Here is a 72089-nt window from a genome sequence, read left to right on the forward strand (position 1 = left end):
TACAAACTAACTATGCTACCAAACATGGTGGGATTTTCCCTTCTAGTCCTTGTGGCTAGTCCATTTATTTCCAAAGGCAAAAAGATCATTACCATTGTCTCTTTCACATGCCTGAGGATCAATGCCCACCCTTCATAAAAAAAACACATCAATATAGATTAATAACTTGTTTGTTGAAAACTATGAAGTTTGAAGGCAGTTCATCTTTGTCTGAGGAAACAATCATTTGCAATGTTATATATTTCCAAAGAATCCAGTTTAAAAAGGGCAATGAGTGCCAACTCTAGCACAATAAAGCACAGGTCCAAACTACCACATTTTCCAGTAATGTTCTCAACACATTTTTAGGGGAAAAACACACATGAAAACAATGAAATGAAGTGTGATAAGATGGGGAGCTATGGTGTTGTTCAGAAAACATTGTTTAATATTGTGAAACATATATAATGTTTCCTACATGTTAGTGGAGAAGTTTCTTCTTTGTAGACTTTCTTGCTACTACCAGCGCTAGATGGAGAAGTTTCTCTTATGTTACGTTTCTTGCTAATTTCAAATTTAGATGGCCTACTTCTCAAATCCTTGCTAGTCGTATGCTGTGTTTCACGCATCTCATGTCTAAAATTAGAATTTGCATTTGGAGCTCCAAATTACATTTACTTTACGAAAACAATTTACAGAGACCATTGTTCATAAAGTGGAGCATGAGGTACGGAAAGACATGGAAGACAGAACTACCGCCCTATCTCTCGGCTTCCTTTTACCTCTAAGTTGCTTGAACGGATTGTGTACAATTGCCTTACTAACTTCCTCTCCTCTAATTCCCTCCTTGACCCTCAACAGTCTGGTTTCAAACCCCTTCAATCTACTGAAACAGCTCTAACAAAAGTCTCCAATGACTTGCTCTCTGCCAAAGCAAAAGATCACTTCTCTCTTCTAATACTATTGGATCTCTCTGCTGCTTTTGATACCGTTGATCATTGCCTTCTTCTTGACTCACTTGCTTCTACAGGCATTCGAGATACAGCTCTCTCCTGGATCTCCTCATATCTCTCTAACTGCTCCATCTCCCTCAGCTCTTCTGGCAAGACATCATCACCCCTTTTACTTTCGGTTGGCGTCCCCCAAGGTTCAGTCCTTGGCCCTCTGCTGTTCTCTCTTTATACTTCATCTCTTGGCAAACTAATCAACTCATTTGGCCTCCAGTATCATCTATATGCAAATGATACCCAAATCTACCTGACTTCTCCTGATCTCTCTCCATCTCTCATGTCCCGTATTACCAATTGCTTGTCTGCTATTTCTTCATGGATGTCACAACGCTACCTGAAACTTAATCTTTATAAAACTGAACTCATAATCTTCCTTCCATCTCCACTACCTGAATTCTCTATCACCATTAACAAAACGACTCTCTCTCCTACCAACCAGGCCCGATGCCTTCGGGTCATCCTTGACTCTAACCTCTCCTTCATCCCTCACATTCAGTCCCTCGCCAGATCCTGCCGCTTGCACTTAAAAAACATCTCTCGCAACTGCCCATTCCTCACCCAAGAATCCACAAAAACTCTGGTTCATTCGCTTATCATTACCCATCTTGACAACTGTAACACTCTTCTGGTTGGCATTCCACTGTCTTGACTCTCTCCTCTACAGTCTGTCCTAAATGCTGCTGCTAGGCTTATCTTCCTTGCACGCTGCTCCTCTTTTGCTTCCCCACTCTGTGAAATCCTCCACTGGCTCCATATTACCTTTAGAATTAAATTTAAAATCATGGTACTAACATATAAGGCCCTCCATAACACTGCTCCTCCATACATTTCTGACCTCATAAGCAAATACTCTCCTACTCTATCCTTACGTTCTTCCCATGGTCTAAGGCTCTCTTCCTCTCTTATACCTCTTCCTTTTTTCCTCCACAAGATTTCACTCGGGCTGCCCCATATCTCTGGAATCCACTTCCACCAAACCTTCAGCATTCACCCTCCCTCCCAACATTCAAGAATCATCTCAAAACTCACTTCTTCAGAGGAGCATACCATCTTAGATGCTAGAACTTCCTTGTCATTGATACAACCACCACACTACCTTTCTCTGTGCCTTATGTTTGTCAGCTCATTCCCTCAAGATTGTAAGCTTGCGAGCAGAGCTCTCTCCACCTAATGTATTGGTTTGTCTTAGTCTGTCAATTCTTGTCTTGTCATATCCCTTGAATATATGTATTGTATAAAGCGCTGCGTAAATTGTTGTCGCTATATAAATAAAAGATAATAATAATAATAAAGAGAGGTTAAGGTACATACCTGGCAGCGAAACATGACCTGCCTAACATAGGTTTTCACAACATTCCAATACAAAAAAAACACAACACTAAAATACAGACCATGTAGCCTACACCTTGCATTAGTTAGTGAAACATCTGAACAATGTGATTATGTTAAAGCAACTATTAACTGTTTTGTATTACTTGATATATGAATTCTCACTGATCATCATTTTGTGTTTTTACTAAGCAGTCAGCTAAAAGATTGTGAAAGGAATAAAGAAAGTCCAGTGTTTATACACTGTAATGTTCCATCACACTGTTCTTTCTTTGACTTTTTGGTTTGCTCCTAAGACTTTTGGCGCCACCCACTGGAGAGTAAAGGTCACATTGTAAATTAATAAAGGGATATTTAGCAGGTGAAAGCTCATACCACTTATCTGCTATATATGTATGTGTACACACATAAACTCTTAAAGCAGAAGTGTCAAAAAGAGAACAAAACCCTAACAAGTTAAAGGTGCTCTTCTGCTTAAACAAAACACTGATTAACAATATTAAGCGAATAAATCTTGGACCTGTCATTTTATTATTTCCTCAGAAATCTTATTCACACAAAGCTAACACAAACACTTGTAAGAAGCCTTTTCATTTACAAGTCTATCAATGCCTGCTTTTGTGTCACATGACAATTAGGCATTCCTAGAAAAACTACTTTTTTCAAGAAATGTGGTAGAGGTAGGCATTCATCTGTGCAAGGATTTTTTTCTAATATGGCATTTAGTTATTTAAGTGTTACAATCAGCAAAGTATGTGGATTAGCTCTTTAACTATTAACCAACAGAGCATAAATAGTGGCTAAAGTATGACTCAAAAATAGTACAATAGCTTTCATGATGTTTATCCTGACCAGCTTCCCAATTTTTGCCGATAAAAATGGTGTTCTCGGGGTGAGGAGAGGGGTTGGGTTTGCGCCAGACATAGCATTTTCCATGATGGTCAATGCAACAAAATAGGAAAAATGGTGAGTGAATACTTTTGCAAGGCATGTTACATTTTAAAATAACAGTATGTTTATGCTGTATTATCATTATAAATTTGCTTCTACTTGGAAATGTCAATATAAATATGTATTGTAGGAATTTAAAATTTAGATCAGATATAGTTACTTCCATAATCTAAGACAATAAAATGTCTAATTTTTGGGTGACTATCATAGTATCAGTATGAAAGGCTGTACCATATAATTGGTTGTTTTTTTTTTTAATTAACCATGTATGCTAAAATCATTTTTAAATAGATAATGGAATGGATTAATTCTGACCTGACTGCTGCTCTTTCTCTGCTGCATATTTTAATTTCTTTAATTTTGTTTTCTTATATTTTCAAATTGTACCAATAATCTATTATACCATTATGTTATTATAATACTGTGATTATCTAAAACTACCTATTGTAATATGCAACAATGAACAATTGGATGGAATGTTAAGTTATATATAAAAAAAATCATATCTACGGGGACAGGTTACAAGAAGAATAAGATATAGAATGGTATTCATTTCATTCGAATGCACTATAAAAAATGTGCATTTTTCATAATACTCATATTAAGGCATATGTGATTCTGTTAAAGTACTCAATCTTGAAGTAGCCCATCAGTATAAAAATGAAACAAGGCATTTCATATATAAAACAAAGTAAAAATTAACATTAAAGTTTGCAGGATTTTTGGTCACAAGTAACTTCTCTTCCTTTTACACACACACACATCTGAGGATATGCTGGGACATTGGGATTATATAAAGGTAGACTATATGTCAAAATGATCAGCAGGCAATGGGTTAACAAAATAAAGAAAACAGACATTGTTCTCGGTTGTTCAAATGAGGGCATACTCATTCGGCTGGATAGACATAAGGGTATATGGATCAGCAATATCCATTTTGAAAAATGGAAAGGGCAAACAAATATAATACTAAAAAGCTTTTATTTCCTGAAATAACTACAGACAAAAGGAACAGGTCAAGAAGTGGAGATAGAGAGATGCTTTTCTGGTTAAAGCTTCATGACCCGTAAGGGAAGGGCCAAGGAGCAATGGTGTATTCAGGCAGCTGTGTAATGGGAGGAGTGTTTAGCTAGTGACCATTTTTTGTCCAATTTGTGCTTGAGAGGATGTAGGTAATTGGACTTTTCTTACTCCTCACGGTTTTAAAAGAGCCAAACTTTATTTAACTCTTGCACTGCAGAATTTAAAATAAGGCCTATTCAGTAATATGTCACATATTACAGTCAATGAGTTTTGTGTGTATAAATGCATAGGCATTATGACTTTGGGATCTATTCACCAAAAACAGGGTCTGAAGGAGAGCTGAAAACGTCCACTCTCTGATATCAATATGCATTATCAAAGGCAGACCTTAGTGAGATTCTCCCACAAGAAGGTTTGAGTTGGCTCTGCAAATGTAGCATGGGATATTTCTTTAAACCGTCCTCACCAACTAAAGTATGCATTATAGCAGCTCAGCTGTTCTTGAAGCAGAGTGTCACAGGGGTTTGTCCGTCAAATTGTATAGTGAAGTCAGGGACGTGCTACCCTAGGCCTAGACCAGAATATGCTACTGTATATATATAATACAATTAATAAATGCCACCTTTACTTACCGACCCCATGATTTGCATGATTTTTTCCTCTCCATTATGTTATTTCTCCCATCTTGCTAAGCTAGTGCTTCCTTATGTGGCAGCTGATTTATTCTGGTAGCCTTTGTAAGGGTGAATGGAAGGACTTCAGGATCTAATAGTTCTGCCAATTTGGCTTATCTTTGCCTTAACTCTTGTTTTTAATATTAACTTGCGTAAGGTGAACTAATTTCTTATTTACTCAAATAAGAAATTATGAGCTTGAGTGCTAAGCATTGTGCTTTTCAGGAGTTTACCCAAAAAAGCATTTTGTAATTCATGTTACCGGATCAATTGTATAATGAAAGTAGAAAATAACCAAAAAAACTAAAAGAATACCCATTAAAGTACTGAGCACTAAATGTGCAAAGCAAATAATGTAAAAATGATTCAACAAAAACTTAGTTGAAAATCTCCAAAAGCTAATACAGTATAAATACAGATCAGTTAAATAATATGTAATTAATTAAATGTTGTCATAATCCAAAATGCCCATGTGCAGTAAGTGATACAAAGTGAACAAAAGGAACTGATGGATCTCTAATCCACGATAATAAAATAAAGGTGAACATGCTAAGCTTAAATTAACTTAATTAAACCTTTAGGTTTAATCAGTTGACTCCATATCATAAAAAAAAATATTTAAATATGTACTTATTGGTATATGATTCCAAACTGTTATGTAAGTCTCCATTGCCATTCCATCGAAGTCCACTTAATATCTGTGTGTACCCATAACTTTTTCACTGCCAAAGTGGTATATGCCTCTCTGAATATACCTAACCCTCCAAGTCCTGATATGTTTTAGTCCCAAAAGTGGCTAAGTCAGGTACTAAGCAGTGTTAATTTCTAAGTGGTCCACAATAGAGGGAAAATACCAAGGTCACAGATGACTCTAAAAGGTGGCAGCACTTGACACGTCACTTTAGAGGACTTACGGACGAGAGCAGGTACTATGTGCCCTGCAGGCTCTTTATGTGCTTTCCTGGCAGCTGGGACAGCAACAGTGACAGGTTCTGTACAGGCGAACAGGCACTGTCATTGTGAATACCAGCCCTTCTATCCACGCTTGTCCTGCTCCTGGAAATGACATGAAGGTTTGAGGTCTCCTCTGCCCTTAGGTGAGAGGTCACCTTCCCCATTGTTCAAGCTGTCCACAGTTACTCTACGTTAACCTTTTTGTACCTGTCAATAAACAATAAGTCTGTCTAAACTGAATTAGATATCTTAAAACAGCATAAATTATGATAGCGTTGATAGAAGGGGGTGGGGGCCATATTACTATTTGCAAATTATAGTTTAAGCCGTAGAGGGTCTCTCTGCTTGCAAATTAATCCATTAAAACCAGTTTGGTCGGATAGTTTGAAAAACATTGTGCGTATAGTTCTGCCAGCATCCCATATACAATGTGGCATGTAATTCGAAACAGAACCGGCCATATTAAAACACAAACAAGGATGAGGACACTCCAGCTATCATATTGACTTTTATATACAGCTAAGGGTCCCATTTTCTTTGAAAATATATGGGGGATTCATCAAAATTTCCCTTATGCATTTGGACTAATTCCCTGTCCTGAGTTCCTTGGCTTGTAGGAAACATATTTGTACTGAAAACACCACAGGCTTTTAAGCTGCATAACAAGAACAAAGGATCCATTTTTTAAAAGGATAATTATTTTCCTTGTGTTCCTATCCCCCTTTGTTATTTCACCATTTTCTTCTGCTCTCTCCCCATTTAACACCTTAAGGACCAGGCTGTGTTTATTTTTCCTACCCTTAGTGACCAAGCCTGTTTTTTTTATTTTTCGTACCCTTAGTGACCAGGGCTGTTTTAACACTTTTGCTTTGCTCGTGTTTAGCTGTAATTTTCTTCTCTCTCATTTAGTAAGGCCACACAAGATATCATATCGTCTCATTTACTATAAAAAAAAGTGACTGTTTTTGCGTGACGTGTCTAGCAAATCATTGGTTGTTAAGGGGTTAAACATATTTTTCCACCAATATCCTATTTTCATAACTCTTCCTTTCCATATACCCTTTAAACCCCTTGGCATTTTTTCTCCTCATACCCCATTCCCTGTGTCTGAGGTCCTCTAACGTCCATATCTCTCAGCTGCTTTCCCCAATATTTTACTTATAACTCTATGATACAACACTATAAATTCCAATTGAAAGGCAGATAAAAACCATTTCGGCCATTCTAGTCAACCTCCGTTTGTGCTTTTTAAATGACAGTCCAGAAGCAATCAGCACTCCTTGAATTTGTACCTCTATGGAACTTATGAGTTCAGAGCCTCCAAGTTCCAGGCCAGCTGGGTGATGATGAGATATTCTTGTTGGTCCTCTCACGAAGAGTACGGGTTCTCTTTGAGCAAGCTAGCATTCATCCGCTCTATGAAGCCTGCTAAGCAACTATTGATGAGACATGTCAGGTCTTTATTATCTGGGGCAAATTAGAAGCAGAGTTGTGTGTCAGCTACATGGCAATGGTGTCTTAAGCAATGTCGCCTAATAATGTCCCCCAGTGGTAGCAAGTAAATTGCAAGTAGCATGGGAGACAAAATGGAAGCTTGTGGAACTCAGAAGGCTAATTCGGTTGGAGCTGATGAGTATGAGCTGTATGTTTCACTCTCTGTGATCTATATATATATATATATATATATATATATATTGTCATGATAAAAGTGCAACTCTTTTTCGATTATAGAACATCTTGGTATTCATTCCACTGTAACAAGTATTTTCCATTGAAAAACAGTAACATGAATCTTGATAGCTGCTATCTTTGGCTTTCTGCCAGCTTACATAATAAATATTTAATTTTCATCAGATACTTTTTTCATCAACAACAATATGATTGATTTTAAGGTTAAAAATGCTGCTTTGATTGATGTTTCATATATTATGGACTGATCAATCCACACATATCTGTACAGGGTGTCAAAATGTATCTTTAAGACTATATGCTTTGCCTTTATCTTATCCATAAAATAAAAAAATAACAGTTCCCTGTACAAGCCTAATATATATGATGTATTGTTGCAATGTGCTGATATGTTACACTGTTTTCATGCATTCACAGAAAATAGAATGTTACAGCTTTCTGGGAACAGGAGGTGAAACCAACATTTCTTGGTTGAAAAACTATGCATTCTTCAGGGTCAACTCAGCCCCTCTTGCTGCAGAAGCTCCTAGGGACTGTGTCTTTATAATGTATAGTGATTTCAGAGAGACAGAGTGTACCACTCATCTGCAAACCTCAGGGATAGTGTATATACAGTTTGTCGGACTAGATGTGAAGTGAAGTCTGTGGGGTGTTATTTATTAAACCTTGAGTAGTAACTAAGATCTGAGCTATGAAAAGCATCTTATTTGCTATCAAATGTGAGTCAACAACAGTGAAGACAACTAATCAACAAAACTGTGTTTAGAGAAACGAAGACAGACGAAAGTATAAATAGTTTTGTTTTTTTTTTAACAAATAATAAGGGCATAGTGCATGGGTGCATTAGTATCTCAACAAACAATTCTTACCTCATATACGTTTACAGGTGTTATTTCAGTAAACATTGAGATTACTTGCCTACCTTTCAACATGCTGTTCTGTACGCTGCAAAATAAAAGACATTTCTAAATTAGTCAAGACTGGATGGCAACACTGGATATAACAGCCAAGGGGCAGTAGAACAGAAGCATAATCCGGACAGGCCAATGGGTTGAATACTGAAGACAAGGTACCAGAGAGACTAGACACTCATACGTGAACAAAATACTCATCTACACAAAAAAGCATGATATCAAACAAAATACAAGGGCCTTCCAATAAACTGGGTATACAGCCCTCTCTCATTTACATAGAATCTTCCTTCCTTCAATATGTCTTCAATTTTTCCTTCACGTTTTCCATTCAAGTGTGAAGAGCCTCAGGGACGTATGAATCTCTTTATTTGGTACCTCCTCCAGTAGTAAAGAGTTCTTCACACATAATCACACCATATTCTTGCTTTAGAGGTTGAGTACAAAAACTGAACTGATGTAATGCAATTAAATTCATTTTTTAATAACTGCTTGTTAATACGGTTATTCTACAGAATTTCCATATAAATCAAGTGTGAGCATACGTGCTTTATCCAGATATTAATCCTGTGTGATTCAGGTACATAGCAACCTAGCAAACTGTACTGCTATTTACCAAATGTGGTGTAAAAAGAATATAGACCTGTAAACATATATTCTAACAATATCATAAGCTAGCGTTCTTATAGCTAATATGGCTGAAACCGTAACAAGATGTAACAAAATTGGTAGTATTATTCTTTTATAATTTGATCAGAAGTGTAAGATTCAAGAGAACCCTCATACTGTATCCATGTTTATTTTGCACACTGTCACTTTTCTGTTATTGGTAACTTTGCAATCACTATTGTAATAGCACCAACACAGAATACAACATTATCTATTGTTCAATAAATAAAATTAAATAATGTCTGAATGATGATTGGGTATCATGAGTATTCTGTTTGGAACAGCTAGAAAAGCTGGGGGTTAGCTGCCGCTGGCACTAGCTTAAGACAGCCCACCTTGTCCTTATCAAGCCATTACACCTTGCCCTCATAATTCAAGAAAAAATGGGGATCATTTAAGAAGTTTGAAATCTACAGGGTGCTAAAAAGAAAGGATGGTTAAAAACTCAGTACTGGCAAACCCAAACATTGAAAGCCCATTTAAGCACACAGGAAAATATGCACCAGTTAGCTAGTTACGGTTACACATTTTTTAATCCAAGCCAGCAATTTTCTATTTTTTTTTTTATTTCCTGGGCCATAATTGTTTGTAAAGTTCCCAAAGCATCATATATGGAAAAAATGTTGAAAAACAGCTTACAATTTCACTTTAGGAAACCAGGAAAAAATCCATTTGTCCTAAGTTTGGAGCACTCTATACAGTTCTCTAAATATGTGCATCTTCCCTTGTGATTGTGTTTTTTTCTCATTACATAGATTTAACTCTAAGGCGTGTGTTGAGCATGAATCAACAGTAATAGTGGTCAGGTGAATGCTAGTTCTACCAGTATAAAAGTGACCCCTGCTGTTTTGTTTATATACTGCTGGGATGTGATGTATATAATCATTTGAAAGACAATTATCGAGTAGTACAGTGTTAGCTGTGGAAAGAAAAGAAAATTAGGTAAAGATGTCAGAGACCAATCAGGAGCGAAAAAACATCTGATCTCCGCTGTCACGCGGGGAATCAGACACTGTGAAAATTAATGTTGTGGCTCCTTTTTCAAGGGATTGGTGACCAACTGGTTGCATGATAAGTACCCAGAAGCTCCTAGTGAAATACCCTGGGTTTTGTTCTCTCCAAAAATAGATAGTTTTGTGGGGGTATTTTAAGCTGGTAGGCTGCTAAAGAGCCCAAATGAGATACAGTCAACTGAAATGGTTTGGAGAGCACTTTCAAAGTGATTTTTTTTCAAAATGATTCATTATTTTCATGTATTATTTATACTACAAAAATCTGTCCTTAAAAAAAATGGTGTTAGCTTGTGTGTGTAGATGTCAATGTATAATGTTTTTCTGAGTTTGTGTGTTAGTTGTGTGTTGGACTGTCGGGGGTGAGAGGAAGGGCGGGAAAAAAATATGTGTATGGTGGTAGAGCGAGTGGGTGTTAAAAGCAAGTTTGCGTGCTAGTGTGTTAGTAACAGGAGGCGTTAAAGAAATAAAGCACCCAGATGCCACTAACCCTAGGGTCGCCCTTGTTCTCATAAGGTGTGCTTATGGGAGGAGCTTAAGGGGACATGATAGGTGGAGCAATGGCATGGGCATAAGATAAGTATACATAGGATAAGTATACATAGGATAAGTATCACAGGCAAACATTTGTCCTGCACAAAAATTGCTGGAGGACGGGGGAAATGGGCATATAGGGGATTCCGTAGAATCTTTTATACATTTTCATAAGAGACAAAACACAAATGTAAAAAGACCTCTCAGCTACATTATTATAGTGCATACATAGCTAAAAACACAAACTACATAGAACATGCCCGTGACCGGTTGCCTACTTTTTTATTTTTTCCCCTGAGGTTCAGTGTTTCATTGTAAAATCAAACAGTGAGAAATGGCGCCATGGCAGCCACCAAATCAACCAGGTCTTCGCCCTCAGGGTCCGCACTTCCTGAAGGGATATGCGAACCTTTTCCTTCCTTGCTTCTTCACATCTCCTTCACAAAAAAACCCTTAATCTTCTGGGAACCGGTTCCGCCAGGGTCATTTTTGGTGATTAAAAATTAAACTTTACACGTGCAAAGTACATTAAAAACGTACTTATTCACATGCTCCCAACAATAAACAGAGGGAGATTTTTCTTTGTGGGTTAGAGGCTTTGTCAGGTAAATGAGGTTTTACTAATATCATTTAGGTGATTTTATGACCTATTACAGCATGTAACTGTGCGAGGTATTTGCAATATTTAGTTTGTGAACACACTTGTCACTTTTCATATGCATTATTATGACTCGTGGTGTTCTGGAAAACGTTAACACGCTCAGACCCACCAAGCATCCCGCGCTCTGCATTCATCCCGCCCGTTACTTCCAGAAACTGGGCATGCGTAACAGGCGTACGTCATCGTAGGAGGATACCCTCCGACTGCAATCCTATCTCCTCCCTTCGCTACCAGCGCGTGCGCACTGGCACTACGTGTTAGTGATGGGAAGTTCGGATCATTAAAGTGAATCGGATCATTTCGATTCGTTCACTGAAATGATCCGATTCATGATCCGGATCTTCGGATCACTCAGTGTGTCTGCACGGAGTTACTGTTTTCCAGTAACTCCGTGCAGGCACACTAACGATTGGCCCCGCCCCTTTCATTATGAATCCTCCCCCCTGCCTCCAGTGATGTCAATGAAGGCAGAGAGTCGTTCAAAGATTCGGATCTTACAGGGATCCGAATCTTACAGTGATCCGGATCACTGTAAGATCCGGATCACTGTAAGATCCGGATCATTGTAAGATCCGGATCATTGTAAGATCCGGATCTTTGAACGACTCTCTGCCTTCATTGGCATTCTAATCATTCAGAGAATGTCACCATACTGTTATAAATAATACATTAATAATCACTGCCCCCAGGATTTACATTCCCCTTTACCTGCAACTGCACCTTAAGCTAACTTTATTAAATTAATTAAATTAACCCTCACCATTAAATTAACCCTAAACACCCCATCAACCATGACTGCCCTAAAATTAACCCTTAACACCCCATCAACCATGACTGCCCCTAAAATTAACCCTTAACACCCCATTAAGCATAACTGCCCCCAAATTAACCCTAAACACCCCATTAAGCATAACTGCCCCCAAATTAACCCTAAACACCCCATTAAGCATAACTGCCCCCAAATTAACACTAAAGACCCCATTAAGCATAACTGCCCCCAAATTAACCCTAAACACCCCATTAAGCATAACTGCCCCCAAATTAACCCTAAACATCTCATTAAGCATAAATGCCCCTAAATTAACACTAAAGACCCCATTAAGCATAACTGCCCCCAAATTAACCCTAAACACCTCATTAAGCATAACTGCCCCTAAATTAACACTAAAGACTCATTAAGCATAACTGCCCCCAAATTAACCCTAAACACCTCATTAAGCATAACTGCCCCTAAATTAACACTAAAGACCCCATTAAGCATAACTGCCCCTAAATTATCCTTAAACACCCCATTAAGCATAACTGCCCTCAAATTAACACTAAAGACCCCATCAACCATACCAATTTATTAGGTAATTTATCTGGAGTACATGCAATAAATTTAGGGGCAGTTATGGTTAATGGAGTATTTAGGGTTAATTTCAGGGGCCGTTATGGTTAATGGGGTCTTTAGGGTTAATTTCAGGGGCCGTTATGGTTAATGGGATCTTTACGGTTAATTTCAGGGGCAGTTATGGTTGATGGGGTATAAGGGTTAATTTTATGCTGATGACTGAGGGTTAATTTAATTAATTTAATAAAGTTAACTGTAGGTGCAGTTATAGGTAAAGGGGGGCAAACTCAGGGGAATCTAAATCCTGGGGGCAGTGTGAACATTATTAATGTATTTATTTATAAAAGTATGGTATCAGTAATATTCTCTGAATGATTCGAATCTCTGTAAGATTCGGATCCTTGTAAGATCCGGATCCCTGTAAGATTCGAATCATTCGACTCTTCGGTTCATTCGACTCTTCGGTTCATTCGACTCTTCGGTTCATTCGACTCTTTGAACGACTCTCTGACTCTATGAGTCATCGTTCCTGTGTGAATTAATGAGCTGTAACCTGACCCCAGAGTGCTCTGCAGATGACTCACAGCTCTAGGATCAGGTTACAGCTGCATGATGATTCACAGACTGAACCGCTACAAACGAATCGTTCAGTCTAGTGAACCGACTCATCCGGATCACTAAAAAGAACCGGATCAAATGAACGATTCGTTCATGATCCGGACATCACTACTACGTGTGCGTCACGTGACTGGAACCAAGATGGCGGCGCCCACAAGCAAAACGTGAATCTTCATTTGGAACCAAATAATAAAAGAAGCTGGGAACCATGTCTCGCTTAATTGTCAAGAATCTACCAAACGGGGTAATTACCTTATCAATTAGTTTGTACCGCCTATTTTGACCTTGTGGCCAACTCCTCCTGCTCTTTGCAATATTGCTTCTCGAAGCATGAGTTTTTTTCGTAACTGGTTCCCCCCTCCAAGAAAAAGTTAGGGTTAATCACCTGTAACGCATCTGATAATCCTACTCCGTGTTTTATAAACGGGTTTCTAGATGGTCCGCAACGGTTCAAGTTAAACTACCGAACACGTGTTATTCGCCACTCCGCATGTGTTTAGATACTCTTATTTAGTGGTGTCTACATTGTTGTTAAATAAAATAAAATGCCCCATTATCAATAGTTTTGTAAGATCTGTCTTGAGAGTGCTTGGTACGCTTGTGTGTTTTATTTTTCTATTGTATACTGAAAAATAGGGGTGCATGATTGGTAGGATCTGAGTTTAAATAATTGTGTAAAAAAAAAACAGTCCTTAGTATGACTGTTTTCACGTGTTTATGTATGAACATATGCATCATCAATTACTGCCTAATTGTTACATGATTTGACATGACAAATCAAGATAGGTTTATGCCCATTAAACATACAATATACATGGAGCAGAAAGCTATGCTGAATCTAAAGACCAAGTACCGAATAAGACACCAGGAGAAATGAGCAGACTAGATGGGCCACATGGGTCTTAATTGCTGCATAGATCTATGTTTCTATGACAGAACTATTAACGAGGAAGTACATAGATACATCCATCCTAAACAAAATACTGTTAAATAACAAGATATCACGCGCATTTCTGGCACGCTTAATGTAATATGTTCCTTGTTGTGTGCTGCAAATGTTTGTGTGACAGAGCTGCACGCATCATCCAAACTCAAAGACATTTACAGACGAATGTCCTATTTTCGCCTCCTTATGAATGACTGTGTGTGGTTGCTCTGCTTCTATGCATGTTAGGGGGCATTATAAAACACACTCATTAGTAATAAGGCCTAAAGAGCAACTTTCTCAATAAAACATGTAAAATTTCATACCCGCAGCCACAGGCAGTGTGCGGCTCAGGCACCATGCCTCCATCTGCCCATAAATGCTGCTGATTTATTCTGTTATAGATATTTCCAGGCCACTTAAAAAAAACCTGAACATAAGACGACCCTATAGGAAAAAAGTTTAACTAGTAACTATTAATTCATGTAAACTATTTTTGTCGTATTTAATAAAATCTATGATTGAGAAAAATGTTTTTTTTTGTTTTTATTTGCTTTGATTTGCCAACCTTCCCCCCAGGCTTGCCACTCTGCCCCCAGAAATGCCGTATACCCCCCTATATGCCACTCTGCCCCATGATATGCCTTTTAACCCCCATATGCCACTCTGCCTCCAGAAATGCCTTATACCTATATGCCAGGGGCATATCATGAGACATAGTGGCAAATAGGGGGGTATAAGGCATTTCTGGAGGCAGAGTGGCATATAGGGGGTTAAAAGGCATTTCTGAAGCCAGAGTGGCATATAGGGGGTTTAAAAGTATTTCTGGAGGCAGAGTGGCATAAAGGGGGTTAAAAGGCATATCATGGGGCACTCTGCCTCCAGAAAAGCCTTATGCCCCCCATATAAATCCCCCCCCCTCGACTTACCAGTGCTTCTGACTCCCTGGTGTCTGGTGGGGAAGTGCCAGCAGTACCGGGGGTTGTCTGCGTCCATCGAGCGGACGTTCGCCGGCTGGCAGCGCTGCAGGGAATTCTCCTCTCTGGCATCCGGGGAAGGTATGCGGGATGCGCGTAGACAACCTCCGCTGCTGCCCCGCACTTTTACCGGCACTCGGTGATAGAAGACCCGGTGGAAGTGCTGGCAGCAGCTAAGGTTACTAGACGGGAGGATACAGGTCCCCTGCAGCGCTGTGGGGGATTTGGATCTTAGTCTCATAGTCAGACCTCTATTTGAGGTCTGATTAGAAGACAACCTTTATTATAAGACCCCTCGTGGGCTATGTGCTCTGAAAAAAACCTTGCCTTATAATCAAGCAAATACGGTAATTAATTTATTTATATTTTATCTATTCTTTCCAGATACATGACTCAATAATATTTGAATTTTTATGTATATTAGAAAAGTAATATGAGTATTGGCTATGTATTTTACAGTTATGTTTTTTTAGTAGAAGGAACAAAAAAGAAGCAGTGCCTGAAATTATTAATGGAGACATGGTTGGCCCAAGGGTTTCTAATGTCCTACACATACTATGTCTTATACACCATCTGTGGCATGTACTTTACTAGCTAACATTGGATAGACCTTAATGACGGTACGCCCTACTAGCTGAATGACCCATGAAGCTGCCAAGTTTTCCTATATGGTAGGGGGTTGAGTTCAGTGTTCCAGCTGAGCAAATTCAATTGCTTTTCACAGTTGTTGGACTTAAACATGAGGGTGGGTAGATGAAAATTTCACATATGTTCTGTATGTCCACAGTGTCCTAATGGTTACATTTCTTTTTAGATAAAAGAAGATCGATTTCGAGAACTTTTTTCTGCATTTGGAACTCTTACAGACTGTAGCCTGAAATACACCAAAGATGGCAAATTCCGGAAATTTGGTTTTGTTGGCTTTGGATCAGAAGATGAGGCCAAAGCAGCTCTTAGCCATTTCCAAAAGAGCTATATCGACACGTCCCGAGTCACAGTGAGTGAGAATAGTCTTTTATGCTGCCATGCTCATAGCTGAGTGTCCACAGTCCTTTCTAATTGTTTCTGTCTTGTCCTCCTAAGGTGGAATTGTGTAAATCATTCGGTGATCCTGCCAAGCCCAAAGCCTGGAGCAAGTACTCCCAGAAAGAAGTGAAAGATACAAAAGGCCAAGAATCTAAAAATACCAAATCTACTGATACCAAGGCAGTAAGTCAACGTTCATTATAACAACTCTAGTTGCTCACTCCTTGGTTATTTTTCAAAAGCCTTTGTGAGGGGCATTAAAACATTTTATCAAATCTTACTAATATTACATTTACTTGCTGTGTCCATCAGACTGGCTCTGTCTACCTTAACAGGGCAGTGTTTTACAGTAAATGGGCAGCAAAGGTAAACTTCTGTGTCTTTTTTTGTGTGTAATAACTATAGTAACTGCTAAAACATTGCTGCTGAGTGCTCTCATGATACCACTTTATACAACAATCGTTCTTTAATACATAACCTCGTAAATACTTTTTTTTTCTGTTATAGCTTTTGTAAGCATTTTAATGTTGGGCACCTGCTGCACTGGTTAATTTTTTCTTTCTAGATTCATGCAAACCTATACTGAACAGATCTTTAGTTGGTCTACCTTCTGTCTGGTTTTGTACTTATACACCTTATTGCTCCGTTGTAACCCTTGCATATTGGTGTCCGCTATACTACTATCTTTAAAAGTAGTATCTTTATTTTATGCTCATCTATTTTTTCTATTAATCCCTTATTATAGACCCATTTTGTTTCATAAATCATGTTGATATTTACAAAATTATGTTATAATTAACAAAACGTGGTTATTTCTGCAGCCCAAAAAGAAGAAGAATTCAGAACTGGAAGAAGTAAGTAGAAGTTACTGAATTTTTATAATTTTATCTCTTTATTATAGGAAAAAAAACAATGTTTTATAGAAGAGACTATACTACTGCTCTTTTATGCTAGAACTGATTGAATGTTTTCTTTTGTGAAACATGTGACACTTTTTGTTAAATTTACAGTTGTTTAGCCATGTATGTGGTCATTGTTATGCTTTAAATGTCTCTTTTCAGTAGAATAGACTGGAAATATACATATTAGATATACATATAAGATATTTTATATTGTTCCCTAACCATCAACTTGTGCCCTATACGTTATTATATCTTGGCAGCTTGAGAAAGACAGCGGCTTCAAAGAGTTTCTATCCGTGCACCAGAGCAGAAACAAAACAGCCACCTGGACCAATGATTCCCAGGACATTAACATTAATACTGTGAAAAGCAAGTCAAAGGATGATTACCTGAACTTCGACTCCGAGTCTGAGCAGGACCTGACTGAGGATGAGGATGGAAGTGAAGAAGATGCCCCAGAATCCACAAGTATACATTCAATATGTGTTTACCATTTTACAGTGTGTGTGTCTATATATATATATATATATATATATATATATATATATATATATATATATATATATATATATATACACTTTTTTTTTACAAAGTATAATCTTAATGCCTGTTGTGCATAAGCTGCTCATACGAAGACATTTTGTGAGCTTTCATATGTATAAGTGAGGATTTTTTATTTTTATATCGATGTGTGTGTATATATGTGTGTATATATATATATATATATATATATATATATATATATATATATATATATATATATATATATTGTGATGCCTTCCTTTGACAGTATTATTTAATCTTTACCTGAAATAAAACCTTAATTGAACTTAGCCCTGAAAATATCTATCACATGTTATAGTTAATTTTCAACATTCCTTCCGTGAAGATTGCTTGGAAAAAGTAGGAGTTTGTAACAGTCTCCCTGGATTCTGCCTGCATAGGTTTAGCGAGCTGTACGTTAACTTCTAAAGGTAGTTTACTACAGTTCAGTTAAACCGGAAAGCGGTTATTAGAAAAAATCCTAGGTAAGGCAGCAATTCAGAACACAATGAACTTCTCTCACGCACAACATAATATAACAGAAGTCATTATTAATTATTATTATTAATGTTCAAGTGAAAAGGACAACATTATTTTGTGTGTTCTTATGATAAGGGATTACCAGCAGTGTGACAGCTTAAACCCAATGATGTGTTCAATGTGCCATGTTGCAGGCTCCTCTGGAGCTGAAAAGGCAAAATATCATTTGAATATTCTCTTAATAATAATACAAATATATTTTGTTTGTTGGATGTAAGAAGACACCGTGGAAAAGCTTGCTCTGCAGTCAGAGATTTCCGACATGGACTACCTTAAGTCCAAGGTAGTGAAGGAATCTAATGTGGCTTCATCTGGAGAGGAAGAGGAGGGTGAGGAAGAAGAGACAGTACCAAAAGGACCAGAGGAAGCTGCAGAACAGGAGATGTCTGTTGGAAAGGTCAAGGAGAAGAGCAGACCAGCAAAAAAAGAGGTACATTTTAAATGTAGCACTATGATTTAGCATAGATTTGTATAGAAAAATGTATTTTCAAAGCAAACACATTGTCAAATTTCATACAGTAATTCTGCTCTTAGTCACTAGTTATTAGGGAGCATTTTAACACCAAAATAGGATGATATATTGGAGATATATAAACTGGGTACATGTTGCTTTTTCAGAAGCCGGCTGTGGAGAATGAACCAACAACTCCTTACACTGTCAAACTGAGAGGAGCACCATTCAACGTCGTAGAAGTGAGCACTAAGAACACTTAGCAGAGTGGTCATTTCCCTGTCAGCCCAGAGAGCTGCATAAATAACTTTGGCATCTCGTTCTCGGCAATCAGAGGCAGGGCCAGCCCTGCCTGGCATCTGCCTTAGTTAGCTGCCTTGTCTGCTTACGTGATGGGGGTTTCCCTGATAACAGCTGTACTGTTGTACTGTTGGCATTAATTGGCATTAATTGTCTGGGGTACTCTATATTCTTATAATGTATGAGTCAATGACAATGTCTTCATATCGATCCCCTTTGACAAAAATTCTTGTCTCAGTAGTTTTTTAGACCAAAGTCACTTCCTGCACTTTAAACTAGAAGAGCTTGTGAATGGGAATAAACCTGTTGTAAATATTAAGATCTTTCTCCTTTATAAGTTTCTATTTCTTACTGTTCAAGTGACTAAATTATCTTCCCAGCAAAACGTCAAAGAGTTCCTTGCGCCGCTGAAGCCAGCAGCCATTCGCATTGTACGGAATACTCATGGAAATAAAACAGGTATGATCACGTCTAAGCTGGGGAGGACAAACCTGTGGGTAAATCCAGGTCACAAGGCGTCCGTTCTTATGTTTAATAAAGATGTTCACAGAAACACTATTTCAATGAACTACTTTGTCTGAATCCTCACACTTGGTATGTTCACCATAGCACTGCAGGCCTGTAATCTTATTATAGGATTTTGCTCACTAATCTAATAATGAGGATCACTTAACACTGTGAGATGCTGTTGTCCCGAAACCTTGGGAAAGTTATAGGAGTTATTTTTGGAATGAATTCAGCACAATATGGTAAAAGTAGTGCAATCGCCATGGAATATATAAATTTCCTATGTGTGCTCTGGGGAATGATATCTCTCATGATTATATCTCCCCACGTCGTTAAGATTATAATTGTTGTTGATAGATTCAGGCTGCGTTTTGTAAGGGCGAGTGAAGAGAGAACTTCAGTGCAGGATGCAGGAAATTTGATTTGATAATATTAGTTCTGTTACATGGATCAATTTCCATGAGGTGGACTTTAAGTAATTTTTTATAGATAAATATATAATTGAGGAACTTATTGATCTTTCTGATTTATAGTTATTTTGGATTTATTGCATATTTAGTCTGTTTGCTACCCAGAAATAAACCCTTTACTCAATTTTTTGATTAATATTTTTCATTTCTTATGTCCATTGTGAGTGCAGAAAACATATTGTTTGTGTGTAGTATTACAATTAAAGCCACAGTTTGTAATTAAAAAATAATGGATTTTTTTTTTTTTTAAGTTTTATTGTATTCATGTTATATGACCTGTTTTGTCTTTATTTTTTTTACTTTTTGTTAACTTTAAACAACAAAAATTAAAAGTTTCCAGTTTATCAATGTCTCCATGTTTATTTCTCTTCCAGGATATGTCTTTGTGGATTTTTCTAGTGAAGAGGAGGTACAGAAAGCTCTAAAAAAGAACAAGGATTACATGGGTAAGGATGGTGAGCTGGGATGCAGTAGGGAATCAGACCGGGGTGCTACCTAGTTCATAGAACTGACAAAGAGGTATCTCTACAAAGTGGTGTATTTGCCTTCGACACTGCCCTAGGCCTCATCCAGGGCAACCCTCTCTGTGCTGCCGTCCTTATTGCTAATCGCCTAGCTGCGATGTCATATAATGGCGTTCTACCTTTGAAGGACGCGTGGCCTTGGGCTGATGTGAACTACCGAGGCAATGCCAACTCTGCATGGTCCTCCTTAGGGTTAATGAGCTGGTTGGGAGATTAGTGACTCGCCTTTTCACAGTTGTACCTGTTATAAGGCAGGGGGGGCTGCAGACCTGCCAGTGAGAATGGAAATAGCCAATCACAGTTGTTAAGGGCTATTTGTATGATTAAAGCTTCCTCGGGTAGCTCAAATTAAAGGTTAATTTAAAGACCGTCTCACCTATTATTATATCCACAGAGAGAATGAATATCCAAGTAATGTATGCCACCAGCCTGCTTCACTCTGTGAAATTGGCTTTTATTCTGAATATGGTCGAAATAAGCCTTGTGGATACTGGCATGACAATATATTAAACTTCAATTTTTATCTCAGAAAAGTCTTATGCTATAAGTGTAGGTTACGTCTTTTGTGTTATAATTCTTCAAGTTTTGTTCTCTATCCCTTAAAGACCTCCAACATTACTACAACAACGAGCACTTGCTTCAAATCTTTAATTGTTTTCAGGTGGCCGATACATTGAAGTTTTCCGAGATGAACGTCCAGAAAGACCGCAGCTGCCTGCTAAGGTCCAGAACAGACCGTGGGAGCAGAAAGCAAAGGATGCAGAGGAGCAAGAGGATGTGTCCGAGTCAGGGAGGCTCTTTGTCAGAAACCTTCCATATAGCTGCACTGAAGATGACCTGGAGAAGCTGTTCTCCAAATACGGTAGTTTTTAGCAAGGAATACGCTGTAATTTAATAGTGCTTTGGTCTGTTAGCATTCCAAGTGCACCTATCGTAAGAATATGAAAAGTTCCACTTTATGGAATATAAATAATTTTTTTGTTCTTTTAAAAGCCAGTTTGGAAATTATACAATGATTGGTCTGGTGCCTCCACTGTACCCTCTTTACATCATTAAAAACAGGCTGTGCCATACTAATACAGCTCTCTGTAACAGTGGATACTATATAGATGCATAGCATTGCAAGAAACAAAACCTTTGTGTCTGCAATATTGCAGGAAATGTCCAGGATTTCCCTTAAATTCAATTTGTGACAACTGGGAAATGCTTTTTTTTTTTCTCACTTAATTTTTTTTGTTCCATTGTATTTACCTGCTAGGACCTATTTCTGAGATCCATTTCCCCATCGACCGCTTAACCAAGAAGCCAAAGGGATTTGCTTTTGTCACTTTCCTTATCACAGAACATGCAGTAAAGGCTTACGCTGAGGTAGATGGACAAATCTTCCAGGTAGGTCAGAATACGCTGCTGATGCAGGCAAAAAAATAACATAATATTGCATAATAACACGTATCCTTTATAAATGTATGATTACAATTGTACCCAACAAACTTATATGTTCATTTCCTCATACATGTCGCTCTTGATTTGCCTCTATCGTACATAAATTAACAACCCACATCATATTTACAGAACCAATGTATGTTTTACCCATCTGTATTACTCTACAATGTATAGAGGACTTAAACTCTATAGTGCCATCTGCTGGATAAATATAATACTACGCTTAGAGGCTTGAATTACCCCTGCGGATAATAGTACCACTAATACATGTAGCATTCATTGTTGTTATTATGTAACTAATGCTACATTGTTTGCATTATTTTAGCTTGGATGTACTCTCTTATTTTGGTGTCTGATTCAGATGCTGCTGAAAGTGTTATATACTTTGATTTTGCTGAATTAAGCAATATTGTTTGTACTTCCAGTAAAGAAATGACAACCTCCATACAATGGGCGGTCCCTGAAAACAATGCATGCTTTTTCATTAAGGGGTTAATAGCTTTGAGATAAGTTTACTGATGATTATGAGTGGGTACCTGTAATGTAAATATATAGTTACCCTATATTAGCTATATATATATATATATATATATATATATATATATATATATAAGTTTTCCTGAGTTCCCTTATTTATGAAATGCACAAATATTAAAGATTAAATATAAGCCCTAGGATGTGCATTTGCAATGGATTTGTTTTTTGGGTTTAGTTTCAGGCTAGGCGGTAAATGTATTTCCTTAACCCATTATTCTGACTGTATATATTTTTCTATAATATAACAGTCCACAGAATGAGGCTGCAGGTAACCAAGAATAAATTAGATGGATTTACATGTTGATCAGTGCTTAATCTCACCCCCCAGGGCAGGATGCTGCATGTCTTGCCTTCAACTGCGAAAAAAGAGGATGAAGGTGAAGCAGGAGCAGACCCCTCTGCATACAAGAAACAGAAAGCCCTAAAAGACAAGGCCAACAGTGCAAGGTACCGGCAGCAAATTGGCACAGCCAGCAGTGCGAGTCCATGCATTAATGCCTGACAGAGTTCCTTTACCTACGGCAACAGAACAATAAAACATTGGTTTTTACACCATTAATATCCTATATTAATGAACCGTTAAACATGCTTGCCTACAATTGTATTGGCTGATGTTGCAGAACGTATTTTACTCCAATGTTAGTTATGGTTGCCTGAAATTACCATTTATGTAAATTTGTTTGCATAGCGTATAAAGCATCTTCAGAGCCATAGTAATATATAGATTACTGCCAGTGCATCTTAACTAAGCCATGTCATGGAACATATATAAGATGCACAGTGTCATTTAAACAAATTTTTTTTAAAATGTTTTTATTATTATACGTTTCTTGAAATCATATTCACGCTGACCAGATGTTCCAGAATGTTTTAGTTGAGGTACATTTGCCATCATCTCATCATGCAGAAAAGCTGTGCTTCATATAATCTGATGGTTTCTGAGCATTATAGCCTCACACAGGCAATTAGTCAAAAACTTTTCAAATGGAAACCTTCATCTTTAATACTCACTCTCTCCTAAATCACTCTCTTAGCTCTCACAACTGGAATACCCTCTTCATGGGTACAAGCGCAGTAGCTGATGTGATCGCCCAAAAGTACAACACAAGCAAAAGTCAAGTGTTGGATCATGTGAGTGCCAATGCCTGTCCATGTTTATGACTACTGAAAAATGCTTTCTGAAGGCACTAGGACACTGGTCCTGTGTAGTGCCAAATGTGTATAATGTGTAATGTCCGGTTGCCATAATCTTTCATGTTCTCTTCTTGCGTCTGTCCTTTCTAGGAAGGGAAAGGCAGCATGGCTGTCAGAGTTGCGTTAGGAGAGACCCAGCTGGTTCAGGACATGCGGAAATTTCTAATTGAAAATGGAGTCAGTCTTGATTCTTTCAGTCAGGTAAAGAACAATGAATGCTCTAAGGGCATTTTCCCATGGCCAAATCTAAACAAGGACTTGAAACTATATTTGTCACATCTGACTCCTTACAACGCTTTCTTTGCCTCCTCAGGCAGCAGGGACGCGCAGCAAGACAGTGATCCTTGTTAAGAATCTCCCAGCTTCAACCCAGGTTGCAGAACTACAGGAGGTTTTTGGACGGTTTGGGGACCTGGGCCGGGTCCTGCTTCCAGAAGGTGGGATCACTGCCATTGTGGAGTTCCTTGAGCCAACAGAAGCCAAACGAGCATTCACCAAACTAGCATACAGCAAGGTGAGCTTAGACCTCCTTGACTTGGTTTTTACAGTTTCATTGCATAGGACAATTCAAAGTTCCGTACAATAATAAACATACAATATCTGGTATGCAAAAAGATCTTGTTTGATGACAATTTTATCAATGCTTAGATTACATCATGATCGACCTGTAGGAACAGAGTTGTTGATTGCCCAAACCATTCCCAGAAATAATTATTGAACTGTGTAATATTTAGCCTTTTATACAATTTTCTGAGAATAGTGCATCCAAACCAGGCATTAATAGGAGTTTACCACAGAAAATGAAAACAGTTTATGTGTTGTTTTTACATAATGAAACCTTTAAAGGTAGGGATCAAATAACAGATCTGCTAAGGTTACACTAGCACTTCTATTGACATGGCCATGGTTATGTGCTGCACGGGACAAGCTGCATTACGTTGCGTCCTAATTCTTTTTTGTGTGGTTGCGCTACTTTTCTACCTTTCTTGTCCGGTCTACTGGTTGCTACTTAATCTAACACTGGAAAGAAAAAGTAGCTTCCTGGATCCTTCTACACCAGGCAGTGTATAAACGGAATACATCTAAAACAATTACACATGTATTTAATTTAAGCAATTTAATGCAGCTAACCGATGCAGGTTACATATGCAGGTTACATATTCCCATTGTACCCATCGTTTGTAGTAGTACTGTCCCTTGTCTTCTTCATCTCCTCTTAAGGCGTGTGTGTTCTTTTGTGGTTGTGTACATCTTTATGCCTAAGACTGTATTCCTTGCTCTTATTTCCAGTTCCAGCATGTGCCGCTTTATCTAGAGTGGGCTCCCATGAATGTTTTCAGCAGCCCTCCTGCCCAGAAGAGAGTTGAAGCGGCAGAAGAGGCAGAATCAGAGAAGACAGAGACAGGTGAGGGCTTTTTATCCATGAGGGCCTCTGCACCTACATGCAAACTTTCTGTCCCCTTCTATGCTTGGGATTGCGGAGATCCCAAAAAATAAATTGCCTTACTTTAGTAAATTATTTACCTACGGTGAATAGTTTTCTGTTAATGCTACAAAGCATCCGTTCACTTGCAGTTTCTAAAAACTAGCTTAATTCCAAAAATTGCACATTTTTGTTTTATTTTGTTTTGTAGAGGCTGTAGAAAGCCAGCCACAGGAAAACCAGAAGTCAAAGGAAGATGAAGAAGAGGATGACGAAGAGGAGGAGGAAGAGACGCTTCCCGGTTGTACGTTATTCATCAAAAACCTGAACTTCAGTACCAACGAGGAAGCCCTACAACAGGTAGAGAATTTGGTGATTTGAAGTGGGGGTTGCACATTACTCTATTGCACAAAACAAATTAAACGGTGATGCATTGACTTTACAGTGTCTTTGCCTGTGATGCTGACTTGTTAGATTCTGCAGGCCTTTAGACAGGTAATGTGCTGTAGAGCGAGAGTAACCTTGGTGCCAGCGGAGCACGCATTGTATTTAATTTAAATTCCAAGCACTCCTGGAGACGCAATGTGATTGCAGTTGCATAGAACAAGAATTGCATACTTATACTTATGAAACGTCACCATTTAAAAAAAAAATCAATGGAATTGTAAGTGGAAAATATGTTGAATAAACATAAAGAAAACGTTGTTTGCAATCAGGTTGTTTTATGTTCAACAACGATACAGCTTTAACGCTAAAAAAACTAAGTAGTCACTTGAGCGGAAATCATGATCTAAAGATCTTTGGGGAAAACTGCAGACTGAAAGTATATATTGTGCATATTTCAATAAAAAATAAATCCTTTGTTTATCAACATTTTTTCGTTAACACTTTGGGTATCTGCCAACAGGCCTTCTCCAAAGTCGGGACTGTGAAAAGCTGCAGCATATCTAGAAAGAAGGACAAATCGGGTAAGATATCTTCACATTTTCTGGCTGTGCTTAAAGACTTTTTGCTGCCATCTTCCACCTGGATCTGACTGTATGGTACACATTGTACAAATTATCTGTATGCTATATCATAGTATATGTCTTTCTGCTCTTCTCAGGGTCCCTTCTGTCTATGGGTTTTGGATTTGTTGAGTACAGAAAGCCAGAACAAGCTCAGAAAGCCCTGCGACAACTGCAGGTATGTGTTGACTATTAACAAAGCACTATAGAAATCCAACATGAATTGTATACAGTAATGTATCCTGGCCTAGGCCTAGGCCGACTAGGCTGGCAGGTTCAAGGCGGCAGCAGTTGCCTTTATATAAAAAGGAGAGGGGGTCTCTTGGGCAATCAACCCCCCCCCCCCAGTGTCCCCTCTGCACAATGGTCTGGATTTCAAGGGAGATCTTTCATCTCCCCAACCAACCTTTTTACACTATTGAGGCTGTGCCAACTCGGCACAGCCTCCCTGGACTGCATTAAATGGCTCTGCATGCCTTTAAGACACGGCTCATCCAGATATGAAGTCATATCCCAGCACTTTTGTGTCTTAAGGGACACTGTATGTCTTTTCAGTAGGTTGGGCCTAGGGCAGCCCCAGAGGTATAATGCCGTTGTTTCATTCTATGAAGCCTCCATACTTGAATATACGGTAGTTAAAATGCATATCTCCTCCTACGTTTTCTCCCCAGTGTTAAATATCTACTATGTTTTCTGTATATTCTAAAACATTCTATATGTGTTTGTCCTTTACCGTGGACATATTTCTGTTTTTATTGTTAACAACATTTAAGAGTCGGTCATAGTGTGAACATTTTAAGAAGGTATGGTATAGACAGAACTGGCCAGACAGGCCAAGTTGTGTATTTGTCGGTGCTTCTCAGTGAATATTTTTGGGTATATTTTCTTCCGTATCCTAGAAGTAAGGGAAATTATTAAATATTTGCATCCAGTAAATTAACAATAAAAATGTTTATTACTGACATGGGACTGGTGTTTCACGTTTATTTTCTCCACTTAGCACCTGACCTTGGACGGACACCAACTGGAGGTCAAACTATCTGAAAGAGCAACTAGGTGAGTGTAGATCTACCTTTCTGAGAGGCTTCAGAAGGAATATAAACAAATCTGTTGAACCTAGTGTTGGAACTGTAATTTTGAGTTGGTTCATATGAAAATCCCTTATAATGCTGTACAATGGAAAAACATTATGGCTATTAGTACATGACAATTAGACCTACAGAAACAACATATTTAAAAGGTTTGTGTATTTATGTGAGTTTGAATATTAGTGTGCTGATTAGTGTGACACTTTTATACAGTACACACTATGTTTTTCTTTCTTTAAAGGATGAAGAATCTTCATTTAAATGGCTAATAACATTTTAAGATTTAATATATGTGAATTATGCTGGACTAGTAGTGCATTGCTAATATTGATATGTTTCATTTGAGATATTTCTCATTTTGTTTATTTTATTGTATTTCATATTCTTGTTTTTTTTTGTCTATTAGCTTTTTCACATACATTTTTAAGGGTATTAATACACAGAGAGATTGTATTATATCTCTTATCTCTCATCTATTCTTTTATATATTGATGATGTTTGATATAGTATCTACTCTACTATTAAGTGCAGTGGGAGATCTGGAATATTAGATTTCTGTAGTGTTACACTGAGGTGTGGATTTTCAGTGAGTTCTACAGGATAGTCCTCTGTTACTCCAACTGTGGAATAGCAGAGGTCAGTATTGCGGTCCAGACCAGCAAAAAAATGCAGCTTACTTGGGAGGATTCGGGTATTCTCATAACTATATTGATTTAAACATGGTCTGCTTATTAAATCCGAGAAACTTTATTGGGGCAAAGGTGCATATAGAATATTTTAAAAAAAAAATCTAATGAATGCTGCGAGAAGACAGGACACATTTTCAAGTGCTTTATTTCCACTTCCACAGACCTGGGACGACTACAGAGCGTAAGAAGCAGATTTCCAAGAAGCAACAAAGTTCTAAGATTCTGGTGCGCAATGTGCCTTTCCAGGCCTCTGTGCGTGAGATCCGAGAGCTGTTCAGGTGAGCACCATTACAGTTTGTAAACTTCAATATTGCTGTTATAGTGAATTGCTATAAAGTTGTACCATGTTAGCCGTAGATATAGAGGACCCGTTACACCTGAAATATGCCTGAAAAAGTGACCTAGATTGCAATCCATTATGCTTCAGTTAGCCAATAAAGGAATCGTCTTTCTGTAGTGAATTGCTGTAACTGTATGTGATCAGTAGGGGGAGCTGTTGCACTGGCGTAAAGCTCATTACGTTTATGGCATTGCATGATGTGTATTGCGAGATTTTTGCTTTAAGGTAGCATGTGATGAATTCAAGCTGTTGCATCAAGCTGTGTGCAACGTTACCCACACCAGGCTATTGTGACTTCTGTTGTGTATGTCTAAGTGTGAATATATGTGTTTGTTATGCCGTGTGTAAACTTATCCCTTCCAATAAGGTATTGCGTGACCTTGTGCCTTTGCTAATGTCACTGTGTTTGCCAACACAGAGAGCATTTCACGCTTGACTCTCTTTGTTGTTCTGTGTGTCCTTGGTGTGCAGTGAAGACATATTGCACACACTCAACACTTTCATGGGGAGAGGTTATGGAAAGCCAGGGGAGACTAGGAGGGGAACACGGGCACCAGGATCCAGAAGATTTAATATCTTGGGGACAGATGACTTTTCTAGTAAGAAAAACATTCCAGTGAGGATTTATTGCATTTGTTCTGTTATTTTCATGTAACAGGATTACAGCCTGCAGTAAGAACCATGCGTAAAAGATTTAGAAAGACCAATGGATGCGGTGGGGGATAGGGAGTTTAAAATATGGGGTCGATATTGTGCCAGAAAGCTTTTACTCTGTTTCATTGCCACACGCACCTTTCCCAGTTTAAATAATCTAGTTGCCCTAAGGGAAGTAAAAATGAGTTTCCGAACTGACTCTTCAACTGTCCATAGCACGTTTGGTGAGCTGAAGACCGTTCGCCTACCCAGGAAAATGGCTGGCACTGGCAATCATCGTGGTTTTGGCTTTGTGGATTTTGTAACCAAACAAGATGCCAAGGTGAGAGCAGAAATCTGTGACCCAACAACCACCGTGTCCAAATGTGATAAATCTATATATCCCCCATCGTTTTTTGTTTCTCCTTCAAATTTTGTTATGTAATAGTTTTGCTTCAGTACCGGAAAATGGTATGTTCATAGGACATCTTCCGTCTCACATCGTTGTCCAATATTTTCTGCAAACCAGAGTTCTCTCTTCTTCTCTATCTCTCACATAGCTTTGATTACGGGTTAGGACATCTTAACAGATTCCATATGCTGAAAACACACAGTCGAAGGAATCTCATTCTCTCTTTAGCCTCCTTTATGTACCCTATAACAATCCAATGTCTTTTCCCCCCAATACTTGTATCTCCCTCCCCAGTGCCCTTGTACTTTATTCTTTCACAAACTTCACCCTTTCCCTTTTATTTCCAATTTTATTATCACTGCGTAAGTGCATACGCTGCATTTCACCTTCAGCCAAGTGCTTCTTTCCTTCCCCTCTTTAGTTGTCTTCCAGACATGGGTATCGTGTTTGCATCCTCCCCCTTTTTTAAATAGCTGTTTTCACACTGCCTGTTTCTCAATTAACAAGTGATGCATCTGTGTAAATAAACAGGCGCGGGGGGTGATGTTTAGATGCTATTTATGTTGCACTAGATTTTCCAATTACAGCCTCTTACTTTCTCACGTCTCGTAATATTTGGCTCAGACTGTCTCTCAGCCTCTTCTCTCGTCTCTAGCCGTTATCCCACCTCTAGCAAGCCTAGTCAACCCCGCGTGACCCAAGTAAAAAAGAAAACTCTGCTTGTAAGTCATGGTGTACAAAAAGAGAGAGAGAGAGACATGTGATGGGAAAAGCTGACCCTTTTTCCATTTCAATACATTTTCCTTGAGGTAAATGCGTTTTTTATAGTATCGGTACAAAAATACAACATGGCTGATGTATCAAAAACAAGAAAGGTTGGTATGGCAACAACCATGAAAGTTAAACTGTAATAAAAACGGCATTCTCACCAAATTGTGGATTTTTTGATAAATCTATACTAATAGTTGATTAACCTTATGATTGTTCTATTTTTAATCCATTGTGTCATGGGCAGCAAATCCATGGCTGTGTGGCTTTTGCAAATGACACCTCTCCTTAACCATAGACATACACCTTTTCTTTATGATGTAGACTGAGCTACTCCTGTACTTATGGCATCGGCCAAATTCTGCTTTGCTTGGAAACGTACTCATGAATTTACCATTCTTGCCAATACATGCAAACCAAAGAGTCATTTGCATGCGGATGGTCTGTACTGTACAGATGTATTTTTTAGGGGCTTTCTGACCTTATGCCGTAAATCTAAGGATCTTGATCATAAAGCATCAAATCTAGTGAAATGGGAAGATCCCATTAATAGGTCATAGATATTTTAGATAAACATGTTTCTCTCACAATACAGGAACTGACATGTATTATTTCACTGTCACAAATGTGCTTATTGTACCATAGTCAATTTCACCCATACCAGGACAGTGCTAGGAAAGGTGACAAACCTGTTAAAACCCTAGCTGAAGCCGGGATCACATAATTAGGGTCTGTGTGGTAGGTTTTCATAGTTGTCTTCCTTCAAAGCTAGGCTGTGATAGGGTCTATCTAATGTACTAGAGAATAATTCCATGAATGCATTTGAAAGCTCCTTGGTTTAGAATAAGTAAGATATGTCAAGTGGCGCTGAACATCCAGCCATGTAAAATGACCCACTTTTGCTGATATAGTCTTTGGTGCTGATTAAAATTGCCCGGCATTTACAGGTCAAACTGAACCTCATATAGATTAAACATTGCGGGTCAATGAGTGAAATTATTAGTTATATGAAAATTCTCCAAGGTTGAATTTCATATTTCTCCAGATCGAGATTATAATAACCATTTCTATTGTCCATATGTACAAAATAGGATGGCCACACTTGGGACAACTACATCCATCCATTTAATGCTAACATTAAATTCAGCGGCGTACAAAGAGATCTCCACAGTAATTAAATACATTAACATAAAAATATGCAGATGAGGATGCATTGTATTTGGAGGTGAAAGTTAGCACACAAAGCAGTTCTTGGTAGATACGTAACTACTATTATATCCAAAAAGGCGTGATCTGTTTTCTTTATATTGTCTTCGTTGTTTTTCTTGTATTTTCAGCTGGATCTCTATCATGAGATATCTCTAATATCCTTTGTCCCAACAGAGAGCATTCAGCGCTTTGTGTCACAGTACCCATCTGTACGGACGCAGGCTTGTTCTGGAGTGGGCAGAAGCAGAGGAAAGCGTGGAAACGCTGAGGAGGAAGACAGCAGAACAATATCATGGTGAGCGCACACAAGAAGTCCCCCCCCCAGAATTTGTGTGTGTTTTATTATGAATTCTTAAAATGTCATGCAGTTTGAAGGGCAAATTGATTCCTATTGTTTATAAAAAAACATTTATGGAGTTCTTCTCTTTTTAATCGTTTGCCGTTTGTCTTACAATCTTAATTTTTTTTAATAATAGCCTACACCTCTGTTATAAATATAACAGTATTATCCAACTATTAGCTTTTGGAATCAATTTTGTATTTTTGTAATTCATATACACATAGCTGCATCAACCCAGTTTTTTTGCTTTAATTCCTTTATTCTTTCTTGTCTTCTCCTCATTCTTTATCCCAGTTCCACACTCCTTATCCTTTCCCTAACATTTTCCTGTCTTATTCTCATGTCATCCTTGTCATCTTTTTTCCACTTAACCAAGAGTTGCAGATGAACTAGACTGACTTTCCAGAACGTTATGGTTGGCCCGCTATGACGTACAGACAAAATGTTCTATCTCACCCTCTCCCTTTCTTCATGTTACTGCTCCTCACTTTTTTTTTTTTACAATCTCGATCTCCTTTCTTTCTCCTTATTATTTTTCAGTACCCTCCATTCCGCTCTTGTTATGATTCACTTCTCCCCTTCCTTATTTTATTTGTCCCTGGGCAAATTCTCATTGTTTACTTGCATTTTTTCCTGTAGCCCTTGCTACTGCATTCGCTTTGTTTTTTGTTTGTTTTTTTCTCATTTTCTTTTCTTTGCTATTCATACAGCGCTTTTTTCTCCTCCCGCTCTATTTTCTCCCTCCTCCCTTTCTTACTCTGTCAGCAACTGTGTCTCCTAGCAGGTTAATTAGTATTGACTAGATTTCTGCATTCTGTAAACATGTCAGTCAGTTGGGGCCTCCCACTTCATCCTCAAAGGAAGGAACTTCCCAGGAGAAGGCGGCAGGGCAACAATGAGAAATAATCCCAGGGATTTGGGGAATATTGGTGTGGCGTTCACTGAACAAATCACCCTTCAATCTAAAACACACGCAGTCTTGATCAGGTTAGGTTCACTAGTCCTTCATCCCGGATCACACGGTGATGGGTTTGTTTCGCTGCAGATGCATATAGTGCTAGCTCAGAAAAATACATTCTAAATAAAACTATTTATTGCTGTAAAAACAACAAATGTTTTGCCTGTACCCAATTAACTCGTACGTAACATTGGTGAATGTAAATTCTAGTAAGGCAGAGGGGTTCTGCATCTATCTCCTTCGGTGCTCATATGTATCCATCTTCATTTAACAGGATCTCCCAAGAAGAAGAGGAAAGTGGCAGAGGTGATGGAAGATTTTATGGAGAGTCTGGAGCCGGATGACCCAGACGAATAACATGGTAAGAGATCCTCCCTCACAAGGAGATCTGATAAGCTTGAGAGAACAGTGACTGACATACTGCTCCGTACCCTCTACTCTATGTGGTTATCGACAGACGGCAAAGCGTAGGCCAGGCGTTCTATACCTCTCACCAGTTTATATTTGTAAAGGTGTGACTTGCGAGAGTCATACTGCATAGAGGGGCTACTCTGTCTGCTAATGTATTACTCCCTTATCTGTATACAGTTCATGCCACATTCAATTAACCATTAAAAAACTTTCAGCCACTTTCAGCACCCGCAAGTAAAGGCTTCCTAAAGTAATTGAACATTTCTTAAACGTAGCATGGACTAAAAAATCCCCATAATCATCTGTATAAGTACCACCAGGGCTATGTGTATTAATCCCTTCATGACAAAGGATATTCTATGCAGAATGGTGCTTTGTGGCCATGGGCACAGCATAGAATGTCCTCCAATCTTAAACTCCCCTATCCTAGAGGAATTGTCTGAAAGCATTGGTCTCCCCTCTATCAGCAAGAACCAGCATTACCAGCTCTGATCTGACAATAACTGTGTAACAGGCATTTATTTCTTGGGGTGTCACAGATGGCACTGCGTGGAACATCAGACAATGTTACAGAAACCCTGCAGAGTCTGTACGGATCCCACTGAGGCCTCTGATGGTCATGTGCCCTACCACTGATACAACGTAGAGTCAGGAAAGCAGAGCTGCAGAACCCAGCTTCCTGATCACTGTGATCAGTGATCAGTTATTAGTACACCGTGAAAAGAGAGAGAAACAAAGCTTCCTTTTTAAAAAGTTTAAGAAATTATATTTAAAAGTGGGAAAAAATGAAAAACTAATAACACAATATTTGCAACCCAAAAACAGTTTTCGACAAATAACGACAGCGTTGTGTGTTTTGACCCTCCAAAACGTGAAAAAAAATGCATGTGAGATACTGCTGTGTAAATTGGGCGTTTGCTTAGCAGAGGTGCCTGTGGAACGAATCCTAATCAAAATGAAGAAATATGTGGGTTATTATCTTTCGGTTTTCACCCACCTGTTTTGTACATTAATAATGTCAATCAATATCAAAATATTATTTATATGCATGAATATGGTTTCGAATAAAGGCCCCTACTGTTCTGAAGAAAAGAAAACAACATTGATGTGGAAAGGGGAGATCATGCTTGAGCAAAGACATAGCGAAAGTGCTCAAAATGCTTTGGTCCGTAAGGGGTTAGCCAGTTGAGAGAATTAGCTCTTTGAGTAACATTCTTCAAATGACATTACAAATGGACATGAGTGCTATTATTTCTGTACAAACTCATTTTTGTTATGTAAACAGAGGCACCATGTTTGTACCCCACTTGTGTTTCTGTGTGTTTTCCCTGTGTCCATGTGCGCACATACATGCTGACAGGTTGTACATGACGCCTGTAGTTGGAAACTCTGGTCCAGGCATGGCTGTTGGCTGGGACAGATGAGGTAGGATGATTTCTCCCTTCCTCCCCCCATGGGCACAGTATGATTGACACTTACAAATGACCCAGCTGAGTGTGCAGCACTGTGACCGAGCCGCTCCTCCCAGACTGCCAGCGTTTTGTCATCTCATTACCAGCCGTCCCCTGATTCCACTCAGCCGAGAGAACCTTTAATACCAGCAATCTCTGTGTAACACTGTGGCCAGATGGGCTCCTCTCCCCCTTGACTCCATGTGCTGCCTCCCTCCTCTGGATACCGTGATTCTCCTTCTGTATCTCCTCTATCCATAGAATCTCAAGTCCCTTCTAAAGACTTTTTCTTTTGAATCACACATCCTTTGTTCTAGATAAACACACTTTTCTAGATTAATGCTCTTGTTTCATATTAACCCTATATCTTCCCTGCTAATAGATGCTTTTATTACCCCCTTTAAGGTTAGATGCCCCCCCATTGCTTTCTCTTGTTCCTGCTGCTACACCTAAATCCCCTTTCATTTTCCTCTCTGTATAAATCTCTTGTAAGCATCAGTTTCTTATTTGTGTAAATATATGTACTTTGTGTCTCCTTTAATGTGGTTTGCTATATATTTTTTAGCCTCTACTGCATTTATAAATCCATGTTCTGTATTTCTCAGCAGGTTATGAACAACCTGTAGCCATGTATCCTTGTAGATTATTTCCAGCCGTAACTAAGTTTGCCTTATTTGTTTTTTTATCAATCAGGTTTTCCCCAAACCTCACACATTGTAAATAGCATGGTTTCATGGAGTAACCATGTGGTTTGTCAAGAGTTTTTGAAACTGAAGACCTAATTGAGACCACTGGACAAACTTAAGGATCAAACCTTGTGCTTCCCTACTCAACGCTTGAAGGCCCATCCATTGCAACAAGGCTGTTCAGCTAGTATTCAAAGTGTTACATCTACAGTTTCATTGGGTATTGTGTTAAGAACATCACAATGTTGTATATAAAAATTATTAACAGCACAGAACCAAAGGAAGCTTGATGTATGCTGTCAGAAAAGGCAATAAATGTTGACTGACTTTTAAACCAAGGCGAGTCATTGCATTCCCAGGCCATTCCGGTCCAGCAATCTCTGGAGGTACAAGAGCATCCTGATGCGCAGTGAGAGAAGACTATTAATCATATTTAAACCAAGGAGTATACCCCCCCACCCAAGAGAGCTGTTGAACCTCTGATTGTTTAATTAAAAGTCCTGTTGTCCATATTTATGGTCCCTGTTTCTGTTACTATAAAGGGCCTGTGGTGGGAATAAAATGGCTAGTGTAACATAAAAGACAAGGAAAAGAATAAGCAAGCTTAGTAGCACTAAATGGTTGGTGAGAGGAAGACACTACCATCACAAAAGAGAAGGCAGAATTTGCGGGATGTAGGGGAAGGTATCTGCAAATGTTGGTAAGCTAAAATCATACTGACCAACGGGTTGAATGTGCCAGTCATAAAAAATGATGGACTTTACATTGTCTTTTAAAAGTGAGATGAACAACTAGTGTTGAAATGGAATGGAACAAGGGAAGTACTGGAAGTGAGCAAAGCACAGATGACTTTTTTACAAGAATGGATTAATGAGAAGGAGAGCTCTGCCGGAGGAACTTGGGAGAGTCAAGCTCTTGGCTGGTAGAAGTGAAGCTTGAGCAAGATAGGTTTGTATAGGGGGAGTGACAAAAGCAGAATACAGGAGTAAAAATATTCTCAAATCAGAGGAGAGAATATGAGAGGATAATATCATATCAAAGAGATGATAGAAGTGGGGGTATGTTGAACAGCAGGTGGGGATGTTAGGTACTGGTGGAGGGGGGAGATTTTGTGGTGTAGACAGAAAAATTATATCATGGGAAAAGAAAAAAAAATCCTTGGTTGAAGAATATGTGGGTAAAAAAGTAGATGAAGGAAGAAGAGATAATGCTGTTAGGTTGATGAGAAACTAAAACTGTTTGGATTTTGCTCATATAGTATTCTCGTCCCATGATGAACCGCTTCCTCCATTGTTCTTGACCTCGGATGAAAATGGATGTAATGTGTTTATACCTTTAGTTGGCAGCCTGACACTGCCCTTGGTTGGTGTATCTTCTGTGTTGCTCCTAAGAATTTAGTTTTGAATCAGTTTGATGTATTTGACTTGGAATTTGTGATTCCTGATTTGGCTTAGACACGCTTGGTTTTATTTCTGACCCAGCTTATCCAGCTACCTCGTTCCTTTTTTTTTGTGTGTGATTTGACTCCAGTTGACTTCAAGTACTGATTCTGACCTGGCTTGTTTGTGACTCAGCTCCAGCTTGTTGTTCAGCTTTGATGTTCCTGGTTCCAAACATGACTTGCTTCATCGTTTTGCCTGTTCCAATTGTTCCTGTTGTTTCGTATCTCAGCTACAGAGTCCTACTCCTACCTCATAAAGTTTACGTTATCAGTGAAGGAGAGATAACTATCTTATTGAGAGCACCTTGGTTAAAAGAGGTGGAAGAGGGAAAAGTGTGAAAGAATGTGGAGATGGAGAAAATAAGAAAATAATATAACATGGAATTTGGGGAAATGAAAATGAGGTCAGACTGTAGAACTAGGGGATGGGGGCGAAAAGGGAAGAAACAAATAAAATTAGGATATTTACTGCAAGAAGATGAGAAAGATGCTTGGCAGAAACAGAATAGCAGGTGAAGACGATGTTTGCGTGGGTGTTCAGAGAAAGAGAGGGAAATTGAAAAAATATCAAAACCTAACTGTAGAAGAGGGAGCTCGTGAATTTTGGACAGATGTGTAAAATGTAATTGTAGCCTTCCAAAAGCATAAGTTAAGATGCTCTATTTTACTGGATAAGGAGACCTCATAGGTTGTAAACAAAGATATGGTACAAAATGTTGTGTTTAGAAAATATCTAGTTTCTGTCTGGTCAGAGAGCTGCAAGTGAGATAGTTGAAGATATATATCGTGGTGAGAGGGGGATCCCAGTGCTATGGAGCACTTCCTTTAAGAGGAGAAATTGTATTCAGTGTGAGAAGTTCTGGGTATAGGAAAACACAGACTAACTACATGGGTTACTCATACAAGTAGCTGCTAAGGGTTAATCCCTGGGCTGGGGGCAGTGTGAAGATGTTAACGCAATGTGACATTTGTGAAATTGAGCCTCTGCGTTGCTACGGTGACAGCCGGACCGCCATGCTGCTTGATGAGATGTTAAATGGTTTTGGCCTCCTGTCAGTGTGCAGCCCTCCCTTGGGTTGGGGAGGTGGTTGGAGCAAGACTCATTCAAGAGACCCTTTACTCTTTCCAAACTCATCTGCAATCAGGCAAAAGGTGATGTCCTCCTGGGATGCAGTATATTCTACCATATTTTGCATAGTCCACCTGTGACAAAGGGAACCTAGCCACTTCCTGACCCAGAAACAGCTGTGTGATCTCAGTGCTTTCCTCAGTTGCATATGGACACTGTTTTGTAGTTTGCCATACCAAGAGCACCTTACCTGTAAATACCTGTACTTACATACACCCCGCATAACGACTGCATTAATTAACTGTGTTATTCTAGCTCTTGTTACCGCTATTGCTGCTTTGTTACACGGTCCCATACTGGTATATCCACTCCCTCCACCGCTACCTTGAATAATGATATATAGGCCTGCTGGCAGCCGCCAGCTCCAGCACTCGGTAATACATGTCAACATAAACGCACATGAGCGCTTGCCTTCATCTGGGGGCTCACAACAGCTCTGTTTTATTATTCAAGGTGGGGGATTTTAATTGGTATTGGGTTAGGAGAGCTTTACTTCCTTAACATGGTCCTGGTCTCCATGGGTAAATGTATCAGTAGCATTTTTGTTTCTTTTCTATTTTTAGGCAGTAAGAGGCGAAGGGTTTTTTTTTTTGTTTGTTTTTTTAAATATTCACGCTGCTTTGGGTGTGCTTTTTTTTTTTTTTTTCTTTTTTTTTTTAAAGTGATGGGGAGGCATAGGCCTAAGTTGTCGCCAGACCCAAACATTTCTGATGGCTGCTCTGACAGTGCTATTCTTGCACATATAACCATGTTGTGCAATACACTATGCTCAAAATTCAAAACTGAAAACCTTTTCTCCTCGCCTCACAACACATGTAATCTAAAGCTTCCGCATTGCTTCAGCCACAAAATCCTTTTTTTAACAATACCCTACGCTAACTCTCCTGTCTATTATTGCACATAACTTAATACTGCTATGGCTACAACATCATCCTGCTGTACCAGGATTGTGTCATAATGTTCGTAATGTTACTATGCTATTCCTACTTTCCGACAATCATTACAGCTTACTCGCCCCATCTCTGCATCTACCTGTACACTGTGCACCACCTACCTATACTGCCATCGCTACCCCAAAACCTAGAGGTGCCATTCCTGTAATTAGCCACACAGCCATCCGACACAACTGTTCTAACCCTGTAGCACCTATACGTGTCACCACACAGATTTGCAGCTGTGTTATTCCTCGATAAGCACGCAAGTTTCTCACTACACTGCCTGCATGCTGTGATATTGTCTTCTTCTGAGCCGCTTCCCATTGCATCTTCCCTGCAATGCTTTGTCTTCAGACATTATGTCCCATGCTATTCAGATATCAGTCTGGTTTTTTTTTTAGTAATTTGTCCAGTACTTATTATACAACTATTTCTGTTTAACAATGTGTCAGCTCCTGTATTAACCCTTTGAGTGTCAGGCCATGCATAATGGGAACAGCAGGTTCTTCCTAGAACATCTTCAACCACACCAGATGTGCCATCCTGCTGCAATGGCTCTTCAGTTTGCCTTGTGACGTTTGTGCCTCTGTGCAGCATCTTTTTTTTTCTGATTTACAACTTGAGACAAACATTGTATGGATTCAGTGATATGTATATGTGTGTATACATACATACATATATATCTATATATAAACTGCCCATGATGGATGGAAACATTGACAACAGATCCAGACTAACTGCCAATGACAGAATAGGCAGCCATGCCCACTGTAAGATGTGCACTCATTGCATTACACACCTGATTACCGAAATATGTTAAACCTTAATCATTCTGTATCAGCAAGCATATGTATTAACTATTTACCTGCTGGGCGTATAAATAATTTGTGTTTTAGTATAGATTTGTTGTAAATGTTATGACTTTTTAATCCCTTTCTTTTACCGTCACCAGTACAAAGGATACTGTTTTACCATCTGCAGTATATTTGCCCAACATCTGCAACCCCATCAGTTTACAGTTAACCCCTGTTTTGTTTGTTTTTTTACTATGAACACTGAGGAGTAATTGCAGTAAATTCCCAGACACCCCCTGTTGTACATGTATTTCCTCTTCTATTTCTGTCCCTTTAAAATCTAAATCCTGGTGTAGAATAAAAATTGCAATAACCATATGCAAATGTGGTGAGCGGAACACAGCGTGTAAATCAGAGGAGAGAAGAGCCAGGAGCAATGGGGAGAGAGAAAGAGGGAGGGGGTGACCCGGGGTTAATCAGTTTTACTGCTCAGTGAGAGAACGCTGAACATGGAAAGGGGGGGTTGGATGAGAGATGGAAGGCAGGGGGAAGAAATAGAAGAAATGAGAGCGGAGAGAAAAAAAATAAGGAAAAGGTGGAAGCGGGAGAATATATGTAGAGAAAAATATGGAACTAGCGGAATGATGTCTGAATGGTGACAAAGAACAATGTGTTTTAATTTGGAAAAATGACAGGGAGTGAAGGTAATGTGTATAAACATAAATATTAGCGGTTTGTATGAAGACTAGGATATTTTTCTAAGATATGGAAAAAGTATGCCGAACTGGTTAATGTTAAATTAAAACAGTCCATACTAGATGGTATACATTTACTAATGTTTATATATTATTATTTATTGTTTTATATAGCGCCATCAAATTCCGTTTTATTTATTCAGCGCCAACAATTTATACAGTGCTTTTACAGTACATACATTGGAAGGGTATGAAAAAACTAGAACTCACAGGTGAACTGTTACAGTAGGTAAAGAGGTGCAAGCTTACTACATATATATATATATACATATATGGCCAGAAAAATGCTTATTGCTCAGCTCCTTAATGTAATCTAGTGAGATTTAGCAGTATGCTTTTAGGAAATTTGTATATATATATATATATATATATATATATATATATATATATATATATATATATATACACACATTTAGCAGTATGCTTTTAGGAAATATGTATATATATATACAATACACAATATATGGGCAAATTAGAGAGAGGGGGATATATTATGTTGTGATAACATGAAATGTTAATGTAAGTCTGTTACTGAATATATTTTAAAAACTACAGAAAAATGTTAATACAATATACTGGTTTTTTTTAATGTTCTACTGATCAGTTTAACGTTTTTTTGGTGACTACCGTAGTTACATTGCCAAACCTGTCAAATACCTATATACAACAAAGGTAAAAAAAAAAAAAAAAACTTGGGCCACACGGGCAACTATATCTGTAGCATATATTTTTTCCTCTGTGTACAATGCTATGTTTAGAGGTGAATTATTTAACTTATTTTTAACATTAGGCTTATTTTCTTAATTATGGAATTACTCTGACATTCTATTTTTTTTTTTTTTTACTAAATTGTAAGTTGCTATCACTTAAAGCATTTCAATGCAACTTCATGATGTGTTGTGCAGGGCAGATCTACCCGCTAATGCATAATGAAGTTGGTGAGTTTAAATCTACCTGCAAACTCACAGTTTAGTGAATACATTCTTTAATCTGTTCTCTGACACTGCTCTTTGTCCCAGTGTTGGCATGGCAGACAGCCATTAACGGGGGACTACTAAATATCCGCACCATGCCAAATATTGCATTCCAATTCACTATACTTGGTCCACTTATTTGCAGTCTCATCCCCTGTGAAAGTTTATTGCAATATGCTCTTACCCAGAAGGAGTAGCTGGCTGCTATTTTCATTTTTTGACTTTCAAAAGAAAGTGCATGCTGCTGAAGTCACTGTGTTGGCTCTAGCGAGAAAAGACATGTGCATATCAGCATCGGCATCATGCCCCCCTTTCGCCTGTTATCTGATCAAAGCCGCAGGGATTAGCACTATCTGTAAGTGCTGCTGCCTCAGATCTTGGCTAAGAAAATGCTTTGTTTTGTGGCAAGTGGCAGGATGGGACAGATCCCCCTCCCTAGGGGGGCTGCACGCTACAAATGTCCTCGCTTACTATCAAAAGACGGACAAATATGTACAAACACCCTCTCGCCCACATACAAAAACCTGCCTCATTAGAGATGCCGCGGGCCTGGTCCTATGCCTTCACACATCAACACAGAGATTAACCCTGGCTAACCTAGATTAATTATTATGTAAGGGTGCATTATGTATTTTGGTAATGCAGACTATCTGCCACCGCAGACAGTTTTTATATTTATAATAATATAAGGCCTACTCATGTCTAGAGATACAAGAAACATTTGCCATTATGGCTGATTTGGACTGTAACTTCCATCAAGACAAAACCTGTGCAGGTAGGATATTGTAATGAACGGCAGTTGAAGTAACGTTTTTGTTAGCCAGCTTAGATAGTCATTGAGTAGTTTTGTTGCAAGATGTATGAGTGGCAGTAGACATGATCTGTTTGGACTTTGCTAAAGCTTTTCATATGGTTTAGAATTAGGCCTAGGGGCAAATATATGTACTTGGATTGGGAATTGGCTAAAATATAGAATGCAAAGAATTGTTGGAAATGGAAACTTCTCAAACTGGACCAAGGTATTAAACGGAGTACTTCATGGGTCTGTCCTGTGTCCTATTATTTTGTTAACATTTAATGAATTAACATTAATGTTCTCCCACATTCATTGAGAGCCGCGTCTCACTGTTTCTTGATGACACAAAATTAGGTAGGATAATACAGTCTAACCTACGTGTTTCTTCTCTGCAGGAGAGGGACTAGGCAGGCAAGTTGGAAATTAAGTTCAATACAGACACATGTAAACTCATGCATTATGCGAAAAATAACAATGCAACATATAGCTTAAATGGTATCTCCCTCTGAAAAACTACTAAGGAGAAGGATTTAGAGCTAATTGTATATAACAGACTTAGCATTACTGTGTAATGCCAGTAAGAAGCTACAAAGGCCAATAAGAAATTGGCATATATAAAAAGTGTATTGATTCATGGGAGGAGATCATCTTGTCTCTTTGGGTACATTCCTGGGGATGCTGGGAATCGGTCATCTCAGTTTAAAGTAAAAAGTAAGACAATTGTGCGTGGACTTATTGTGTGAACAGTTAGCAGCACTCAACTGAGTGAGCCTTTCCACATATACCAATCTTTCAGCTACCCAACGCATGTTCTTTCGAGATGCCTTCATGGAGAAAGAGAAGCATTTCTGCATCTTTCAACCTCCACATTTTTATCTGCATTATTCTGGCATCTCGGTGCGCTTGGGGACATGGGGGCAGCATCTCTCCCGTTACTCCAATTAGACGCCAGGTTCAGAAGACAGAAGAACAAGAAGAGGCAAGAGCAGATTTGAAACAGCGGGAAAGTAGACATGGAATGTGATTGTGAGTGTCAAAATGCCTAAACCCAGGAACACACCACAGGAGTTATCCACCCTGCTAAAACAAAGGTTGAGCCACAAGATAGAATGACCAAGGATCAAGGACCAAGGACCAATGATCCCAATGGCGTTGAGGCTCGAGTAGAAGCTGATACGGTAGAGACAGTGTAGCAAAGCAACTCCCGGAGGGCCAGATACACTCAGCAGTATTTTCTATAACATATGTAAACCACTTTGCAAGGTTGGATTACCCAAAGGACTTCTTTCCAATAGGCCTAGGAATTTTGATAAAATGTGATGATCTACTGAAATACACTCAATTTCTTTTTCTGCCTGGATCCTAATAGCTTTGACAAACAAAGAAACCACCATTTTCAGTCAAAAGGGCACTAGGGGCACCCACTTTATTAATAGACAATAGTGACTGGCAGTTGTATGGCAGAGATGTTTTGTTGGACACCTTTTCTCGATGTACTAGTCACATGTGGCACTAGTGCACCTTTACACTAAACCTCAGTGTGTGTCCTGTGGTTCTTTTTTGTTGTCGTTCTGTAGCACTCTTTCATGCATGTTCTTCTACTAACAGTGAGCTCTGTCACATACTTTGGTTTTGTGATATCTTATGAGCTACTGAGACAGAAAGCAGTGGAAGATGTCTTCTCTCATTGCTCCTGCCATCTCAGGAATGAGTAGACTGGAGCTAGTTAAAATCCCCTCCACTGATCTAGTTAAACATGGTGTTACTGTAGAGCGTGACCTTTGGTCAATACCTTGTTCACAAGCAAACCATGCTTGTTGGCCACAGAAAACTGCAAAGTACTTTTCCTGAAATTTTGCATTGAAAAAATAACTTTGGCTTCCATTTCCCAAACATTTAAAAAGTTGGTAATGCTTCAATTTATATTATGTACAGGAACCTCCAACACATTAAATAGTCTTTTAGAAAAAAAATCCTATCGAGTCCAATCCTGATGGTCTATATGCTACTACACTGCTAATATAGGTAGCTTACTTAAGTATGCTTCCTCTTTAAGTAGAAGCAGAAAGAGGGTGGAGGGACATGAGCCAGAAAATGCATACATATACAGCAACACTGGCAATACTCCAATACACATTTTACTTAAATATTTTCGGGTAGAATTGTACATTTTTGTTTTAAAAAATTACACAGGTTTATTCTTCCATAGTGCTCGCAATGTATCCTCTTTGCAACCTTTCTGGTCCTAATTTCTACAATTAATCACACAGTTTCTGGATCAAGATGATATATTAGTGAGCACGGGGTCATTTTTTGGTTCAGAAGTAGCAAGAACCTCAACTAGAAGAAAGACGGCTAACAAACTCTTATAGAGTCTGGCAATCTGGAGTTTAAAATGTAAATAGTGGTGTTGGTGCAATATGGAAGGGGATCCCTTTAGGTCCCTCTTAAACATGCTATGTATCCCACTCATGCCACAATGGCTTTATTGCTTATTTTTATTATTATTTTTAGTGATTTTTCTCTTGTGGGAAGAGGGAGAAACATTTTTTTCCTCCCTGCGATCCCCCCCTCCCCTGCACTGATCACATTGTGATCACAAAGTAAGTCTCCATAGACTTGCATTGGAGATTGCAATGCTTGTGATCTGCCAGTTGGGGGGAGCGATTGGATATCCCAGCACGGTCTAGATGGGCTCTGCAGGGGATATCTTGTGCTCCTGTAACCTTCTGGTTCACATCGTAAGTCGTAAGTCTTCATAAAGGGAATGCCCAATCGTGTGATCGGGCACACTATAAGTAACAGTTTACTTGCACCGACAGCAGTTACAATCGGTCAGTAGGAAGCCAACAATGCTGGCTTCTGCTGACAGGGGAGAGCCCAGACTCTCAAATAAACAGCCTGATCTCTTGTGTAGCTGCAGGAAGATGCAAGAAAGTCAGGACGTACATGTACTTCCTAAAGGGTTCATAAACAGAGATTTTTAGGACGTACATGTATGTCCATAGAGAACTGATGGGATTCATTTACTGAATTAGATAGTGCTCTCATATTCTACAGAATACAGAATCCCTGACATTTATGCCTCAGATAGGTGCTTTTAAATAGTATTGGCTGGGTGTGCGCTGATTTCTTGCTTTATTGTGTGCTCATCATTTCATCAGTCTGAAACTATATACTTTTTAGGGTTTGCTTCCATTTCTGTATTTTTGTGCAAATTTGCAGGTCAAAATCATAGGGTTAAGCACCCCACCTACCACACAGCTTTCTTATTAATGATGCCCTTATTAATGATGAGCCCTTAAAAATGGAAGATAGTTTTAGAGGGTTCGAAAGGCAGCGCAGTCCCATTGATTCAGATCCTTGGTGAGCAACATTTTTAAAATAGATATAAACAGTTATATTTCTTATTTTGGTCATTTACATTACCACACAAGGAATCGACAATGTTCAAGGAATAGTGAATACATTGAAATAAAAACGCCTTGTTCTAAACAGCGTCTATAGCAGATGAGATACAGTTAAAGGACATCCAGTTGCCTCAAAGTGTGTATAAATGCCCAAGTGCATACACAGTCATTTAGTAAGTAGCTGTCTTACTAAATAAATAGCATACACATTCAGATTCCAGGGTTGCTGGTGAAATAATGACCAATATGTACACCAAGAAATCAGCAAACCTAAGGCGTAAATATTGGGCATTCTGTAAAACTTACAGGGCCATACACCATCCAGACTGCCACCACACCTTTTATGCTCTTTAGGTTGTGCTCACCTTTCTGTATTCTTTTTCTGTTAGGAGGAATCTAAGGACAGATATACAGCAGAGGGAGCTGCAGGGTAGGGCTGTGGCTTATTATTAGAGGGACCACTAAGGACAGCACAAAGGAGTCCTGGATGTGGAAATCAAATGTTGAACATAAGACTGGGATCTGGGAAAGGATGGTATTGAAACAGCAGAGAACTCTGCACTCTGTTGGCACCGTGCCACTTATGGTACACAGGGCAGAAGTGCACCAGTAGGTGTGAGTGAATAGCTGTGCTAGTGAACAGAGTTAATGCTTGTGAAATAGCAGAGGAAGGTGACATGCTATACTAAGTCTGTGCGAGTAGTGATAAACTTATCATAGGACACAGCACGAAGACAGTGGGATTATAGCAAAGGTGAAAGGGGCAGCTGGGATTAGATAGAAAATGAGATTACGGGGAATTAGCCTGAAGACGTAAATCTTTGCACCTCTTAAAGTAATTATGGGAAAATGCCTACGTTTAATGTATAATCTGTCTCCCGTCTCGATATCTATCTGCCTCTTGGGGTCTCTGATAGCTTTTTGTAACACTCTTGATCTATATAACTCCTTTCTTACTATTTCTTTGCTCACATTACTGTTGATCTTACCATGCTGTTCTGTCCAGCCTTCCCCCACTTGTTGAACCCCATATTTTAAGATTTAGGAATTTTATATATTATACAACTTGGTTTTGTGGCAAATCTTGGCATAATGGACTCATTCAATAATGGGGTGGACCTTAATAATTTCCTCAAACCAAAACTTTTGCCTTTCAGTCCACATTTTAGTTATTGTATTTTGTATTCCTTAGTATAAATGTTGTCCTCTTAATGTTTAAAAATGAAGTCAAACTATGTCATCAGATGTTACATGGGCAGTGTTGTCATGTCATCCATGAAAGAGCAGTTTAGCCTATGCAGTTTGGGAGTTCCAAAAATTGGCACACTGGTTGAAAGCTTGTGCATAAGACCAGCTGTCAGGACTGTACCAGCCAATCGTAGACTGTTCATCAACTATGGCTTAGGTTGGTGCCATGGGCAGGGCATTACTGGTCATTTAATGGTGAACCCAGAACAATAATACGAAATCATAAATCAGGTCACCAAAAACATGGTGTCCAGGTATCCTCCATATTTAACATATTTCCAGACAAAGCCAAATATTGTCCAACTCTTAATATTATTATTCTTTTGTGTCAGTAACAGACAATAGTATGGTATCATGTAAGTGCACATAGTCCTGTATCTGTGGTAACGCCTATGCCAGTTGTTACCCATAGTCCAGGCCTGATAGACAACTAAAGGCATACATTGTGTAAATATATATTTAAAGGCAAGTTACGTTTGGTATATATTAATGGGTAGTTGCTTCTGCTGCTTATCGCCCCTGAAGAATATAAGAGGCCAGCATGGATTTAGGTCTTTGGGAGGGAGGAGGGGGAGAGGTGTGCGACTAGTGACCATGTCTTATCTACAGAAGCAGGGAAACAGTTTTATCCAGGGGAGAAGCAAAGCTAAGATTTTATTCTTTTATCTCCCAGGCCTGCAGGAAAGCACAAGAGATAAAACTGGGCACCACCAGAGAGGCCTGGAGGGGCAGCAGGGAAAGGAATAACATAGGAGTAGAGAGAGGGTACAAGGTGAAATCAGGGATAAAAAGACTGAATGGGAGTGGAAGAAAAGCAAGCGACAGAATGAGAGAATAATTAGATAACGCAGTTATCAGTTGATAAAATGAAACCTGTAATGGGGAGGATTGCATATTATAGCAAACCCACTGAAATATTGTAGGGGTACTCCTCGCAGCACAGAAACCTAAGTTTATATTTGATCCCCCCGCTTGTTTTTTTTTGTTCCTCCTCTGAAGGATGTCGTAGGATTTTGAAGAAACCCCAATGCGTAGCGAGAACTGCAGGGGGCCTGCAAGAGACGATGGGAAAGCCATTTGCAATTAAATCTAACTGCCCACTCCGGGAGACTCAATTCCCCATAACGAACGCATTTCTAAACACACACTCACCCCGCTGTGCCTGTTATTAGCCTTCCCAGATCTGATCACACACACACACATGCATGGCTGCTGCAGACTACTGGTTAAAGCATCATTTGGTTAGGGTGTTTACAAAGCCACACATTAGTTTTAACACTGTGCTAACGCAAACCTCTGCTGGACTGTTAAAGGTGGAATGCTCTGCAGGCAAAGGCTGTCTGAGAGCACAGGCTGCTTGCTGTTTGCTTCTCCCTACCAGGGTGGGGGGGGATGAATAAAATAAGCCTCTGCAGTGTAGTCCAGAGATAATTCTTATGCTATAAGCAGATAAAAGGCGGGACGGGGGAGCAGAGATAGCAATGTTGTGTGCGCGTGTATATCACTTGTATGGTGTTATCTGACCACAGCCAGGCTCCAGGGGAGACGCAGGAAGGCTACAAACTCAAAGCCTCGCCACGTAATGCACAGTAATGCACTGTAGACCTCTTCGGCTGGGAAAGGGTTACAGGGACAGTAGTGACAATCACAAGCAAACAATGGAAGAGACAAGGAGCTGTTGTAACACCCGTGTTCTGCCTTGCACCTGTTATGTTCCCACACTACCAGCTGCCAATTCTCACTGCTGTATCCTACTCTCATTCTCCCTTCTATAATTTGTCCATTCAGCTTCCTCTCCCCTGCACCCTTTATTTTTCTTCTCCTGCATGTAATTGTTCCTACCTGTTTCACCTTCTGTTTGCTTACTTACCGGTTTGAAAATCTCAGACATAATCTTTCTTTCATTCCTCTCCAATCTCCTCCAGTTCGATTCTGCCCCCCCCTTTGCCTTCCATTCTCCTCCATCATTCTTTGTACTTGTCATTTTTCTTATCTTCTCTCCTCCATCATCCTCTCTTATCCATTCTAGCTACTCTCACTGCCACCGCAATATCTCTTCTCAAACATTCAACTTTCTTCTCTTCATACCAATAACTCCTTACAACACTGTCAGAATGGATATGTGGTGGTATGCGTGTGATGGGGGACAGCATTTAAATCATAATATGTTGTTCTAACTAAACTCCTGTCATATTATCCACCGCTGGGCAACGTGAAATACTAAATTATCATAAAAAAGATTTTGGAACACTCCTATATAGTTTTTTTTGTTTTTGTTTTTTTTTCTAGGCCATTCGCAGAAAGGCATAAGGAAGCTGTTCAAGGGGTATAATGAAATTACCAAAAAATCCCATACAGATTTGGAGCATAAGCTATACTCTACACTCTATACAATTCAAACATTCTCATGGTTTATAGCTCTTTCTAGTACTCTTATTCTCTATCACACTTCTTCTCTTACTCTGGGGTTCATTAACTAAATCTTGAATTTGTAGGAAAGTTGCAGTTTTTAAAGTCCCCTGCTTCACTAGCCATTATAAAAGGCCAACCCTTTTGTCTTGTAGGAAAAAAACTTTACAATTATGACACGTGCCAAAAAAGACAGAATCAACACTGGCATATTTCTTTATTGCATAAGAGATATATTGTGTGGGTATATACATATGTGTGGTGCTATGTTGACTGCATAAAAAAAAAAATGGACGAATACAGGTTGAAAAAGTTTTGTCTGTACCAATTACCACACCCATGGTGACGATATCGAGCCTTAAAAGTGAACAAATGGTTTAAGAATGTTGTAAATGTGTTGGGTTTTTTTGGAAAGAGGCTGCCCTTGTGATCTATTTTGTTGCCGGTACGTTTGGTTGACTAGACCAAATTAGACTGTCGTCTAAAACAAACAGTTGCATTGCCAATCGTATTATAAAAACACAACTGCTATTACTACCCTCTTTGTTGTTGAGAAAAATATATATAAAATAAAAATGCTCCTGTAAATTTGCTTGTTTACATATAAAAAGCTGAGTTAAATCCATTCAAGTGGTTGTCGGCTTATTGTGACCTTGGGCTAAAGATCATTCCCTTTTTTCACAATTCATTAAATGCGTGTAAACTTTATACTGAGATATACTTGTGCACTGTGCTGTACAAAGATTTAAACATACATTAAGGGAGCAAACATGGGAATGGTAAAATAATCACATCCAGGTCAGATTGTAAACTAGTATGTGGCATGACACCAGATACACTTGTGTATCTGATTTGCCCGAAGAAGAACATCTTGTCCCACCTCTCCTACAAGTGAAGCTTGTGTTACAGGATAACCCGTTAGAAAAAGACTTGGTCCCTACCGTGCCCTACACACAGATAATCCTGAAGCCTCCTCCCTGGTGCCTCGGCCCCTTTTCTTATCTTGCCTGTTGGAAGGGAAATCTCCCTTTGCTTTGTAAAAAGCGGTTGTGGTATGCACAAAGGGTTGGGGTGAGAAGGGTTAATTTGTTCTGGAGAGGTAGAATGATGAGGGATGGTTGAATGAAACAATAGCTGTTCCTCTGCTTTTGTTATAGATCCTTTTGTGCTGTGTGTGAGGAGAGAAAGCTGTTCGCCTTTCTAAGGGGTGGTTGTAATGGGGGGAGTCCCTTCAGAGCCTCTTTATAAGCACCTTCTGTATTGGTAATGTGTTGCTTTGATTAACCAGTTCTCTACCATCCAAACCCTTGTGCAGCATCCAGCCTGTGTGAGAATGGTATCATGATTTATGGAGAGTTAATTCACTTTTAGGTATTTAAAATGAAATTTTAAAACAATCCGTTATGGGGATTATAAGGATTTAACAAACAGGAAAGGTCTTGCATTCTAACCTTCTCCATTTCTTGGCTATATTGGACAAATATCTCTTAACCTCACCATGGCCATAAGTTTACGCTTCTCTTACAATTAGTGTGTTCCTGAACCTTATAAGACCTAAAGTTAGTTGTGTGAATGGTTCTCTGCTTCTGTCTGTTCAAGTATAAATGTATACTAGTTATCAGTATAATATAATAATTATGATTTATATACATAAGGGGTAACTGACCTTTCTGACTTCACTATATCTTACGAATGATCCAAGCCCAATGAGCTTCTGCTGCAGCAATAGCTTGGTAAAAACATAGAATTTCATGGCAGATAAGAACCACTCAACCCATCTAGTCTGCTCATTTTAACTGGTGTGGAGACTAAATCGGTCCTTGGTCTTGTCTTAGATTCAAAATGACTTTATGTCTATTCCATGCATGTTTAAATTCCCTCACTGTATTAGCCTCCACCACTTCTGATGGAAGGCTTTTACATTTATCTGCCACTTTCTTAAAGTAACATTTGCTTACATTACAACTAAACCACTGACCTCTAGTTTTAGATTATGGCCTCTTTGTTTCAAGCTAAACATACTGAGATGCCTTACTTATTACAGACCTGCCTCTGTAGATGGTGATAAAATGTAATATTTCTGAAGTAAAAATCTCAGTGACAGCATTACTCAGACAAGGAAGCATACTAAAACACCAAGAGAACACTGCCTTTTGCATTGTCTAGTTTAAAAAATAAAACACTAGGTTTCCATATTAATTTTGATAAATGGAATTAAACAACTGCTACTCAATCTCAATGTTCTTTTTTTCTGTCCTCCCACACGCTGTTGCGTAAAATAAAATATGTGCAGAGCAGTCATTTACGGCAGTATACCATATCTCATCTCAAGTTAGACAGCAGATACACTGGACATTGGGGTGGATGTAATAAGCTGTTTCCAAGGGGTCTGAATCTTAGACATTGAAAGGGAAGGATAGTGTCATGGGCAAAAAGGTTGGTGAGATACCAGAGATCTAAATATAGATTGCAGACAATGTTAAAAGCATTCTGTAATAGCCAAGGTCAAACACAGGAGACACAGTAGATGCCTTTCCTTTGTGAGGATTTTTTGTTATTGTGGAACATCCGTGAAGTATTTAAAAGACACAATCACGTGATGCAGAATTGTACAGCACAAAGAATTGTGATGTCTGGTCCTGTGTCTTTCTCAAAGTTGCCATCTTATCTCCGGACCACTAATCTTTAAGGAACAAACTGTTTGGTGCCTATCTGTAATTATCATTCTGGCATTCCTTGCTTTAAGAAGCAACCTGATGTAATAGGAGGGTGGTGTGCTATTTTGAGAATACAAGGCTTCACCCCATAACAAGGGTAATATAGTAATTTAGGTTGAAAAAAGACACAAGTCCATCAAGGTCAACCTTGCTGAACTTGAACTTTAACGACCACACATACTCTCACTCATAGTCACCCACACCACATACATGTTCCATCCACCTTGATTGTGCACACATCACATAAACACACATTGTAAGCTTTCTAGCAACCCCTTCTCTGATGTATAATGTCCTATAAGCATTGGCTTTAATGCTTTCTGCAAGGGATTCTGATAATGCCCCTATATAACTATACCCATGACTTTATAACCCTAACAAGGTTAAGACTGAAATTTGAGAATAAACAAAAATTGACATCTAGTGTCCAAGTTCCCATTTTATGTTCCTATTGACACAAAAACACAGTGTGGCTTGTGGAAGGGAAATTTAAGTCCTTTGGAGATACATAAAGTAAATACAATCTGAGACCATCTATTTGACATATAACACTGTAAGGTCGCACTACGTGCTGTCCTGCATTTTATAGTTTGTATATCAATTTGATATGATTTTAACTCCTAGTAGAAAATTCTAAATTAGAACTAATGTTACTTTGTTCAAAGATTCAGCAAGTGGGGTAGTGGATGACTGTATCTATGCAATAAAGCATTCATGTCATTTTTTGGCAGCAAAGTTATTAAGCAGGAGTTAAGATACTTTTGTAACAAAAAAGTAAACATGATACATTCAATGGCAAACTGTAAGTATATTAAACAGAAGCTTTCAAGACACTGCAATACTCTCCAAATCTTTTGCATACAAGAAAAATAATTATTTGCTGATGGAACTTTGAAGGGTTCCCTCATTTGCTACTGTACTGTAGAGTGAGAGGTACCTCTGAAAAGAATCCTACCAGATTTAATTTCTATAATATCATTTACACAAGTATCCACCAGTTGTCTTTCAAATTCAAGGCATAATATCATTTTTAGGCTGAATTAGTCTTGAATTGGACATTAAAGTTGCTTCTCAGCCAGAAAATCCTGCACTCTGCTAAAGTTCAATGACTGTGATCCAGCCTTGGAAGTTCATCTTTTAAAAAGGACACCATTGTGACTCTGGCATCCTGCTGTCTGTGATTTTAGAAGGTATGGATATTAAATTGTGTGACCCAGAGATCTGTAATGGATGTGTTGTTGAAATAGCCAAGAACTACATTCGGTTCTTGGTGTTGGGAAATTTGTGTTTGTTAAAAAAAAAAAAGCCTCCCTTGCATCATATAATTTCAGTATATACATTAAAGAGCGAGTTTGAAGTTCACCTCCATGGCATGACTCTGGATTATCAATGGTCAACCCCAATTAGCCTGTTGGTCACAGAGCTGGTCCAGTATAATGCATAGCGATGTAATCTTTACTCAAAGGTCCAACAAGCTTATGTATCTCTAAATCTTTTTCTGCATTGGCCAACTAAAGGGTACCATTTTCAACTAAAGACTCCATCTTCACAAAGAAGACAGGAGATATCCCAGTGGAACAAGAACATCCTATATATATTCCTTCATAAAATGAAAAATATGTCCATTGCGTTTGTAAGAAAAGAAAATGGGAAATAAATGGGTCAGAAAGTGGTTCTATGACACATTCAAGCAGACATATATCTCACATCTACCAACATAGCTCAAATTCAAATTAGAGTTTATTAATATCTAAGAATACTACAAGATTATATGATGAAAAGATGCTCCCACGCTGACTTGAAAGGCCACCTGATGTAGTGTAACTATGTGGAGTTTGGAAGACCTGCCATCAGCCTATGACACTAATACCTTTACAATGTTTATTTTTACATTCCAAATTAAATATGACAATTCTTGCTATTTTTAAATAATGGACATATAGCGGCGACTTAAAAGAATATGGGTACATGGATAGTCAGGAGTTATTTAAAAGTAGATTTACTTACAAAGCGCATCAACCATTTCTCAAAATTCATTGGATTTTTTGTGTGTTGCTTACTTACAAAGCGCATCAACCATTTCTCAAAATTCATTGGATTTTTTGTGTGTTGCTGAATGCCTTGATATCCAATCAATGTTGAGGCATTGTAGCAACACCATTGAGTGAAGACATCACTTTCTTAGCTTGCTTAACCCAATGGTGTGCTTGGCACGTTAGTTGTCACGAATGTGCCTGGAACAGCAGTTGATGTCAAGGGGTAAAAATCATTGGTGGGCGTTTATATCCACTTGCTCCCCATGCCCATTGTGATGAGGGAGGTTAAAAAAAATCCTTGTGGTCTTCTCTCCCTCTATCTCTGCCCTGCAAGGAGGAGGGAGTAGAAATCACAGTAAAATACTAAAAAATGTTAAAGGTTCTACCTAACCCAAAACATCTAAGACCCCATTATGGGGGAGATGAGGTCCATTCAAGAAAAATCTGTGAGGAAAGAAAAGATCATTGTTATCTTTTCACAGTACATCTTGAAAGCCATCACGTCTCATTTTCAGCTCAGGGAAAGGAGCCACTCCAAAAATAGAATACCGTATTGGCCCGATTATAGGCACTTTCCCCCAAAAATTCAAATCTTTAAACTGGGCGTGCGGCCTATTATCTGGGTTTAGCTCAGGGATGTGCAATTCGTATCACCCAGAGCACAGGACTTGCAGCTCCAGGCACCAGGCAGGTGTTTTGGGTTTTTTTTCATTTAGCCCTGCTGCGGGCAAGCAACATGTTAGAGTTAGAATGTTAGAAACATTCCACATTTTTTTATTTAAAAATATATTTTTCTTTAAAATAGCACCAAACCATAAGGGTGCGACCTATAATCGGGCCAATAAAAATGACATAAAAAGGTATGTCGTTTTTTTTTTTTTTGTAAATAACATTTTATTAAGATCTGAGATTGTAGCATATCATCATAAGAAAATGGTCATGCAGCATGAGAAAAATATTACACTGTAGCATATGACACAGAGTAGATGTATAGATCGACACACAATTCGTACAGCATTGTTGACAAAAGGATGACAAAATTAGGGTTCTGTGTGCACTGGTGTATGATAAAAGTACGATATATCTCATATAGCAGTCATAATGAAACATCTATGTGTTGGAAAACAAGACTCGGATCTGGAGATTTTCAAAAAGAAATAAATCCGTAAAACCAGGCAGTGGTACAAAAAAAAAACGATAAGAAAACAAAACAAAGTGGAATATAAAACATTGTATCCTGGGATTAGATTACACACCGGCGTGGCATAGAAAGCAATCCAGAGCCTGGATAAATGTTACCATAACTCTTAGATAACATTTGATACTGTGCTGGGAATTCAGCAATTGGGAAGAAAAAGTCTAACTTCGATTTCGCCCTTAATTTATTTAAATATATTGTGAGGGTGATATTACGTTAGTAATTTTTGCACAAATCAATTCAGGACATGCAAATTTCCATTGAACGCAAATTCCATGGCATGCCCTTGCCTAAAACTTGCAAAATTTTAAGTTGCAGGCACTTGCATGCCACCACAAACAGCTTGCATTTTAGCGGTGAAGAGGTGATATGCATAGAACAATTGTCCTTAGGGCTGGGTCCACATTATTGTGGGAAATCTCTGTAGGTAGAGAACTTTTAAGATTATGCTAATATCTGATGATGAAGTATTTGGTAATCATGTGATATTCTGGGTCACAGCCCAGGGTATCAGGAAAGACAGATCCAAAAAGACTGTCAGTAAACATAAGCACCTATGGGAGCTCTCTGGGTTGTCCTAGTGCTACCATCTAGATCAGGGGTGGGCAATTAATTTTCCCATGGGGCCACATGAGAAATTGGAATGGTTTTAGAGGGCCAGACCTCTACAAACTACAAACTCCGAAGCCTTGTCCATTTTGTTAACTTATGTGCTGTTTAATAAAGTTATTCAAGCCTACGTCATTGGTAGAGGTGCTTGAATAAGTAAGGCCTGAATAACTATTAGCACAGCACAGAAGTGAACAAAATGAACAAGGCTTCGGAGTGCATACCGTATTTTTCGCTCTATAAGACGCACCTGCTGATAAGACGCACCTAGATTTTAGAGGAGAAAAAAAAGGAAAAAATATTTTGAGCTAAAAAATGGGCTAAAATATTTATTACAATAACTGAATAAGCTATGAACACAGTAAGACACACGCAGTAAGACACACACAGACACAGTAAGACACACACAGACACAGTAAGACACACACAGACACAGTGAGACACACACAGACACAGTAAGACACACACAGACACAGTAAGACACACACAGACACAGTAAGATACACACAGACACAGTGAGACACACACAGACACAGTAAGACACACACAGACACAGTGAGACACACACAGACACAGTGAGACACACACAGACACAGTAAGACACACACAGACACAGTGAGACACACACAGACACAGTAAGACACACACAGACACAGTGAGACACACACACACACAGTGAGACACACACACACACAGTAAGACACACACACACAAACACAGTAAGACACACACACACAGTAAGACCTCCCTCCCTAACCCCCCTTCTCAGTATCTCCCCTCTAACTCCCTAACCCCCCCTTCTCAGTATCTCCCCTCTAACTCCCTAACCCCCCCTTCTCAGGATCCCCCCCCCCGCCCCGGTCACTTACCTTAAACTCCTGTGTTGGAAGCGTGAGGCGTTTGTCTCGGGTGCCGGCGCTTCACTGCTGATCGCCGGCGTCTGACGTCATATGCCGGCGCCCAGCGTAAAGCGCCGGCACCCGAGACAAACGCTTCCAACACAGGAGTTTAAGGTAAGTGACCGGGGCGGGGGGGGACACCGGACTCATTGGTGAGTCACCAGGACACTCTTTGCGGGCCGGTCCGAGCTATTCAGCGGGCCGGATGTGGCCCGCGGGCCGTGCTTTGCCCAGGTCTGATCTAGATACTTTATGCTATACCAGGCAAAGCCCCATTATCTATTAACATTGTTGTCTTGCTGTGCTCTAAAAAAGTATGTTGTTGCTTAAGAGTACCAGCTCATGTCTTTCTTATTTATACTTGAGGTAGGAATTCATTATTTCTACCAAGTAAAAGAGAAAAAAGGCACGTTTACCCTAGTGTTCTATAGGCTCCATAAATACACAATTTATGTGCATTGTGTTACTCTTTTCAGTGCCAAAGTGACATATAACACAGTTTTAATGCATTGCTCACCCCTTTCTTTTGAGCAGGCTATAATAGAGTAGTGTACAGATAGATATTTTCCAGGTTCTCAGGAGTATTTTATTGTTAAGGTACCTAAGTATTCTTATTACAAACTAAATAATTATTCTGATATAATAATAATGACCTCTTTTGATTTCATGCACATCTGCTTCAGCCTCTCTGTACCTGTTGCCTCAACAACACTAACAATTCAGGCCTCCCTTTGACTTTTAAACAAAAAAGAACAGTTACATCTTTGTATATTTGTCTTAAGAATATGTCTTCATCTCTGATAAGTTTGTTGGGTACACTTATACATAAACATTCATGCTTACATACATGCATACAAATATACATACCCCCTACCGTCCGCACCCACTTACCTCTTACCTCTCTTGCAGCTTTCCATCCGGCTGCTCACACGTTCCTGTTTACACATGTCTACACCATGTAGGTAAAAGTGTGCTCTCAAAACACATAAAACAATAATAAGACTGAGGTTTTATATTGACCTTATAAGCAAATTAAGGGGTTTAGGGTCCCTTTTCATTTACTGGGCCCTAATGGGATGGAATTTAAAAACTTTTTGAAGAGATCATTTATGATAAATTATGTTTTTGAAATAAAGTAGGAATTGAACATATCAGAAATCAAGCATTTGTGTGACAGGTAAACTGTATCAATATTTTCTCTTAGAGTGCTAAAAACAAATCTGTTTCCAAATGATTATATTAAGCACTAATATAAAATAAACTTTTTTTTCGGTTTAGTTTTAAACTCAACCATACAACCAGGTTCCGCACTGTTTACCAATACTGCATATCTTTGTGTATGTGCATGTAGAGATATAGAATTTATAGAGCGACATATAAGTCTTGTATGCAATGTATCAACGCTTCTACCTTGGCAGGATTCCCAGAAGATCGCTATGGCAACCACATCCAGCATTTACAAATGATAGAGTGTGGCTGCTTGCAATCAGGCACCCTTGATGTCCGCGCTCTCGCTAACTAGTGGTCAACACTCATCTGTTTCAGTAGGGCTGTAGGGCCGCTGTTTATTTATGCAAGTCTGTAATGACAGCTGACAGTTCCAGAAATGAAACTGATAATGTATTCTGTGATGGAGCAATTAAAGGTTAACTACAATACGCCAAAGTGGCATCATATTTCTGAAGCCGGAGTCTGTAAAATATTTTTCCATATAGATGCTGCTCTCTTATTACATTAGCTCCATACTTTATTCCAAAATGCTGCTTTCTCCTATCTGGTAAGCGTCAGATTCCGTGGTCATCTCATCTCCTCAACCACTTTTCACTGAGCCATCAGAATATTGCAAAAATTCTTTAATATTCATATTTTTAGTATAAACTGTATCCTATATGTAACAATGCTTTATGAAATAATACATTAACAATAAATAGCAGATTAAGTAAATTGTTCTAAATTAGCCATTTGAAGTAAGATAGGTTGTGTATGGAATGTATGTGGGGGAGCAATTTACAAGTCATGTGTTATATTTTCCATAATTAATAGCTGATAGTTATTCTACAATTGGAATGTATCTGTTATAAGGGGTGAGAAGATAATGATGATGATGATAGATACAGCCTAACACTTGTAGCTGATCTTGTAGAAAAAGGCTTTCCCCAAACTTTTCCCCGAAAGTTCTGGACAATGCTATGCTTCCAACTTTGTGGGAGCAGTTTGGGGAAGGACCTTTTCTATTCCAGTATCACTGTGCCTCAGTGCTCAAAGCAAGGTCCATAAACACATGGTTGGGTGAGTTTGGTGTGGAAGAACTTGACTGACCCGCACAGAGCCCTGACCTTAACTCCAGCAAACACATTTGGAACTGGAATAGAGTTTGGGAACCCAATTATCAACTAAATTTGGTTAATTACTTCACTTAGTAACTAAGGGGGCAATTACTTCTTCACATAGCCCGGGTCGGGTGGGATACTTGTTTCCTTCTATACATGAAATCATCATTTAAAAACTGCATTTTGTGTTATCTTTATTATTAAAATTAGTTTGGTGATCTGAAACATTTATATGTGACAAATATATTAAAATAAAAAGAATTTGGAAAGGTGTAAAAAAAAAAATCCACAGCACTGTAATGTACCTGATATTTTCCTTTCTATTTTTTACCTCTCTTTTTGCACACTGTCTCTCCTTCCTCTTTCATTATCCATCTTTGGTTGTCCCATAGACATGTTTTATATATAATAACACCTTGGGTTGTAATGGGTTGGTGTCCCTCATGGTATTTAATGAGTTAATAATCATGTTTAAACCCCATCCACTCCCTCAAATCTGTCCTCTTAATCTCCCTCCTGCTTCCCCCATTACTCACATATTCACAACGTAGCCATGTCTTTCCTATGTCTGCCCTTTTGTGCATTAGTATAAGGCGGTGGGGGGCTCTGGGGGAATGAAAGGATTTAAACGTGGGGGTCCCATAAAGGGGATTTAACAGCATTCTTTTTCTTTTTTTAGGTTGAACAAAAATTACAAGCAAAATAAAAGGGGCACAAAAAAGACACTGAATGTGTACAAGATCCTTTGGAAAAGCCCTTCCTTGTCAAGTCTATGATGCTGCTGTGGTCATCTCCATCTGAAAAGCACCACCATATTGTGAAGTGTAGTACAGGAGGCAACAAATCATACTAGAAAATCGTACTGCAGAAATTAATGTGAGCATACTACATGAAGCGTATTGAGTAAAAAATGAATAATACATCGGTAGCGGGCCACTCTTGTTACTCTCGCAGATGAGATATTCTTAAAATATAATAGTTTAGGGGGTGTAAGGCAACTGAGACTTTCACACTTTCATCACTGCACCATTACAATAATGAGCCAGGGTAAACAGTGGTGTGCAAGGCTTCGTGAAGGGGTTAAACATTCGGCGTTTGGAATATATCCCCTCCAGTCCCTCTTCTTTTTATATCCACATCAAAGGCATACATTTTGATGCTTTTGCAAACCATTTGCTTCATGTGTAAGTGGGTCTTAGATAAAGCCTGCCAATGCCAAATCCAACCCCTCCCCAATCTTGCAACCCATACCCCTCCCTCTCTTCCCAGCCCTTTCAATACAGGACACATTATGTTGCCACAACACAGAGCGTGGGACACAGAAAGGTACTGAGGCTGACACAGGAGAATTAACCTCTCTGCTCTATGCTAGAGATCTGATGGTTGTGAATGGGAAGTAGTGTGCACAGTGTCAGTCTGGGGCGAACGGGGTTTCCTACACATTCAGCGTGCACGACGCCTTCCACTATACACAAAATCTTGTTTACAAATATTTGCTTACAATGATACATGCAAATATGTTTTAGCTAAGAGGACCAGATGACTTCAAAATAATAATAATAATAAAACAGGAGGTACATAGTTATCAATATGTCTTTGTAGCATAGGGTTAGTGTTGTTAATTGCAAACTTTGTTCTGGATTCCAAGGCTTTTCCATCCCCATCTTTAGCACTACATGGGGTATCCTTATTTGCAACCAAAATATTTTTTTATTGTCAATTATTTTGACATGTTTGTGCCTTTTAATGTCTCATGGCAATTGTTGTTTTTTTTGTCTTATAACAGCACATCCCATCATGTAAAACTATCAGCGTATTTACAGTACATATGTATGTATATTTTTATTTACACATTTACTTAGGGCTTTGCAGTTTACAGCCTAATAAAGGAAGGTACAATATGCAAGGTTGTATAATAAATGCAGTAGTTTATGGAGATTTTGATCTGGGTACAACAGGTATGAATATGTTAGTAAAGGAGGTACCTGCCGTGTTAAGCTTACAGTCTAAGAAAGGAACATATGCAGTTGGATAATCACAGCACTCGCACAGCAAACTGAATGAAACTGATCCAGTTGGCGCTGCCTGTCACTCCGCCTCCATCGTCCACATATTTTATTATGAGGTGAGAGGGCAAATTTGCTAAAGTTCCATGTGTGAAATACTTAATTGGGATTTTTTTCCCTGCCCTGCTTTTGCAGCAAAGGAACTGCCACTCTATGTCTAGTCGGCCTAGGCTGGGAAATATGGTGGCTGGCTAGCCCCAGATAGCCTTGGAATTAGCTGGGAGTAGGAGGGGAAGTGGGTGTGGAGAAACACTGCTTCCCTGCCTAGAGAAAGAGTAAAGTGACCCGGGGAAGCAGGTCTATACACAATGAACCCATTATACCACTACCCGTTAGGCGTGACCTATATTTTTTTCACTTTTTTTATAGCAGACCCTTATGTACGGGCATTACAAAATATGTTCAATAATAACAACATTTTTTAAAAAATGCCACAAGAGTGGACCCAAATATTGGTGGATTATGTTTTAATAGCCAATCATTTGCCTTCTATGTGCCATTAAAAATGACCAAGTGCAATACGGGATATGCCGCTTTGGTTTGTCCAAAAAGAGGCGCCAGCTGGGGCCATGTGGACATAAAGCTTCTTATATGATAGTGGTAGCAGTAACGGGCTGTGTGTGACAGGGCCAGGTTAATTGGAGTTGCCCCGGACCTCCTGTCCCCGGGCAGAGACAGACATTCTCGTAGAACTCTGGGTCGGGTTGTCTGGGGCAGTTTGCACAAAGTGTTTTGTTGGGTGAGGGTGTTTTGGGGGTCTTTGGGGATCCGTGTGCGGTTGAGCGCGTCTGTGTCCTGTTTCTGATCCCATGACCCAGCAATATTTTATAATGTATTTTATTTTATAACCGGCCCCAGAGACTGAATGTGGCTGCAGCTTCAGCCCTTCAAAGGGACAATCTTGTAACCTGGCTGGAGCTCTTAACCTGGCCCGGTCACACTGTGTAACGAAGATAATTGCATTAGTGCATTCTTTTAAGCTGTCTGGACAGACCTAAAGAATGAAATGTTTCAGTTTACCTAAAGGCAGCCAGATCTGCTGTCAAATGTAGCCTTGTTCATAATAAAATAGGTAAAAGGCAGAGAGCTGTCGCTGTGAATAAACTGCTCTAATATCTCTTAACAAAACAACACCAAAGAGATGGTGGTCAGGTCCACTCAGTTGATAATTAGTTAATTGCAATCCATTCTGATTAAGTGTGTAGATAACACTTCCAACTCCTCCCAGTGAACAGTGAGAGAGGTTGCAGGGGGTAACCATTACATTTCTATCCAGGCGGATAGGAAGGAACCCTTAAATAAAGAGGTCTAATTACAGAGATAATAATAGCCATTAATTACAGGGCTTCCCAAGTTAATTCAATTATTTTTACACTGAAAGTAATCCTTCTGGGCTGCTTGCAGAGAGCTTTACAGACTCAGTTACTAACCTTCTTATACAAACTTGGGGTTGTACCATGGCTATTGTGTTCATAAAAAGCAGAAGTTTATGAAACTAAAGGTATTTTGGTTTGTTTTAGCCGGTTTGTGATGCCATTTAGTGAGCAATGTTAGTAGAGTAGAGTGGTCACTTCTACAGATGTAAGAAGAAGAAGGAACAATGGTCTACTAAAAGGTATCACAGTTTATTATTTGAGGTCGATATGGCAATATCCATTAATTCTTTGTTCCCTCTTACTATAAAACTAGATCTCTAATTAAAAAAAAGAAACCCTTTCTGCATTTATATGTAATTAGCATGGAGCTAGACAGCAGACCACCCTTTACCCACAAAATTGTAGGATTGCTGGGATAGTTGAAGATTTAGGAAACAGACTGGGTCAAGTTTGATAAGGGAAGGTTGAAGAAATGAGGTGGTCTTAATTGAAATGATAAATGGATGTGGGTAAAACAATATCAAGATGAGTCTTTTTTTCCTCCTCTTTTAGAAGAACATATAAGGGGAGGGGGAAAAATACTTATTTTGATATTGTTTTTGCCCACTGCCAATCTGGAATACCACCTGGCATGCAAATTGTTAATATTTCTAATGATTACAGGATATTAGCACCTATTTTTTTTTCTATTCCCTTATACGATACTGGATACCATGGCAAAGCTTGTAATCCATGTTTTTTTAACTGACAAATTGGCATTACAGCTGTTAACATGAGACGCGCATTAACTCCTTTATTCTATGTGCACAGTGCACTATGAGGACCTGGCAATGGTTAAGTACTGCTACTTTCAGCAGGTCATGTGAAGTGTAGGAGGGGGCTGTATCTTGTTAACTAGATATCCAGCTGTGTTAATTAGGCCAAATTTCTTCACCCCTCCCCCTTTATAACAATCCGGTGCTTCCCCCACCCCCTACCTCTAAATGAAATTGACCCCCTCAGATTCACCACCCAGTTAGAGTTAATTTTTCTTAAAGACAATACTGGGGAAAATCCTTTCAAAGTATAATTATAAAAACTTCATTAAAGTCACTAACAAATCTTTCCAGCCCCTCTGTACACCCTTCCCTGGTTAATTAGACAGTGGAGGATAATGTTAATGAATAACAATGTAACAATTAGCAGGATGCATGCAGGAGTAATATGTGGAACTGTTTCAAAAAATGAATGTAGAAATGTGGGATACAGTGAAATTCTATTCTATATGTTGTACACAGAGCATCATCACTGTTTTATTTACAAGAAATGTAAACTTATGTCTATAAAGAAACAGAATTTGACGGCAGATAAGAACCATTCAGCCCATCTAGACTGCCCATTTTCCTGATGTAAGACCCAGCTTTATGCCTATCCCATGCATCTTATATATATACCCCCCCTTAAGGACCAGGCTGTTGTTGAATTTTTGTACTCTTTGTGACCAAGGCTGTTTTAACACTTTTGTGGTGCTCGTGTTTAGCTGTATATTTTCTCCTCTCCTAAATAAATTATATACTTCTTTTCAGGTCAAGAAGGGCTTTCTTCAGATACCATTTTGATCATATCATATAATTTCCTATATAAAAAAAAATATGAAGAAAAATTGAAAAATGCACTTTTTCTAACCTTTATTTGAAAAATCTTTTACTCGCCTAAAAAAGCTAATAGAAAACCTGTAGAAAATATATTCTACTATTTGTCCTGAGTTTAGAAATACCCAATGTTTTTATGTTTTGGGGTTTTTTTTGCAATTTATAGGGAAATAAGTACAAGTAGCATTTTGCTATATCAAAACCATTTTTGCCAAATCAGGTCATTCTGTCCGCATGTGCTATTTTGGACATCTTTGAAGCTGGCTAATGCAATTTTCCTGCATCAAACCATATATTTTTGAAAACTAGAGCACCCAGCGTATTTCAAATGCTGGTATTTTAGTCCTTTCCATGCACTAATTCTACTATACCACCCTTTGTCAAACTTCATACTTCAGGTATCGATTCACAGCTCCTGGTATATGTCACTGTTAAACAACACCCCAATATGTGTTCAGCAACATCTCCGAATACAGTGAGAATACCCGAATACCCCCTATGCATGGGTTTGTAGGGTTGTTTGGGAGGTAATATGCCACATTTGGGACATGCCATTTTTCCACTTATAACTAACATCTGGTCCTACTGCCCCCATGTGCTAATTGGGCCATCTTTGAAGCCGGCTAAGGCAATTTACCCCATCAAACCATATATTTTTTGAAAACTAGACACCCCAGGGTATTTCAAATGCTGGTATTTTAACACTATCCATGCACGAGATTCTACCACCAGCCTTTGTCAAAATTTGTGGCTGTATTTTTTGTGTGTGTTTTTTTTTCCACACACATTGTACTTCAGGTATGAATTTACCACTCCTGGTATACTGTACGTCACTGTCAAACAAAACCCTGATATGTGTTCAGCAACATCCCTTGAGCACAGTGGTACCGCCCATGCATGGGTTTGTCTGGTTGTTTTCTGGGCTAAAAGGCCACATTGTGGAAATGCCCTTTTTTCCCATTTTGGTCAGTCTATGCCAATGCACTATTTGGGATCTTTGAACCCGGCCACTCCAATTTACCCTCTTGGGTATTTGAAATGCTAGTATTTTAACTCTTTCCATGTCAGGATTTTTGGGAAGATACAGGGCTAATTTTAGCACTTGCTCATAAAAATAAACTTCAGTGCATAATTATTTTTAAATGTTACCACATTTCTATTTATTTTTTTAAGCTATTTTTATTTTTTTCCATTTTTTTTATTATTTCATTAAATTTTTTACTAATCACATTGTGGTTAGAAAGCTGGGCTCAATTGACTTGCATGGTTTAATGCAGTACCTGTATTAAACCTGCAGGGGGAGTCTAGAGTTCTCAGGAGGGTCTGGAGAGACCCTCTTGGAAACTTGTTTTAACGGACGCCGCCATCTTGCGAGAGGCAAAATCTCTTGCAGTGTGCCCTGGGGTGGGTTTTCAGTGTCGCTGAATGCCTTCGTATCGTGACACCATTGAATCGTTGGAGGCGATCGTTGATTTTGGAGCGGTTAGGGAGATTCGAGTACAACATTGGCCATGTTTTCCCGGACGCATGTTAAAAAATGGCTGATTTGGGTCACCATAATCTTTCCTGATCCCTCACTGATCACTTGAGGTTTGTTCTACAATCACAGCTCAAGTGCCTACTTCACAATATGAGCTGGATGAGTAGGGGAGGACCCCAAGAAAGCTATGTTGGGCGAGTGACCATGTGAACCATTTTTGCCAAGACACATGTACATTTCATGTATTGCTAGCTAGCAAATTTAAAGTGAACTAATCTATCTATCTATCTATCTACATGGATTTTTTATACTTTTGTAGATCTATATAATATAACCCAGCGATCACTGTAATTAATATTCCCTAAAACTCTCAATTGCAAAATTGGATTTTCTCATTCATTTAAATATATCTTAATCTAATGTAATTGAAACAAACAGTCCTTGCCTTTAAAATGTAATAAAAATAAGACTAGTAATTATGTAATTAAGACAACTGCACCTTCCTTTTTAATGACTTCACCCAGCTCAGCATCCTTCTAATTTATAATCAAGACAATTGAAATGGTGAAGTTTTACTTAATTAAGTACTGATACTGTTGGCGATAAATGTGGTTTGGAAACATTTTAGAAGTTTTTAACCATTTCAGTGCTGGAATCTATTTTGTGTGATTTGATGAGCTACACACAGTCCTCACACTCCTCTGAATGGATACAGTTTAAAAAAAAAAGTGCATTAGATTTTGTGTACTCTTTCTACTTTAACATAATCATCTTACATTTTAAGAGTTAATCAAGGATAAAGTAACCAGATTTAGCTGAGGCTACTTATTAAAAAAAAAGAACATTGCAATTCTCTATTACAATCATTGCTGCCCTGCATGGTACATTATTTTCCAAGAGACTGTGGTTAAAGGTTGCATCTAGACAAACTAATTTGTAGCAAGAGCCCCTGCTAATAACAGCAACTTCAGCATTACAGACTTATTATCGAGACCAGCTTTACAAATATATATATATATCCTATATGTAATAAAACTTCAGACATCATGTAATTCCCCAGGCTGATTGCATTCAGGGCAATTAAATGCACAGTTGGTCTATATGGCTTCAAATGATCATCGCTTTAGATGCATAATGTATGTGAGTGCATCTGACATACATTGTCTTTTTCAAAGAGATACATGTTTAGAATGGCACTGAGACATATTCTGTCTTTAGGGGAGCTCACACATAGATATCGCTATACTACTGCAAGGTCACGCAAAATAAAGTTACGAGACCCTGCTGAGTCCCATGTCTGTAAGTGGACCAGGCTGAATCAGCCATCAGGTCAGAGAATTAGGACCAGCCGAGGGGGCAATCGTGCCCCACACCAACCGGCCCAGACCGCCCTTGCTTTTAGCAGCCATTGTAGAGGGGTCTGTCAAACACAGCAAACCCCCAGTTAAAAGCAGGTTTTTTCCTTTTGGAATATCACATTGAAATATTGCATTTAAAATGTTTTGTGTATTGTATTTTCTAAAGAGTATCAAATATTTTCCCCTCTGAATCCTCACAAAATTAGATAAAGTGATGGAAAATCCCCTCCGCGTTTATCAATTCAGGTGTCCTGATTTCAGAAATACCTAATTTATATAGAATTTCCATACTTTCCCAGCATTTATAAGGTGCACATACTATAAGGTGTACATTATTCTTTACAAAGCCGTTGAATTTTTACATTAGGTATGATGGGATTGCAACTCTAATTTTAAACAAATAAACCAAAAATACCCACAAAAGTATATATTTCTGTAAAGCAGACAGCCCAGACTATCGTATCAGGGGTATTTGGGCACTCTTCATGCAGCTATTTGGCCACCAATCCCTGTAAAATGTGGCCGCAGGAATTATTTCCTGTGCTTTTTTTCCCAACACTTCTGTGTTGCTTAGATTTTTTGCACAGGGTATGTGCAGAGAAACCCAGTCAAAATTGTTTAGCTGCATCTCCTGATTATCCTCAATTTTTTTCTTTCTAGTGGGCCATATCCATTCCTTACATATAGTACCCTATAGGGTAGTATTTTTGATACTTTTAGATGTTGTGTTAGGGCAATGGGATGTAAGGGTTTTAAAATTTTTTATTATTATATATTAATTTTTTCTTTTATTTTTTGTATTTTGAAAAAATATATTGCACTGTTTTAGTGCAGTGTGGTTAGAGGTCCTCTTAGGGACCTCTTGAATATGTTATTAATGCCAGTGATGTCACAATGACATCACAGCTCACTTTATTGCTTTTTTTATTATTAGTTTTTGTATTATTTTAGTGATTTTCTTATTGTTAAAAAATCATTAACACTTTTTTTTGCTGATTTGTGTTTCAGCATGTGAGAGGAGTGAGAATGGTGATCCCCCTGCACCGATCACACTGTGATCTCTATGCAAGTCCCCCCAGACTTGCATAAAGATCATAGTGTCTGTGATCAGTGCCTCATCGGAGCGAGGTGACATCAGCAGTGACACGACCTGGAAGTTAATGCCCAATCGTGCGATCAGGCATTTAAAACTGTAACAGTTTTCTGGCGTTCGCGCCAGCAGCTGTCACAGGAGATTGGGCAGCTTCTGCTGACAGAGGGGAGTCCAGGCTGTGAAACTAAAGCCTGATCTCCAATGTAGCTGGAAGAAGTTCAGGACCGGTACATCCATAGGGGTTTCTTGAGATGCATTTTAAGGACGTCTATAGGGGACTGAATGGGTTAATCATAATCTAATAGCTGAGTGCGCACTATTTAGGAGCTCTGGATCTACCCTAGAGGCTTCAGGTACGGCAGGTAATTATTGGGCATCCAGGGCAGCCTTTGACCTGATGGGGGAGTGGCATTTAGTACCACCCAATTCCGACCTGGCTCCACCCACTCCCACCCTTTATTTACTAAATTGCAGAAAACTGCATATACCCATCACAGAATCACTTTCTCCAAAATATCAGAATCCTTGCGGGGGGTGGGGTCTCCAGAACTGTACACAATACTCTAGGTGAGTTCTGACTAGAGATCTGTAAAGTGACAGAACCACCTCTCTACTAATTCTTCTACTAATGCCTCTAGTTATACAGCCCAGTGACCTGCTTGCTTTTCTGATGCTTTGTTGCATTAGTTAGTTACCTATCACTCCTTAAATAGAATCACTCCCAAGTCCAATACTCCACTGTACTAAACTCTGCCTTTGGATTATGCATTTCTTCCATTGCCACAATGACCAAGCAGGCACTCTGTGCGGAGTCTTGCAAACTTAGTATCCTACGGAAATAGAAGGGTTATCAGCTGGACCAGTACAGACACAAAATAAACGCAACTACAAGAAGCGAGGAAATTCACTATTAAATTTTGCCACGTAATTTTTCACTTCTCATACAATTTTTCACACTTGTCTGGAAGTGTCTGAATCTCCCCCCCCAGCCCCACACACCTTCTCCAAATCACCTCAAATCCCCCTCTCTGCCCCCCTCCAGGTGTCATCACCTCTATGAGGCGTTATATCTCACCCAGGGCGTCTAATTATTGAGACGAATTTCCCCTCCAACCATCTCTCTGCTCACCCCAACACCCTCTGGTCCCCATGGGATTCCAGGGGTAAGACTGGATGATATTAGCTCGGGAAATACATATACAGCATCACAATATGTTAAACGTGCCTAAATTGTGGTCATTTACTTAGCTGAGTTGTAAGAGAAAGCATTCAGTGATGGAACATCTTCTTCTTTTTCTTATTCAAATTGAAACCAGAGGTCAAGATACATTTAACACCTTAATTGGCACCGACAGGATGTCTCTCTCTTTCTGGATATCAGTTAAGCAGTTTGTGGTCAATTATCGCAGTAATGATTTTTGTGCTAGATTAATACAAGAAATCTTACATCTAATCCCTCGTGGACACATATTGAGTTGGACAGTTTCGAACATGTTTATTTCCCCCATCCAACCCCAACTTTATTTCATCAGGATCGGAAACGGGTTACTACAGAGTGTGTGCTAATTAAATTATGTACTGTAGAATATTGTAGTTGTCATAGAAATTAGGATTTGCAATCCCTAAGAATTAACAAAAAAAAAGAATTAAACAAAACAAATAATACTAGTAAACAGAAATCCAAAAAGTTATATATTCTTTTGATACCATAGTTAGATAATTTGCTGAAAATTTTGGATAAGAAATTTTGTAAAAAGTATCGAATACGTAGGAAATCCAAAAAGTTATATATTAGGAAAAAGAACATGTGCATATCAACAGTTTTGGTGAGCTACATGAGTAGTTTGATTAGCTTTTTTGAACCAGACAGGCAGCTAATAAAACTTGTGAAATAAGAGGTAATTAAAGCCCAACCTCTTAAACCTTATTGCAGCTGAAAATTCAGAATGAAATAGGATAGGGGGGATATTTTTTGGGTTGTAGGTGTTTCTGTGTTTAAAGGTTGATCACTACTTGTACACGGTCTATTGAGCCATTTATAATATGGTTGAACTGGTGCTTTATTTATTAATAAGAAAGAGTGACCTTTGTCTTCTAATCTGAAATGAACACCACTCTCTCGATGACCCAAGGAGGCAGATCTAAGGTTCTTGGCATATATTTACATGATATATTTTTATGATATTATTATATATTGATTAATTTATATAATGCCATCTTTCATATTCTGCATCATATGACATCTATTTTTTTTTATAAATTTTCTACATATATATATATATATTTATATATATTTATTAAAAATAAAGATGATTGATGGAGAACATAAAGTGTGCATCTAACCTGCCATTGCTGGAAGGCGATAGTGAACATGTCGCTTTAGTGTGGACAGGATGGTAATTAAAATTGATGCGTGTTAAACTTAATTTAAATATTTAATAGCTAGGCTGATGACGAGCACATAACTAATCATAGCATAAACTGCTGTTGTACCAGTAATGTGAATGCTTAAGTAGGAAATCATTTTTTTAAACTATTTTCGAGGCCATAAGTGTCCAGCAGAAAGATATACATTTGGGTATTTCTGGTATCTCTGGGCTGCAAAAAACCCCTTTACCCAGAGCTACTCTGATAAGATAGAACTTATATTGTTGTAGGAGTATATGATACACTGCACAGAGATGATACATTTGTTGTACTAAAAGTGAACAGTCACCATTACAGCTTTTTGCAAAACTTGCTACCTATAGCTTGCATTGTGTTCTGTGGACAGGTGATATTCTGTGTTTTCACAGAAGGACACATATCGATTTATTATTAAATGATTCCCTTGTATAAGGATACTTAAGCAGGGTAGCTCTTTACATGCGCTGGTTGATAATGTGTAAAATGTCTATAAATAAAAAAGATCAGATACGGCAACCTTAATGGGCTCACAATATACACAGTTTTGTTATTAGCTCCTGCAGCATAACCATTAGTTAATGGATGTAAGATATTGGATCCAGGTAGATAAAATAAGGGATCTTTATGGAGATACATGGCATGGGTCACAAATAAATATGGTAATACACAATACTCAATTCTAATGTGTAAACCACTAATCATACAGGTTCATTATGCTCTCTGTCCCCACCACCAACACTCTTACTCCTAATAGACCCATGTCACTGCATTTCACGCTCGCATTTCATCTCTCCAACCTTCCCCTGTCATATTCACCACTCCTCCGATACTAGCTCCATACGGAATAATCACCCAATCCTGTCATCTTTCAATTAAGCTACATTGCTCATCCAACACCTCCGCACCCACCTCTATTCCTGTCACTCTGATGTTCATTTTTATTAGCAGATCACTAATTTGGAACTCACTTCATTGATTTATAGCACCAGCATATCATGAGTTAAAGTCTGCTACAAAATGAACAGTCCCTCATCAGAGCAATGCTTCTGGTGCTGAAATGTCTTAATATTGTGTTCAAGAATGTCTTTCTAGCCATCTCTCACTTGAAGTTCTTTGTAAAGGTTCACTCTTCTGTATCAGAACACTTGATGGACCAATGCACTCCAAGCCAGATTAAGATTTCACAGGACCCTGGGTAGAATGCTGGATTAGTGCCCCCTTCCCTTTTTTGTTTCACCATGTAATGTGAGGGGAGTCACTTCTCTTATTGATGGCCCAGTGGTGCTTTCTCTGGTTCACTTCAGAGCCCCCAGCATTAGCTTAGGTCGCATTAGGATTTTTTTCTTGTTCCATGTAGCCCAGAATGCAGAATTCCCCCACATTTTTTAATATTCCGTGTACCTTGAAGATTCATGATTGCTGTGGGACACCTAGGGAGGTTATGGAGTGGCTTTAAAATCCTTAGGGAAATGCTTTCAGGAAATACATACTTCGCTTCAGATAAGATTGTAGTTATGCCTTCAAAACCATGAGGTGCTCATTTCATGTTCTACAAATGTCACCATATCCCTGCGAGTCCCTTCACACATAGTTATTTCTTATTGGAAGAAAAGTAATTGTTGCAAATATATTGGATTCGGCTGAGAGCACCATTGACTGGTCACATTATGGATAGGCTCCTTGATCAATAGATACATTCAAAGCAAGAAAATAAAGAATTGGGATACATGCAAAGCAAGGAATAAAGTATTGGGGTATAGCTGCTGGTCACAGTACAGCTGAACTACCACTCCCATCAATGTCGTACTAGTTCACTAAACGTTATCTGTTATATTAGGTTATATTAGAAAACCAACATGGGGATAAAGCTACCTTGTATATAAGATTAGACCAAAGACAG

At 38.8% G+C, this 72089-nt stretch overlaps 1 protein-coding gene and 1 long non-coding RNA gene across 2 annotated transcripts; both read left to right on the forward strand.

The window, feature by feature from the left end:
- Positions 1–13461: 13461 nt before the first annotated feature.
- On the forward strand, positions 13462–35611 carry RBM19 (RNA binding motif protein 19). Its single transcript, XM_053468913.1, has 25 exons — positions 13462–13589; positions 16062–16244; positions 16331–16456; positions 17095–17127; positions 17436–17643; positions 18477–18688; positions 18877–18951; positions 19390–19468; positions 20361–20432; positions 21172–21372; positions 21769–21899; positions 22819–22937; positions 23525–23621; positions 23775–23885; positions 23998–24198; positions 24975–25089; positions 25319–25467; positions 26015–26075; positions 26213–26292; positions 27115–27170; positions 28053–28169; positions 29102–29207; positions 31428–31548; positions 32826–32912; positions 35107–35611. The coding sequence occupies exons 1-24, from the start codon at positions 13554–13556 to the stop codon at positions 32906–32908; spliced, it is 2772 nt and encodes a 923-aa protein (XP_053324888.1). The 5' UTR covers positions 13462–13553; the 3' UTR covers positions 32909–32912; positions 35107–35611.
- A 3899-nt stretch (positions 35612–39510) lies between these two features.
- On the forward strand, positions 39511–59707 carry LOC128474709 (uncharacterized). The gene is made up of 2 exons (XR_008346392.1): positions 39511–40102; positions 59459–59707. It is a non-coding gene; the product is annotated as an uncharacterized LOC128474709 (long non-coding RNA).
- Positions 59708–72089: the final 12382 nt, after the last annotated feature.

The sequence above is a fragment of the Spea bombifrons genome, chromosome 1 (assembly GCF_027358695.1).
Source record: "Spea bombifrons isolate aSpeBom1 chromosome 1, aSpeBom1.2.pri, whole genome shotgun sequence".
Classification (NCBI taxonomy): Eukaryota; Metazoa; Chordata; class Amphibia; order Anura; family Pelobatidae; genus Spea; species Spea bombifrons.

Coding starts and splice junctions, on each gene's coding strand:
- RBM19 (XM_053468913.1), top strand. CDS start 13,554: ATGTCTCGCTTAATTGTCAAGAATCTACCAAACGGG. Junction 21,900..22,818: donor TAGATGGACAAATCTTCCAG/GTAGGTCAGAAT, acceptor CTCACCCCCCAG/GGCAGGATGCTGCATGTCTT. Junction 27,171..28,052: donor CTATCTGAAAGAGCAACTAG/GTGAGTGTAGAT, acceptor CCACTTCCACAG/ACCTGGGACGACTACAGAGC.